This window comes from Chenopodium album, chromosome 6 (genome assembly GCF_948465745.1).
Source record: "Chenopodium album chromosome 6, dcCheAlbu1.1, whole genome shotgun sequence".
Taxonomy (NCBI): domain Eukaryota; kingdom Viridiplantae; phylum Streptophyta; class Magnoliopsida; order Caryophyllales; family Amaranthaceae; genus Chenopodium; species Chenopodium album.
This window is the reverse complement of record NC_137839.1, coordinates 36,535,408-36,607,496: the sequence shown is the minus strand read 5'-3', so window position 1 is coordinate 36,607,496 and position 72,089 is coordinate 36,535,408. Positions and strand designations below refer to the sequence as shown.

General features: G+C 37.2%; 3 protein-coding genes across 6 annotated transcripts; 1 reads left to right on the top strand and 2 right to left on the bottom strand.

The window, feature by feature from the left end:
- The first annotated feature begins 27,907 nt into the window (after positions 1–27,907).
- On the top strand, positions 27,908–30,836 carry LOC145634827 (eukaryotic translation initiation factor 3 subunit F-like). 4 transcript variants are annotated; one of them, XM_081686187.1, is made up of 7 exons: positions 27,908–28,314; positions 28,415–28,541; positions 29,416–29,643; positions 29,773–29,894; positions 30,005–30,193; positions 30,282–30,387; positions 30,495–30,836. In XM_081686187.1, the coding sequence occupies exons 3-5, from the start codon at positions 29,460–29,462 to the stop codon at positions 30,020–30,022; spliced, it is 324 nt and encodes a 107-aa protein (XP_081542313.1). In that variant the 5' UTR covers positions 27,908–28,314; positions 28,415–28,541; positions 29,416–29,459; the 3' UTR covers positions 30,023–30,193; positions 30,282–30,387; positions 30,495–30,836. The 4 variants fall into 4 exon arrangements, with proteins under 4 accessions (XP_081542313.1, XP_081542311.1, XP_081542312.1 ...); XM_081686185.1 differs by having other exon boundaries at positions 30,282–30,394; XM_081686186.1 differs by having other exon boundaries at positions 30,005–30,387.
- A 12,772-nt stretch (positions 30,837–43,608) lies between these two features.
- Positions 43,609–44,352, bottom strand: LOC145636892 (uncharacterized). Its single transcript, XM_081688429.1, has one exon. The coding sequence runs from the start codon at positions 44,350–44,352 to the stop codon at positions 43,609–43,611; it is 744 nt and encodes a 247-aa protein (XP_081544555.1).
- Positions 44,353–44,433: 81 nt separating this feature from the next.
- Positions 44,434–45,229, bottom strand: LOC145636891 (uncharacterized). Its single transcript, XM_081688428.1, has 2 exons — positions 45,075–45,229; positions 44,434–44,944 (listed from the first exon to the last, which is right to left on the bottom strand). The coding sequence occupies exons 1-2, from the start codon at positions 45,227–45,229 to the stop codon at positions 44,434–44,436; spliced, it is 666 nt and encodes a 221-aa protein (XP_081544554.1).
- Between the last annotated feature and the right edge of the window lie 26,860 nt (positions 45,230–72,089).

Sequence of the window (72,089 nt, the reverse complement as noted above, 5' to 3'; positions counted from 1 at the left end):
AGATCTACTCCTGACCGAATACAATAGTTGGACGCTTTATTTTGACGGAGCTTTGAACCAAAAGGGTTGTGGTGTAGGGGTCTTGCTCGTATCACCCAATGAAGAGCATATCCTAATTTCCATGAAGCTCGACTTTGATGTCACCAATAATTCCGCAAAGTACGAGGCATGCATCCTTGGATTAGAAACACCTGTGGCCTTGGGAATTAAGAAGCTCATAATCTATGGTGATTCAGCACTTATCATTAATCAGATCTCCAAGAGATGGAAGGTGAGAAGTGAAAGTCTCGCTACGTATCAAGCTCATCTGGAAACTCTCACGGAGCAACTAGATGAAGTGGAATATACGTACTTGCCTATAGAAGAAAACTAGTTTACCGACGCACTGGCTAAATTAGCATCAATGGTGCAAATTCAAACATACACAATCAGAATGCCATTGACCATAGAAAGAAGATATGAGCCGGCTTATGTGCACGCACTTGATGATGAACAAGAATCACAAGAAGAAGATGAAGAGCCATGATATACATATATCCTTAACTACATGACAAAGGGATAATACCCTCCTAATATTGATAAAAGGGCACACCGTTCTTTGAGGCTCCTAGCCTCACAGTATGTGCTCATCAGGGGAGAACTCCACAAGAGGACTGCACTAGGGAGAAATCTCTTATGCATAGCTAAGAAAGAAGCACACAAAACCATGGAAAACCTTCATGCTGGCATATGTGGAACGCATATGAATGCTAAGATATTAGTCTAGAAGATTCAACGACAAGGTTATTATTGGACTACTATGGAGAGAGATTCTCATGAATACGTCAAGAAATGTATGAAGTGTCAAGTCTACGCAAATTTTAGCACGTTCCACCTTCGCTTCTCTACACATATACTTCTCCATGGCATTTCTCTACTTGGGGTATCGACATCATTGGAAAGATAACGCCACCGGGACAAGGGGGGCATGAACTCATCCTTGTAGCAATCCACTATTTCACGAAATGGGTCGAAGTTGCCTCATATGCTAAGCTAACGGCAAAACATGTAGCTCAATCCATTTAGAAAAATATCATATGTCGATATGCAGTACCTCATGAGATGATCAGCGATAATGGGACGCATTTCCAAGCCGAGTGCGCAGAATTATTAAAGAAATACCATATCAAGCATCACAGATCATCACCCTACTGACCACAAACAAATGGTGTGGTCGAATTGGCCAACAAAAATGTGAAAACTATCATCGAAAAGATGACGGAAAATTACAAAGATTGTACAAGTAAGCTACATTTCGCCCTTTAGGGTTATCAAACCTCTGTTTGTACATCAACGGGGGCTACCCCTTTCTCTTTGGTCTATGGAGTTGAAGTTGTACAACCAATAGAGCTCGAAATCCCTTCTCTCCAAATCGCGTTGGAAAGCCAACTAGATGAAGTCGACTGGGTTAGAGCAAGATATGATGAACTAGTCTTACTTGAAGAAAAACGCTTGGCAGCTTTGCATCATGTCCAAATATACCAACTGCGTATGGCGCAACTTTTCAAGAAACAAGTCAAGACTAGGAACATCAAGGAAGGTGACTTGGTGCTTAAGGCACTTCGCAAAAATGTGTTAGATCCAAGAGGAAAATTTAGACCAAATTGGTCAGGTCCGTACATCGTTAAATCCATTTTGTCTGGCGGAGCGGCACAATTGGTAGACAGGGATGGTAACGGTTTCCACAATTTAACCAACTTGGATCAACTCAAGAAATTTTATGCCTAGTTTCATGGGTTCATGACCCGATAGAGCTACGTTTGGCCTGATTCCTTTTAAGGATACGTAGGCAACCCCTCAAGGGGGCCCAACCACTTTAAAAAATAAAATCCTTCCTCCGTCAATCAAGTAACACACAAAACAGCAAAATGGAGCTAAAGCGAGAAAAATCATACATTGCGCCAGTTCAACACCCACCGCGCCACGTCAGCTTACACCGTCGAACAGCAGCTTCCACCGTGCCACGGTGGAATTGCATCAAAAAAATTAAAAAATAAAAAATTGCCGTTGCACGGTGGAATTCCAGCAAAAAAAATGTGGTGAATTGTTCCGTGGCGCAGACTTTGCGAATTCTGTTATTTGTTCGATGTTTGTCATTCTTCCATTGCGTCCGACTTCTTGACTCGGATATAAAAAAATAATAAAAAAATAATAAAAAATAAGTCATTGTAATTTTTAAGGCGAAACTAAATATGCTATTATTATTGAAATAAATGTTACTACAATTATTGGCATTATGCGCCTTATTTTAAAAATAAAAAATATAAATCATATAAGCAAAGGAATATTGATCTAATCCTTCTTCACTTTAGAAATCTCCTTTTCTTTTTAAACTAGGTCGGCCTTCACCATTAATGTGTCTTTTGTATCCCGAACCGTCACACCCCTAGTCGAACTTTCACCCCTTTCACCTTTCTTAGAATTCTTCGATTGCTTCTCTCTATAAACCATCTTTTCCTTACCCTTTCCTTTCACATAATTCTTCTTTTTAGGCATTATAAGGCGCCTTCTTACTTACAAGACGACCCTTCACATCAAAGTTGTGTGATCCAATTCGATCCCTTCTACTTCTAAGATTCAACCATGCCTTGTATGCACCAGATAAGGTAGGAGGAGCTTGGTTACTTGCAGAAATGGTCCACAAAGGTCTTCCAATCCAATAAGCCTCGTACTTGTGAACGTTACTTTCATGCAACGATAATTCACGAGGACTATCGTTATTGCGTGGAACTACTTGTTCAAGTCCATATTGTCGCATCAATAGAGAAGGACAATAAAAAGTCAGCTTTGAAATACTAGGAACGCGACAATACGGAGTATCATTGTTCGCAGAGTAATTCTTCTTCCTGCGGACTACATCATTGGGACCATATTTTTCAATATCGCCGGGGGCTTCAAAAAGTTCTAAACACTCCATCAATCAAATATGCAAAATAAATATATATAAAAAAAATTAGTCGAAGAATTTTAAAAATAAAAAATTGCAGACACGGTGCCAGTTTTGTGTCACATGGGCTACTCATAGCATGTTTTTACCTGCAACAGTACTAGAGAGCCCTTCCTGACGGGTTTCTTGTCAGGTTTTGCTTCGTCAAGGCCGCGTAAAGTTTCTCCAAGGCACGTAGGCATAAAAGATCTCCCAGATTCAACATCTTAGAGCACAGACGCTAAACAAGCATGTCCTACCCTACCGTTTGCAAATAAAAGCTTGCTAAACATGCATAAAATATAAGCCCTTCTACGGTATAAATTATAAGAATTAGAGACAGGGCGATTGAAATACAAATTTTCAAGTTTTTCTAAATCTACCTCATTACCACACACTATTTTATTTAAATCTGGATCTTTCAGATTCAGATGACGTTCAAAGTCTTGGTAATAATACTCACGTAGGGTAGGCATGGCTATAAGATTTCTGGCAGGAAACCCAAATATGGCACCAAATTCCTCCGACAGGGGACAAATTTTATCGTAATCAAATTTAAAACAATGTGTTTCTGGACTCCAATAGTCTAAAGCTGCCCTAAGAAAATCATTTTCGTCAATCGCTACATGTCTCAAGGCTAATAGGCCTCTGACATGAAACAATTCCAACTCTCTTTTGGCACCATTGGTCAAAGAATAAGACCAGTCGCGCAGTGTATTATCAAAATTCTGAGACATTATTCTTGAAATATGAAATTTTAATTATTTCATGTTTCGTAATTATGCATATCACGAATATACTGGTCTTATTTTATAGCTAAAGCACTTGGAAATACTCAAAATCTATCTTTCTATACGCGCAAACCACACCGCTGCTGAATACGCGCACCGTGACACAGGAATTTCCACCATGTCACGGGAATTTATGCCGCGACACGATAGCCTTTGCCGTGACATAGTGTACAGTGCCGTGTCGCGGTGCCCACTCGTTTTCTTTTTTTTATCCTTTACCTACTTTTATCCGGATTTTTATTATTTTGTCTTCACCATTTATCTTTTAATTCTGTTTTTCGAGAGTTTCATTCCTAATAAAATTCTCTATTTATTTTTTATTTTAATTTTATTATTTTTAATATTTATTATTTATTATTATTTTATTTTATTATTACTTTATTTTTTTATTTTATTTTATATTTTTATTTATCTTTTTTATTTATTATTATTTTATTTTTTATTTTCCTTTTTCTATTGGGGAAGTTGTAAAATTTGTCCCATTTCCATGCTTATTTTTATTTTTCCTTTTAATTTTGGAGGAGTTATAAAACTTGTCCCTTTTTTTATTTCTTTTTTCTTTTGGGGAAGGTCGGTACCCTCCACTTACTTTTTTCAAGTCATTAATAAATACACAATCACACACAATGAGTCTCAAGCACACACTAATACACACTAATAAATTCATAAACCGTGAATAATTTACAAAGTGAATCATGATGCATAAGCAGTGTCAAGTGTCATCAACCAAAGTACAAAATAAAGACCCTCGGTCAAGAATCTATAGAACTAGAAGAGTGAGGATCAGCGTCATCTCCAGCCTGTGAATATGGGAACGGTGAACCAAAGAGTCCCGCCATCATCCGGGTACGAGGAGTAGTATCCTTACTAGTCCCTGTAGCTCCAGTAGCAGTCAAACTCAAAGCAAGACCCGTCCAACTGGAAAACGCCGTAGACTGACTCCAAGAGGTAGGAAGCGTCGGTGGAGGCATCGTCCTAGACACTAGAACTGAAAACAAGCACGGCACCGGTGGAGATAACTCCCTTGACAATGGAACTGAGTATAAACCCGTATCCACAAGAGTAATGACTGGCCTGAATTCAGGCTGTGAAGACTGTGAAGATGAATGTCGCTGCCACTGACCCTGAAAGTGCTAGAATGGCTGGGAAAACTGAGGCTGCTGCCATTAAGCTTCCTGAAATGGCCGAAAAAGCTGAGGCTCCCGCTGAGACTGAGAATCCTGACGAACCTCAGGAGATCGTCTGCCACGACTAGGCTCCCCCTCATCCGAGCCTCTATGCCTCGAGCGCGAGCGGGACCTCCGTCGCTCCTAAAAGACACAAAATCAAAAGATGTCAATGGTGCAAGATAGAACAAATGGTAAAAATAAAAAAAAGTTAACGTACCTCTAGAACATCGCCAGAACCACCCCGACAACTCGCACCACGCCGAAGCTTGATGATGCAGTAGTTCAAAGCGCCAACCAGCTTCATGAATCCCATCATCTCCGGGCGAGTAGGCTGAGAACAAAGCAAAGATAAATCAGTAACAAGCGGTATTAAAAAGGATGAATAATATGTCAAAAAGCTTACCTGCTCAAACACATCAGGCAAAAACTCCTGCGCCTGTCTGAAACCCTCTGGCGCGTCAGCAATATGATCCTCAGTAATACCGATCGGCCCCTGGTAGCGGACGAATTGAGGCGGGACCTTAATCTTCCCCACACGGCGAACAATCGTCTGAAAATACGATCGAATATTCAGGTTATTCGACGGTTTAAACAGAGACTTGCGACAAAATTCTCTGAAGAAATCATACCTCGGGAGGACGGGGTGGAAGAGCCAAATAGGGAAGCAAGTCCTGTGAATAATCGCCCTCCATACGTACAAGCTCCTACCAAGGAAAAGTGTAGCGCTCTCCCCTGCTTATCAACTCCCTAAGCAAGCGTGAGTCCAGCATCGACTCCGGTGGAGAAAAGGGCACCACAAAGCGATCATCACTGTGCTGACAAACAACACGCTCCCCAAGATACCAAATAAAGCATCCAATACCAACAAAAACAGTACGGTACACCGAAAGCTGCAAGGCCTTGGGAAGATCATTCATCCCAGCCCAAGGCCGATACTGGATGTCAATAGCAACCTGAAAACCATAAAAAGTTGCAATGAAACGCCAAAAATGACGTCAAGGTAGAGAATAACAGGCTACAAAATCAATTCTTACACCAACAAAAGAGGTGCCTCGGCGTAGCAGCCCGTGTAGCGTAGGGACATACTCCATTCGTGACTCACCTCGGTCACGCCAGCTAGCTCTGACCAGGGAAGTCGTGGACCGCTCCACGACGCCGTCGAAGGGCCAATCCTAGAAAGTACTCATAGAACCATAGCTGCAATGAAAAGTAATCTCTGAGCGCATGAGTCAAACAAATTAAAACGAAAAAAGAAGAAGAAAGATCGTCACCTCTATGACTCTCCATAAACCGTATACAGTGACAGGGGCTTGGTCATTCAGCTGCCTACAACCATGACGTAGCGACAAGAGAAGATCGGCATAACCAAGGCTGGCCCAACTAAAGGATCCTATCTCGCTAGTCCTGATCAAAGAAGGAAGGTAGCAAACGAGCGCACGCGAACTCCTATCAGGAGAAAGAGTCATGGAAAGGAGAATCAAAATGAAGATCCGCACTAGCTGCTCAGGTGATGTCTCATCCATATCAAAGCCATGAGCCAAAACATAATCCAACTTTGATCGCCCGCTCTTAGGACCACCTCAAGGCACCGGCCGAGTCCTGATGTGCTGAACGACCGGACCTAACAAATCGGCTACCTCAGCCGCCCCCAAGTAAGGTCAGACATCTGCTGAACGACCCGATTGGTGAAGCGTAAACCGCTGATCATGCTAAAATCCAGGGGGGTCACTGTCATCTCCCCCCAAGAAAAGTGAAAAGTGTTGGTAGTATCCCAAAAATACTCCAACAACACGCGAACGACTGTCGGGCCACTACCCCGGAGGTTGTGAAACCTTCTGACCGCCGAATAAAAATCTACTTAACCAGCAGATTCCCACAAGGCGTTCGTAATAGGATCCCTCGTGATAATCCCGTATAGTCAAGGGACCAAATCTCCAGCTCCGGATCCATGATGGCGAAGCGTGCCATCGACAATGCCGGCAAGTGGACGGTGAGAAACGTGGTTATCACAACAGAAAACCAACTCATTTGGCGACCACGGAGGTGGAATCCACCTGAACCTTCTCAAAGAAGGGCGAGGCTCGGTCTCTAGGACATCGTCATCCATGCCCTCAAGAACTGTGGGAGTGTCCTCCCGAAAAGCCTTACGTCGGCCACGAGTAGAAAGATCGCAATCCCGTTGTCTAGGCATGCTATTTCAAAAATAAAAATCTAAATACTTAGCATCAGTTATTTAGTCATTTATTCAAAAGCAGCTTAACAGTTACCTTAAGTGGCATTTTCTATTATACGCAAAATTTTTACCTCAAGGCTAAAAATTAGCAAAATAATGGAATTATTTCTAGTATTTAGTTTCTCCATGACGAACTAATACTATATTCTCCTAATTGCATGATACTATGTTCTCCATGAAGATATAGTACACATACAAAATAAAAGAACAACATAAACAACAAGATCATGGCATATTTACAAGATCTACAACAAATATATCATTATTTCAAGCACAAAAGAACAACATAAACAACAAGAACACCGTTTCACACAAGTAGTACCAAAAAATGGTGATTTGCTCAATTTCTCACTAAAACACACAAACTTAGTCTCAAATTGCTCACAAACACACATACATCCATATACAAGTCAATTCATAGCAAGAATTTTGACATGGAAGCTCAAAATTAAAAACCCCCAATTTGATTTTTTTAGGGTTTCAAGAAAATATGGAATTTACAATAAAATTAGAGACAAAGTAAAGGAAACTTACATAGATCCTTGTGAGAAATTGAAAATGAAGAAAGTAGCAAATAATTAGAGTGAATTTGGTGGAAATTTAAGCTAAAAAAGCTCGAAAAACCTGAAACAATGCAGCCGCAACCAACGTGACACGATGGCCAAAAGTCGTGGCACGGTGAAGCTTTCCCATGTCACGGTGATTTTGGGATGGTGGAGGAGCTCCGGCAGCAGCAGTGGAACCCAGTGGAGCTCAGGCAACAGCATCGGCAACAAACGAAAAAAAAAAAAAAAAAAAAGGGTAGCTGTGCGCAGCCGGACACCGTTTCACGATATGTATCCCCGCTCGCCGGTGACGCCGGCCGTGTCACGGTTGTCTGTGAAAAAAAATAAAAAAATGGAGAAGAGAAAGAGAGCAGCAGGAGGGTGAGATCTAAATGGTGAAGAAGGAGTGAGAAAATGGGGAAGGAAGTAGCGAATTTAAAGCATAAAATATCTGTTACACTCCTCCGTTCCCGTGCCACGTACCCCGTTACCAGGTAACGGTAAAATTTCAAAAAAAAAAAAAGGAAAAGTCCCGTGTCACGGGGATACCCATTCTCTGACGGGGTTTTCTACCGTGTCGTGGGATATTTCCACGTAGCATGGTATTCTACTGTGACCTGCTCACTCCTCTTGACCTTTTGGCGAATACTCTGGAATCTTTGACCAAGTTGGAGCAATTTTTGGCAACTTTTGGTCAGTTATTTTCTCAGCGGAATTGCATGGAAATTTTTTAGTTAGTATTAAAAAGGTGTCAAAATTACCGATTTACCCCTAACAAGCATCAGGGTTGTATCTTCGACACTTTAAGCACCTAATATAGTCGGATAGTCGACTTGAAGGTAAATCATCTGCGGCCCACATTCAGGGATAATCGAACCATCATGTACTTGCGAATTTCAGCGATTATATCAGTTGTCGGTTTTCCTCAGGCATGGAAAACATTATCTGTGGATTTTTCTTCAAGTATAGAAAATCGCCAAGTCGGTTTTTCTTAGGCATGGAAAACATTATCGGTGGATTTTTCTCCAAGTATAGAAAACTGCCAAGTCGCTTTCCTCAAGCATGGAAAGCGTTATTGGTGGATTTTTCTTCAAGTATAGAAACCCGCCAAGTCGGCATTCCTCAAGCATGGAAAGCATTATCGGTGGATTTCTTCAAGCATAGAATGACACCAAAATCATACGTCGACTTTCCTCAGGCATGTAAAGTATCATCCGGTAGGTTTCTTCATGCTTAGAAAGCTACCAAATTCATCAGTCGGCTTTCCTCAGGCATGGAAAGCATTTCAACAAACGTCATTCGGTGGATTCCTTCAAGCATAGGAAGCTACCAAACTCATTTGTCACTGATACACAGGTGTCAGATACGTATTCTATCCCTTTACTCTTTTATCTATGAAACTAACATTTTTCTACTGGTATCGGCGTATATAGATTGATTTAGGATCGCATAACGTCTTAAATCATTCTCCGTCCCTATCGACTACTTTGACTATCGTTTTCAAAACTGACGTTTCTACAAACTCAGTCAAAGTGGGTCTTCTGTAGACATCTAAAAATATCTCCCCAAAACCAAACCCGATGATGAACAACCTTTCACCGCCATTATTGGTCGAGTTCAGTATTTAATCTCGAGAGTGCTTAAAAAATCGTATTTAATTAAATTCAATTTTTGAATAGTCCATGGATCAGTCTTGATGTTTAGTCAAAGCATAGTTCTTTTTTATATATATAATTTCAGCCCAAACCTTTTTGTGTTATTATTTTGGCCCAAACCTTTTTATTTTATTATTTATTTTGTCCTAAACCTTTTATTTATTTTATTTATTTATTTATTTTGGCCCAATTAATAATAATAAATCAGATGGCCCGAAATTATCAATAGGCACTTTAAAATGCTGAACGAAATTAGGGTTAAAAATGAATTTAGACGGAAAAACATACTAAAGGCTACTGCGCCACGGTAATTGTCCACCGTGTCACGGGAATATGCACCATCTGACGGTGGGATTCCCCGTGGCAGGGTTCCCCTGCTGTGACACAGGGAAATTTCATGTCCTTTCCGCGTAAACCCTTCACGCGTTTTATTCCCCGTACCCTTAATATTTCCCGCGTTACACAGGCTGTCCACCATGTCACGGGAACTTGTCTCGTCTGACGGTGCTAGGCACCGTGTCACGGTGCCCTCTGCCGTGTCGCGGTGCAATTTTTTAGGGTTTTTATCTTTTTAGGGTTCCGTGTGTTCCCTAAGCACATTTTTTCTATAAATACCCCCTCATTTTTTATGTATGGGGCATCAATTAATTCTCTATTTTTTCTCTCCTCTATGCTCTAGCCTAAACACTAGCCTACCCTTCTTCTTTCAAAATTGCCTCTTCAAGCACTCCTAGGAGTCCATACTTTACTCGTGGTTTTGTCCTTAAGCCAATGCGTGAAAGGTAGAACTGTTTGAGGGTTTGGCCCCAAATCAACTCTATTTAATTTAATTTAATTTAATTATTGTTTTATTATTTTTCCTTGAAGTTACTAACTCGTTTATTATTTTAAAGTTGCAAGCAAACAAAATTAAAGTAAGAAATATGTTCCTTTTATTTCTATTATTTTTCTAACGATTTTATATTGTTGGATTTATTGTTTAATTGCTTCCAATATTAATGATAATTCTATTATATTTTTTATGATCACCATTTTTAATGTTTAAAGGGAATATGTAATTGAAAATTACGCCTAATAAGATAATTTGGACGACCGATTTAGGTTCCTTTTTAATCTTGTTGTTAATTTAAGTGATCACAAATTTTATAGAATTATGTGTTGCATTAATATTAAACCAATTTATCTAAATAATAGTTTGGAGCGAATTGAATATTTTGTTTGTATGCCTTTCAGATCGCAGGAATCATTTTTCACTATAAGAATCGACTAGAGGCCAATACGGGCGAATGTGACTCCATGACGCACTTTGTACCATCATCCCCAATCCTCCTTTCGTGGTTCCGAACCATATGGAGTTAGTAATCTCATGTATTATGAATGGGGTGTAACCTTCACGGGTCAATCGTTGTTGCCTATCGTTATCCCTTATCGTGGTTGCCTTTTATGATCCGTGAACGGTTTACAAGTTCCTTAAAAACTTGTTGGCGGCTCCCTACTTTCCTTGTCCCTAATCGTATTATGTCGGTTCCCACTTCCTATGAGTGCCAAGCATATTCACACATGCTTTAACGTAGGCGCACTTCGAATGACGCCTACAATACCCATCAAGAAAAACAATAGAACTTGTGCCTTGTTAGTCTCTCAAGCGTTTGATCAATAAAAGGAAAGGGGGGAATGATCTTTCTTTGTAGATGTGTTTAGACGTCTATAGTCTATACACATCCTCCATCCCGTGACCGTCCTCATTGGAATGAGCTCAGCTTTCGCATTCTCAACAACGGTCATACCTCCCTTCTTTGGGACAACGTGAATGAGAGAAACCCACCTAGAACTAGAAATGGGGAAAATGATTCCTGCATCTAATTTTTTGGTGATCTCCTTCTTCACTACCTCTCCCATTTGGGGATGTAGCTTTTGTTGTCTCTCAATAGAAGGTAAAGCACCCTCCTCAAGAGTTATGTGATGTGTACACAAAGCGGGGCTTATACCTTTGAGGTCATCAATGGTATAACCCAAAGCACTTTGGTAATTTCTCAAAATACCACACAACTTTTGAGCTTGATGCTCACTCAAAGAAGAGATAACAATCACGGGAAAAGTGGAGTTGCGTCCCAAAAATTCATACCTATGGTGTGATGGAATAGGTTTGAGCTATACCATTGGAACACCTTTACCTTCCTTCAATGTTGCCACTTGTAATGCTGGTTGGCTAGAAATGCTTAAACACATTTGCACTTCAACATCCTCAATGCCTCCATTTAGAACATCTTCATACCAAGCCATTTCCTTTGTAGGAGTAACTATCTTTTCCTTGTTCAACAAAACATTCACAAGAGAATCATTAGAGGTGAGCAAGTGCTCATGCATGGAGGACACAACATGATCAAGAGAATCAATCATCATGCAATTTTCTAAATAAGAACATGAATAATCATTATTTTAAACCCATATTAGAGCTCGGTTTTATGAATTTTAAACCCATATTAGAGCTGATTTCATCCTTGAACCAAAATTTTTGCCCAAAAATAGAGAATTTTTGGTGGAAAAGGCATTCTGGAAATGGTTTTACCCTATTAGGATTGTGTTTTCAGCCAAAAAACGACCAGAAACGCACTTTTTGAAGGATTTTTCGTTTTGACAAAAAATTGGAAGTCTTTCTAACCTTGAAAATTTATTGCATATTTATAGTGATTATGTATTTGGTTCATTCCTTAATTTATATGCAATTTTAAACCTCTTTAAGCATGGTTACTTGATAGTTATATGTGCTTGAAATTTTGGTTTTATTTTTCACATAATTGCAAATTAATTGCATTAAGTGTGAAAAGTTTAATCTTTGTTGCTTCCAAGTACTAAAGATTCAATCTTTAATTGTTTTAGGTGATAGAAACTTTGAATTACTAAATTCCATGAATTTTTTGTTGAACTTTTTATTTAATTATGTGATTGGAATCATAAAGTTTGAATCTTGTAATATAAATTTAATTTATATTCATATTAGAAGATACAATTTTTCAAGGATTCACAAGTGTTAAAGTTGGAATTTATTTAATGAACTTGTGTTCATATTTCAAACTCCCTTTTAATTTGTAAAAATCTCATGATTAATTTAAATTAATTAAATTAATAGTGAGTTATTACCCTCATTATTTTATTGTACCAAGTTAAACCAATTTTATTTAAGAATGGTTCTTGGAAATAATTTTGGTTGCATGCACATTTTATGAATTTTTAATTAAAGTTAGACTTGTTTAATTTCTCATTTTGGCTCAATTTTATTAATTCCAAACTTAATATGTAACTAATTAATAGTCACGCAAAATGGGGTTAAAAACCCGTGGTTTTGCACGCAAATCAAGGGCGAAATGCCCCTTGGCGAGCCGAGCTACATAGCATGCAACCCGCATGTAGCTTCCAATGGCACCCACGACATTAGTGCAACCATGTGTGGCTGCTGCCATGGTGAGCAAGCACGGCCGCCAAGCCGTGGCAGCAGCAGCACCATGGTGCAGCAGCAGGCCGGCCATGTGTGGGCTGTTGTGCCTTGGCTCGGCTGCCCGTGGTTGCTTGCATGTGATCGAGCCTTGTGGTGCGGGGCATACTACATATGTGTATGTATGTTGGTGCTAAATAGGGGTTAGTAAGCGTATGCATTGCTTGCGAAGTAATGCGGTGCAATGAGTTCGTACAACATGGCCATCAAGGGCCACGACTTGGTGCGTGAAATTTCGCTGATGTGGACAGTTTAACGCTTTGTGACAACGGACCACTCCCAAGTTCATTAAGCATCAATTGGTTGTGCGAGTAGTGAGCACTCCAAGTCTTGGTGCTAGGCATTTGGACATTTTGGAGTACGTATTTTTGCTTAATTTTGCCATTTTAATTGTTTTATTTATTTAATTTGGTTTTAATTATTTTAATAAATGTTGTAGGCTAGGCCTCGGTTTTTTAGCAGCATTTGCAAATTTTAATTTTGGCAAATATTTGGTTTTAACGGCTTAATGAATTGGATTAATTAAGATGGATGCGGAATTTAGCGGGAGCTTCAATTATTAATTACGTTAAATTACATAATCAATTAAACAACTTTTTGACTAGTTTTGATTAGGCATGTAATTAGATTAACGACCTAGATTAGTTACTAGTTTACGCGTGTTTTTTGCATTGTTACTTGTTTTTTCGTTGTTAAATGCATGGGCTATTCACAAATGGTGAATGGATGAATGGAATGTATATTCTCTCACAGGTTTTATAAAATAGCAACTAGTGGGGCCAAATTAGGATAGAAAATACGGACTGCGATCCGTGATGTATTTTTGTAAATCTAAATACGATCTGTGAACTGTTGAGTATTTTTGTACCTTAATATTTAGATTAGTCCTAATTGTAGGTACTAGTATTTGCATAATTGTTGTCATGTCATGAAGACGGAGGTTCTTGGAAGACGAAGCCATGAAGTAGTAAAAGTCGTCCCTTGAAGACTCGATGACTCAAGGGGTCATACTAGTTTACAATTGAATCTTTATTAATGTTTTCGACATATATTTAAGAGTATTTATATATGAATTATACGTTAGATGCATGTTTAGGATTTTGAATGTTGTGATGATTAATTAAGTTCACTTAAATTAACCAATATAGAAACCCTAGGTCCCTAAAATATTTAGTAAAACTTGCCATTCCAAAACAACACTTATCAACCTATTGAGAGTAGTGATGGGCTACGCCAAAGTAAGGCATCACTAATACTCCCTAAGATACGTAAGGCATATCGGGTATGCAAGTTCGTTTTGTTCATACTCAACGATATGAGTGATGGAGTCCTAACATGTTGTGGAAAAGTGGATAAGTTGTTGAGAGAGCATTAGGTGCGATGATTTATCCAACCAAGAGTGGCTTGGAGCCATTAGCAAAGAGTTGTTTACCATAGGAGATTGAGTGTTGAGACAAGCCAAAGCATGCTTCACAACTCTTTGTTTTTTCGGATCTTGGAATCGACTAATTCTAGCTAAATGGGGACAAATTTAATGCGTGGATAAGACGTTTAATAAGATTGAAAAATTTTGCATGAATACTTTTTAATTTTCAAACTTATTATGTTATTTACTTGAAAAATGGTTATACATTACACTTATATTTATAGAATTCCAAATCAAACTATATTATTTTCCATGATTGGTAAAGGAAATCGTTGAGAATGGTTCTCAAAGAAAGAAAAGGCAATTCTATAGATACAATTCTCATAAATGACTTTTATAAGTCCGAAAGGACGGTTGGACATCATGTATTCAAAATACTAGGTAGTTTCGATTAACATGAAGTATTGAGTTGGACACTCAAAATTGTCAATGCTTGACAACAAACAAATATTTTTGCTTTATACGCGAGTAAGTACAACTCATTGATGTATTAATTCAAGTACGAATTAAAGGAAAAGATGGAACTTTGTTTTACGGCGCATTAGATGCTTAATTATTCCTAACAAAGTATAAAATTCAACGACTCTTACAGAAATGATTCTGGAAGATTATGAGATAAAATATGATAAGAATTATAGGAATCAAGGAATAAAGAAAAGGAATAAGATTCCATTTCTGCTAAAGAGTTCATTTTATTCTAATTAACTTAGCAAGTTATATTTTCACAAGTATCAGATACTTCTTGAGTATTCCACTTTGAAAGTAACCTCAAAGTATTGAAGATAAACTAAGTTATTGACTTACAAGCTTAGAATGAAGCAAGCGGTGCTACATCAATTGTAAGGTTGTATGCTTTGTGTAAAGACCTTTTAAGCTAATGCGGGAACAAATAAATGATTATTATGTTCCATAATCAGCAAACAATCCGTGAGTCATGAATGCTTTATTATAAACAAACATTTCCCTAACATGAAAACACAAAAAGTTCAAATCACAAGCATGATTTGTGCTCCGAACATCTTTAGCAATGTCACTTTAACTAGAACGTAGTCAAGGCTACATAAGCTCTTGACAGTTGATTGATTCTAAATCGTTCTAAGAAAAGCAAGTCTAACTTGTTAAAAACTGACAAAGTAAAGAGTTATTGTTCTTGGTATCGACAATTAACTCCGAAAGCTAAAGAGGATTCAATTACTTCAACGTTTCATGAGGAATTTGAAAGAATATGGCTTTATTTATCAATGTGAACAAACATGACCTTAAGTAGTTCAAGAGTTCAATGAAGTACAGAATCAACTTCGCAAGATATCAAAACGTCGAGACTAGATCGAGCGATGTTTGCTAGAGCCAAGCGTGGCCATCACAAAGTTGTGAAATTGAAATTTTCATAAATAACTCAACAAAGAACATAGTGTGTCTTCACGGAGACCTCGATGCCATTTAAAAATGACTCGAACAATGATGGATCACACCCCTTCTTATATAATTCCTAAATATTTGAACAAAGGACTAATGTTACACTAAACAAAATGTCGAAGCTAAGAAAGGACACCATATTAAGTTATGGATATAATTAACTTATAAATGTCTTTTCAAGTATATGTCTAAAAATCTTAGCCACAGTGGGAGTTCACTGGCTCAGTGGGAGCTCACTGGCTTAGCAAGAGCTAGGTGGTTCAGTGGGAGTTTAATGGCTCATTAAAGGCTAAAATAGCTCAAGTGGGAGCTAACTGTTTGTTTCACAACAAACTATTACCCAAATACAATATACATGTCTCTTTGTAAGCTTTCAAGTGAGACTACGGGCACTACCTCCACAACCTAAATGAAAACATAATGTTTGTTGCTCAAAGTGATGTCTTTCTGGAAAGGAACACATTTCCAAAACGACAAGTGGGAGGAAAATGAACTCGATGACCATCGAGATTAGCAACAAACAAGAACTGAGAATCTCGTAAGACCTTAAAAAGGGCTTCGTAAGAATACTTGATCAAGAATACTCAAAAGGATTTTACAAGTGCCTTAAAAGAGATTTCATTACTCACTAAACTTTTGAAAAGTTGGAGTAAGATCAAGATAATCAAAGGGCTTTGGAAGCGCCTTAAAACTCAGTGTTTGATGCAACAACCCCGTATAGGTATAGAATTCGCCAAAGGCTTTGATTGAATCCTATAAATTTTCTATTAAGTTAGAAATAAACCTAAGACTTACAAGCAAACTATTTACTATTAGATAGTAAGGGAATAATGTCTTGTATAATAGCTACGACAAATCCAAATTCCAAATAATGGTTAGAGGCCATAAGATCCAAAATAGACTCCATGTTTAAAACTTGATTAATTTGCATGAGGGTGAAAGACCCATTGATCGCAAATAAGTTTTCACGGAGAAAACTAACAAATGTGGAAATGTATATTCATACATAGATAGATTGGCTGAAAAGGATATAATTAAATTCACGGAGTTGATTATAATAAAAACCTATTCACCAATCGGATTGCTCAAGTCTTTTGTGGTTATTCTAGAAAAATTGCACATATGACATATGGCAAAATAGATACCAAAACCGCTTTCCTAAAATAGGATTTTGGAAGTGACTATGAAAATAGTCTAAGGGTTTTGAAAATCTAAATAATGCTATATTTGAAAACAAGCTTAAGAAATCCATTATGGGATTTAAGGAAGCATTGCATAAAGGAATTGGAAAGTGTTTTCTCATAAAGTTAAGGATTGACTTATGAAGAAACATAGAAATTCTTATGAATAAGAAGTTTAGTGGGAGCAAGAGTCAATCTTGTAAGGTCCAACAAGAAGTTACGAACTCTGTTGTAAATTAACTGTCAAATGCTAATTCCTTAGATTTGAAAGTATTTTCAACAATGGACCAAGCAAAAGACAACACTTAGTATGTACTGGGTATTAAGATCTATTGTATAGACTTAAAAAAATGTTTAAACAAGTATAGGAATTTATCGTGTTAAACATGAATTGAAGGACATTGAAAGACTTTCAACCCGTATGTATAAAACTAAGTAAATGTTTGAACTAAGTATGAGTTAGGCTAAATACTAAGTCAAAAAAGAAAGACTCTAGTAGTTACTTTCAACCATATCACACAACAAACAGTTTAGCAAGACTCAGTGAAACTGGATGAGCTAAAATGTAACGTGGGTGGAAAAAGAATGATTATCATTCTACAATAAAATTTATCATGAACGCGATGATATGGAATCGTCACATGACTTATCTACTTAGAGCATGTGAAGTATGTATATAGTACCAATCAACCTGAATCTATGTAATAGATCGTTAGATTATGGCCAAGAACATATAAATTACTTGGATAAGTAACAGGATGAGTTCTTGACTTGTGGAAACAAACACAATTTGAGAGTTTATGTTGCAAGAAAAAACCTTAACAAGTATTAAATCCTTAACAAGAAAGCCATTTATAAGCACGAGCTAACAATGAGTTGTGGCTTGAGAATGGTAACATGGACGTACATCCATGCGTAATGTGCGGGAATTTAAAGTAAATTTCCATGATCACAAGTGATTAGGGTATCCCAAATCATTGTGAGTCATTTGGAGTGAAACCCAAGCAATGCATCATATGGAAGTATCCTAAATATATGTTGAGAATATTGTTGCCTTAAAGGCAATAATAAATAAGATAAACTATGAAAAGTTTGTTGTTGAACATTAATGATTGTGGGTTGTCAAGTTGAAGATCTCAATCATGAAAATGAGTTGGAGTGGACAATAAATCCTAAATCACACATAATTTATGGCACTTTAAAATTTTATCATCTTATTATGAAAGTGATCAGTAATGAAGATGCTAAGATTAGCAAAGTAATTATTACTAAACCTATGCAATAAGTGAACGACAACATTCACAATTGCATGAAATAAATCAAGCATTTTAGATATGGATGTGATTTCTATAGATTTTTATAAAGAGTGCTTCTCTTACAAAATTCGGAAAAACCAATTATAATAAGATGAACCATTCGGGTTTTGGAGTAATTTAAAATTTCATGCAATTTTATCACTCTGTTTTCTATTTAATTATGGTTTAGGATAAAATAATGAGTCCAGTCGATTCTTAGAATATTCAAATAGGGTATCAAGACCAGTCTTAATAAGGAAACACCTATTAAGTGAACATTGAATATTATAATAAAAACTTGTCCTTAATCAAGGTCATTTAAACGATGGACGATTAATGACCACTTGAGATTAATGTGTAGTTTGATTTATAGCACTGTTTCTTGTGCTACAAGGACATGATTGTCATAAATCATTTGCACATGTAATGTTTTAGAACCATATTGGATCGACCTATGAGAACACTTTAAGAGATTAAAAATGTCATAAGTATACTTCTCATTATGGCTATCGGAACCTATTTCCTCGACCATGATCGAGTATTGTGAGTTCTCTTGTTTGAGTACTAGTCCGCTTTGATGTTTTCAAACGTCTGCTGTGAAAGGGGATTGTAATGGCAACACTCGGGCGGCAATGTACTCTCAGTAAGGGAAGCTAAAATTACAAGACTGGGAATGTCCCCCTACTAAAATAGAGAGAGAGATTGTAAAATGCATGGCCGTGCTCGGATGGATTTTAGAAATCATCTGTTTATTGACAGTTCGACTCGGGATCGAGAAACACTTCTGGACATAATAAGGATGACGAATAATTATTACCTTATAGTTCATGAAGAGACATTAAGTGACATAGGAAAAAGGCTATACACTAAAAGCGCACTTATCTAGAAGGACAAGTGGGAGATTGAAAGGAATGGTGTCCTTCAAAAAAGTGTATTACTCTAATAGAGGGTTCAGAATTATTAGAAAGCTAATTATTTAGTGAGGTTAAGTGATCGAAATGCTTGGGTGAAAGCCTCTTGTGATCGGTTATATTAATGAGAAATTAATATTACAGCTTAATCTTGACTGAACACTTTGGGTCACACCCAAGCAACTAACGAATAGATGCGACGAATTAATTCGGAAGGAATTAATGAGTCACCCAGGTGATTGATATTTAGACGACGGAAATTCGAGCTTGGAGCGTCGAATCCGAGCATCGAAAGTTTAGCCAAAATGTAGGAATTCGCGAGACGGGAAAATTCTTCAAGTAACAGTTAAAACCTTAGCCACGCGAAAGGTTAGGGAAGCGCGCAAAATAGGAGTGTGCCATGTGGCATCACACATGGCAGCATGCCATGTGGCAGTACACGTGGTAGTGCCATGTGGCAGCCACGTTGGCAGCCGCTAAGTGGCAACACGCCACGGTGGCAGCACCATGTGGCATGGGCCATGGACCCGGGTCAAGGGTCATGAACACGGGCCAAAAAGTGAGTGGCCCAACCAAACCCAATTTGGGGCTCAAGGTTGGGTGACACATGGTTAGCTCACAATGCATGTGAGTTACCTAGGGAGCAAGTGAGGAAGTGGTCCTCACCTAACAATGTGACACTTGTTACTTAGTTACTCCTTGGTTTATTTAATGAAGGATTGAATTCAACAATCTTTCCATGTGGGAATTTTTTGTTAAAAAGTCCCACATTGAAAGATGAGTGGAATTAACAAGGAACCTTTCCTTATAAACACCCATGGCATGCCTCAGGATTGTTAATTTGAGTAAGTGTTGAAAAAGGCATTACAGTGTGAAAACCTTTTAACATAATTACTCGAGTTTAGGTCACGCCTTGCTAATTCCATGGCAATAGACCAATTTTGGTGCCCGCGTTGCGGGTTGACTTCATTGGAGGTCCTCGTGTGAGCATTAAGTGATTGAAGCACACTACAAAGATATTAATCTCTTACTTAATATTGTGTTTAATTTAATTATGCTTTGTGGTTATAATTATTGTGAGTTTAGTTTTGGGTTGGGTTTCTTTTTGCGGTGGGTCGGACTCATCGAAACCCAACATTAAATTGTCTTGATTCACATAACATAAACTAAACAGGATGTTTGCATAATTTAAGCAAAGGTGTTTTTATTTCTACTTAGTCATTTACCTTTTAAATAAATTACTTCTTTAACACGTCTACATTAAAACTATTCCTCAAGACCTGACCTTCTTGATCTAGGAGGATAAAAGTGCTTGGTCCTACTTGCTCGTTGATTGTGATTGGGCCTTCCCAGTTGACTAATAGCTTTCTGTGCTGGTTTCCTCTCCCCCAGTGTTGTTGTCCTTCTGAGGACTAGGTCTCCAGGTAGCAATTCTCGGTGTTTAACTCTCTTGTTGAAAGCCTTTGAGAGCCTGCTTTTCTAGGCTGCTAGCTTAAGAGCTACTTTTAACCGCATCTCTGGCAGAAGGTCCAGCTCTTCCAGCATGCACTTCTCATTTCCTTTCTGCTTATAGTGCTGGAGTCTCAGGCTGGAGATTTTCACTTCCACTAGAACTACTGCATCTGCCCCACAAGCTAGGGTGAAAGGACTTTTACCAGTAGACTCCTACCTTGTTGTTATGTTTTCCCATAATACCTCTGGGACTAGATCAGCCCAAAAGCCTTTATGTTCTGCCAACTTCCTTTGCAGGGTTGTTAGGATTAGCTTGTTTGCTGCTTCTGCCTGGTCGTTGCTCTGCGGGTGGCTGACTAGGGCACTTGCATACTTGGTACCCAATTCCTCCAATTAATCTTTAATGGTGTCAAATGTCAAACTGGTATCCACGATCAAAGACTATGCAATGTGGCACCCCGAATCTTGTTATGATGTTCTTTCATTGAACGTTCTCACTTAGATTGCCTTTATATACTAATTGGTGAGCTCAGCCTTAATCCACTTAGTGAAATAGTCTATTTCCACTATAAGATACTTCTTTCCCGCTGACCCAGTGGTAAAGGTTCCTAATAGTATATTCCCCACTAGACAAACGGGATCGGGCTGAAAATTGGAGTTAGATCGTTTACTGGCTGGTTTTTTACTAGGGCATACTTTTGGCACTTTTCGCACTTTTTTACGTATGCTAAGGCGTCCTACGTTAGAGTTGGCTAGTATGCTCCCCTTTTAATCACTTCCACCCCCAAGTCTTTTCCACCAATGTGGTTAGCACAAATTCCTTAGTGTGCTTCTTCTATGATCTTCTCCTGCTCCCCTTCCGGAGTACACCTTAGCAGTGGTTTAAAGAAGCCTTTTTTTATTAATCTTTCCAATCATCACCACGTTGAATTTCTTAGCTTGTGCTTCGTCATCCAGCAGCGAGCCATGCACCTTGTAGGTTAGTATGTCTGTGAACCATGCTCGCTACTATCCAGTGCAATTCACTTGCTTGTTCTCTGCGATGTTGCTTTCTTCTAAGACTTCCACCATGACTGTTCTTGTGAGGCTTTGCATGGTGGAAATAGCTTTCTTTGATAATTCGTCGGCTTGGGAGTTTTCTGTTTTGGGGACCAAGTCTACCTGAAAATGTATTAGCTGGGAATCTAGCTCTTTCACCTTGGTTGTGTACTTTTGCATTGTAGGCTCTCTAGCCTCATACTCCCCCCTCAGCTGAGTGGCTACCAGCTGAGAGTCAGTATACAGGTGCACTTTTCCTGCTGCTATACTCATTCTCAGGCCTGCTAGGGTTGCTTCACACTATGCTTCGTTATTTGATTCCTAGAATTTTAACTTAATGGCATATTCAAATACATTTCCTTCCAGCGATGTTATTATTATCCATGCTCCGCTTCTTGTTTGAGCTAAAGATCTATCCACTACCACTTTCGAAATTTTAATTTCTTTTTCTTTTTCTTCATAAGAGGCTTTTACTATGAAGTATACTAGGGCTTGAGCTTTTATAGCTTCCCTAGGCTTGACCTCGAACTCATATTCAGAGAGCTCTATCTCCCACTTCAAGGAGCCTGCCTGAGGTGTCCATTTTCTACAGGGCTTTTTCCAGCGGGTGATTATTTGTGAGGATTTGAATTGTGTGCATCAAAATAAGGTTTCATCTTTCTTGTTGTCACCACTACGAAGGCAAGATTTTCCACTAATAGGTATCCTTGCTCAGCCTCTGTCAGCACGTGGCTTACAAAGTTTATTGGTTTTTATTGTTTTCCTCTCAGCCAGGAGGACTAACGCGATTGTTTGTACTAAGACGGAGATATACAGCTATAGCTTTTTGCTCAGCTCCAGGCTAATCATGGTCGGGAGCTTGGTCAGGTGCTCCTTGATCCCATCGAAAGCTTCTTTCTCTGCTGCACCCCACTTAAACTCTTTGTACCCTTTCAGCAGTTGATAGAATGGTAGGGCTTTTTCGGCTGATTTGCTGATGAATCGAGTCAGTGCTGCAATTCTTCCTGTCAGCCACATGATGTCTTTATGGCAACTTGGCTCTGGGAGCTTAAGACTAACTCAACTTTCTCCGGGTTGGCGTCGATTCCTCTCTCACTGACCATGAAACCAAGGATTTTCCTAGAGCTCAACCCGAAAACACATTTCTTTGGGTTGAGCTTTATATTATACTTATTTAGGGTGGCAAATATTTCCTCTAGGTCCATAATGTGCCCCGCCTGCGTGACACTCTTCAAAATTGAATCGTTTACGTATACTTCAACAATTCTCCCTTTTTGATGCATGAAAACTTTATCCATTGTCTTTTGAAAGTAGCTCCTGCATTCTTCAGCCCGAAGGGCATAGCTATGTAATTATACACTCCCCCTTCATTGACAAATGTTGTCTTCTGCCTATTTGGCTTGTGCAGGCTGATCTGATGATACCTTGAGAAGGAATCCATGAAGCTTAATAAGGTATGGCCGATGTTAGAGTCTACCAGCTGGTCTATCCGCGCAAGCGGGAAGTAGTCTTATTGACATGCTTTGTTGAGATCTGTGAAATCAACGTACATCCTCCATTGGTTATTTGCCTTCTTTACCATGACCACGTTGGCCAACCACTCTGGATAATCACAAGGCTCTATGATTCCAACCTTTAGGTTCTTGTCCACCTCTTCCTGGATTTCCTAATTTTTCTCCGCGGAGAAACTTCGTTTTTTTTGCCTAACTGGCTTGATGTCCTCTTTCACATTAAGCCTGTGTACCATAACTGTGGGATCAATTCCTTGCATCTCATCTGCTAAAAATGCAAAAAAGTCCTTATCCACCTTTAGCAGCTCTATGAGGTAGACTCCTACTACAGGGCCAATATCTTTCCCAATTTTCATTGTATGAGAGTTTTCACCCTCAAGGAGCTTAACAGTTATATGATCCCTGCTGGGCAGTGGCTAGGCTTCCTCTTCTTTTGCAGACTCAAAGTTTTCCATTGCTAATTTGTGATTATCTTTTTCTGTGTGATACTCCTCCCACTATCTTTTCATTGATTTCCTTTCGACCTGCCCATTGTACCTTAGCTCGAGACTTGTTTGCTGCATGGTCCTAGCAGGCTGCTTCAAAGCTGTGATATAGCACTGCTGGGCTGTCTTTTGGCTTCCCATGAGCTTTGCAGATCATGTGTCATTGCTTGTGTATGCCATGGCAAGGTGACAAGTGAATAACACCCCGCCTATTTATAAATGAGCGGTCTTCCCATACTCACATTATATGGTGATAGGGAGTCTATTACCAAGAATTCTACTCGAATGTCACGTCGTCTTGACCTCTCTCCCACTTGAGTAGAGAGCTCAATTATGCCCTCAGTGATCAGTCCGGACAAGGACCCATTGAACTCGGTGACTTCATAACTCACCCGTTTTAGGTCTTTCCTATTCGGCTTTAGCTCTTTCAATGCACTAATGTATATGATGGTTGCTGAGCTACCACCATTCTGTCTACCTACCAATTTGCAATTCTCATTGTCACCACCAAAGGGTCGTCATGGGGGTAAATTATGCCTTCCTAGTCATACTCATCAAACGTAGCTCGTGGCTGCGGAGGAAGTGGCGGCCACTTGCGCTTCTCATTGTAATTTATTTGGTGGATCGTTGCTCGGAAGTCAGCCCATGCTCTGTTCATAGTTCCACCATGCACTGGTCCTCCATTGATCACATATACCCTGCCCTCTGCTTTGCTGTCCCGGTCTCTACCTTCAGCCTAACCTTTGTGACCTCCTTTGCGGTCATTGACATACCTGTCTTCTTCTCTTCTCCTAGAAGAGTTAGAATGTTGCTTGAACTGGTTCAAGTATCCTCTCTAGACTAAGTCCTCTATGTTATCTTTCAGATGCGTACATTCATTAGTGGTGTGCCCTTGGTCCTTGTGAAAGTCACACCACTTGCTTGGGTCACGGTTTCTATTCACCATTTTGGGTGGTCTCTAACACTTATCGTTAGCTTTGTTCACAGTGAAGATATGAGACCTTGAATGAGTGATTGGAGTGTAATAGTCAAACCTCCCAGTCTACCTCTTCGTTTTTGGTCTAATCTTCTTACTTCAGCCTCCCTGTCTACATCCTTGTGACCTTGTTTAGCTCGGCTAGGCTGATCCGCCTTGGTTATGTTCTCTGCCTGAGTGATTTTAGCTCACTTTACTGGGTCGCTTGGCGCCTCTCTGCTCAGCATTGCCCTATCTCATCTACTTTTATGAACTCGTACGCTTTTCCAAGCGTTTTAGCTAGCGTTTAAGACTCATTTGTCCCATATATGTTCTACACAGCGAGCCCGGCAGCAATCCACTCTATATCCCTAGCAACGCTACCTTCTGGCTCATGTTCGGGATGGTTGTTGCTTCCTTGTTGAATCTGGTGATGAACTCCCTTAAGGGCCCATCTTTTCCTTGCACTAGTGACTTCAGCTCGGTGGTCATTTTTGTACGTCCACCAGGGTGACAAAGTGCTCCATGAACATTCTCTTCAACTGATTATATGAGTAAACAGACCATTTGGAGATGGCTCTATACCACTCAGTCGCCAGCCCTTCCAAGGTCGGTGGGAATGCCTTAGACCAAACTGTGTCTGTCATGTTATGCAGTACCATGTGATTCTCAAACGCCGAAACGTAATTCTTAGTCGTTGTGGTTTCATTGTACTTACAGATGGGCATCTTTATTTTCTTCATCGGTTCCTTAAGAATCTCCCCACAAAATGGGGAATCATCTGGAATAACCTTGATTCGCGCTCAATTCTCCCTGTCCAGGCTTGATCTTTGCTCAGAGGCTAGTGACCTACTGTGGGTAATCCGAGCAACTAGGCTTCCCTTTTCTTAGGCTGCCTCATCCACACTCCACTCCTGATTCAGGAATTCGGCCTCCAGCTCTTGCACCTTCTTCCACTGCTTGACCAACTCTTCCAGCTTCGGGGTGAGAGTTATAAGGGTCTCCTTCTTCACGGCTGACTCTGTAGTTGTAGGTACTGGCGAGGTGCCTGTTCCTTTACCGAAGTTTGTAACAACTTCTGTCATAGCTGCCAGTTGCTGTTTACTGCACTTAGAGAGGTTCTGCAGAATGGCTGGCATATTGTTAGCCTGCAGTTTCTTGGTTATTGGTGTTGAAATGATGGGTTCATTGTTCGTGCCTGTTCGTGGCATTCCGAAATTAAAAGAAGAATTAGACTCAATCAGATCTACTGGCTTCGCCATCGCTTTGGTTGCAGTAGACGTCGATCCGGCAGGATTAGATTTCTGGGATATATTGGATTTGGGTTTTTTCAGTTGATCCTTTTGGATCAAGGGTGTTTTGGGTAATTTTACCCATGCCATGTGGGCCAACCAGATCATGACACATGTCATACCTCGATTAGTCCAAATTGGACCAATCCCCATTTAACACGTGTCATTCCAAAAATCTAGGAGAAAAGGTGGCCTTCAAGGGCCCAAATCCCGAGAAAGTCGTAATTCGGCGCAGCCCAACAGAATTAGGTCAGAATAACCTAATTAGAGGCACATTTCCCAATGACCCTATAAATAGGGAGATTACCCCCATTTTGGAGATGCCTATAATTTATTACAGCATACCCTACATTTTCTTACATTAGAGAAAACACCTGATCTCGGAATCCGAAAAGATCCTCTTTACTTTCCGCAACTTTTTCACATTCTCCTACACGTTCTAACTTGATTGGTAGAGGCGGAGCTCCAACAACCTGAAGTCCCATTATTTTGTAGGTACAGGCGCATTCAGATCATTCTCTGAGCTGTAACTCTCCCGAGGGACAAAAACACCCAAAACATTTGGCATCGTCTATGGGGAGAATACCTCAAAGATGGTTCAAGAGTCTCTACCGCCTCCTGACTCCAAGGGTCATCAGCCGGAGGTCTTTACGGACAAGGAGGATGATGATCCTCAGGTCGAAACATATGTGGCCAAAGATGGATCATTCATTCTAGGTACCTCCATCCTAGAGTTACTCTAGAACGAGGTGATAGCCAGGCGGGTATCAGCAAGGCCCCTGATAAGCTGGAAGGGGAAACCCAGTCAGCCAGAGATAAGCCTCCAATCACCAAGGACGAGCTCATGAAATTCATGACAAGTTTCAAGGGTGAAATAAAGGAACTGATTGAAAACAAGACAGCTTGCTCTAGTAAGGGTCAGCTAGCAAAAAACTCTCCTCGAACTGCAAGAAAGAAGCCAGTAAGAGACAAGTAGCCTACTCCACCTCCCAAGGATAAGACTACGCCTGCCATTAACTGGACAAAGATCCTTCTGCCCCAGACGGGTACAAGGAAGGTCATCCGTGCTGTTGAGCCAGATGGTAGTAAGAAGACTTACACCGACGCTCAACATGTCATCGAGTGAAATCGGAACCAGCAGCCGTCTGAGTCAACCTTTACTTCGAGCTTTCCAAAAAACTTCAAAAATACATCTGCAAGGAATACTCAATCCTTGCATGAGAGCCGTACAAGCAGTAATACTGTTAATTCTTGCCCTCAGATGATTGAGAATGCACCATACGTACCCCATATGGTCTACGGTTCGTATTCTCCTCATTTCATGCCTGGCTGGAGGCCGATTTGGATCATGAATATTAATGCATAATTAATATTATAACTTAATCTTGACCGAACCCTTCTAGTCACACCCAAGAAACTAACCAGCCGAAGTGACGAATTAATTCGTAAGTAATTAATTAGTCGACCGAGTAATTAATATTCAGACGTCGGAAATTCGAGCTTGGAGCGTCAAAACCGAGCATCGTAACCAAATCTCAAATATCGAGCAAAAATTTAGGATTTGGCGAGACAAGAAAATGCTTCAAGTAACAAGTAAAACCCTCGCCACGCGAAAGGCTAGGGAAGCACGCCAAATAGGAGTGTGTCACGTGGCAGTGCACATGGCACCACGCCATGTGGCAGTACACGTGGCAGCGCCATGTGGCAGCCACGTTGGCAGCCGCCAAGTTGCAAGAGCCATGTTGGAAGCCACCAAGTGGCAGCGTGTGATAAGTGACTTTTATGTCACTTTTAGGGTGTTTCACTAGTGGAAAAATTGTCATTTGTAACACCCTATTTGTAACGGGCATGATAAAATCCGTTACAAAAAGAGTAATTGTAACGGGTAAAATATTTGATCGTTACAGAAAAACTTATTCGTAACGGGCAAATAAATGTCCGTTACGAACAATTAATAATTGTAACGGGCAAATAAATGTCCGTTACGAATAGTTATTAATTGTGACGGACAAATATAAAGCCCGTTACAACTAAATAACTCTCTAGGGTTAAAGCTTCGATCTGTTCCCACTTCCCCAGCCGCATTTCTTCCTCACTCCTCTTCTCTTTCTCTCTCCTCATACCACTCTCTCTTTCCGCATCTCTCTTCTTCCTCACTCATCTGCTCATTCTCTCTCCTCAAATCACTCACTCTCTCTACTCAAACCAGAAATTGTCAATAGCTAAAACTCACGAGTGATTTGCTCAAGAAGATTAGGGAGATCGAGGCCGATGAGACGTTGTCTGAGCCTGAAAAGGCGAAGAAGCGTCATCAACTTATGGGTGGGGTTAGATCCGGAGCAAGCATCGATTGCCCACAACCACCGTCGCCGCCGTCGTCAATTTGAACCAAATACAACAACAACAACAACAAACTTGAATCAATTATTGATTCAAAAATCAGAAATTTGATGATAGGGTTTCTGGGTTCTTTAGCTTTGCGTTTTGGTCCAATTATTTAGGTTAAATGCCTTGATTTTTTTGGGTTTAATTTATGTAATATTGTTCAAAAAATTACTCCATTTTTACTCACGATCCACTCTTCAAATCTTATTATTTTAGGGTTAGAGTTTTCTAAATGGACCCAGTTGCTTCGGTTGTCGATAATTTAAAATCATTTGCAAAATGCGGCCAAGATCTTATCACCGACATCACTCGCCGCCGGCAGAAATAGTCCCGTTAAAATCCGGTACTTTTTTTTGTTTCTCACTTCAGTTTTAATTTCTGTATATTATCATTTTGTTTGGCCTTGTTAATTTCTCAAATTTGATGCTGCAATGTTGTAAAATGCTGAATTTGATCTTGTTTCCAGCTTATTATATGATAATTTACATTTTTTTTTTTTTGTAATTATTGATTTGATAGTGTCAAATTTGATCTTTATTGCTTGACTTGCTTTAGTTTCTGCCAATTTTACTCAGCAATTATCATTTTAGCCAGTACAATTTGATCTTTATTTGAAGTTTTATGGAATATATGTTTTTTTTTTGTTTTTCTTTTGAAATTTGATTAACTGATCTTAATAAGTATAAAGTTCACTATGATGTACATATGTTCTTTACAGAGTATGTGTTCCCTTGGGGGCTAACTCCCTTTTTATTAGTATTGCCGCTACTGCCTCAAATTTTACCCTGACTCAATCTAATTAAGGAATTGTTTGAACTGTTAGTGGCTAGATATACTTGTAAGTATATAGTGTCAGGCACTATGCAGTGTCTAACAGGATTTCCTGTTTGCAGTTTTCAGCTATTGCAGTTAGACTGTCTGTACCTTTTAGTTTTGACAAATTGGCCCATTTTAGTTTTGCTTGCAAGCATTGGTTTACTTTCTTCCATATTTTTAATACTGTTGCATTGGTGCTTTTTTCACTCTAATCATGTTTTGGGAATCTTTGAATTGTATGTAATTTTGAGTTCTAAAAACCTTGATATGTTTTGGCAAAAAATTAGTGATATTTACTGTCTAGGTTGTGATGATTACATCTACATCTAGGGCTGTAGCTAATGCATGCTTTACTATCTTGGCGTCATTGTTGTTTAATCTGCCCATTTTTTGTGCCACAGGTATTCAACCGGGTTTGGTGTTACTGGAGGTTCTGCTTTGATTCATGAATTTTACTCTAGAGGTTGCAAATCCCGTCCATTTAACTGTGGATACTACATTCAGAAATGGAGAGGCAACAATAAAAGCCTTTGTTTCTGTTAGTTTGTCTCTTGGAGACCAGCCACTCGCTGCTCAATTTATGGAAATTCCTGCAGAGCTTCGGATGTCAGAAGCTGAGAGGGTTGGATGTAGGCACAAGCACTTGATATATTTTTTTGTCAAAATAATTAAACCACCTAATTAACAATGCTAATTTGTATTTACTTGTTATATATTCTGGTTTATTGGAAATTGATTGGCTTTATTGCTGATGGCAGATGAACTTTTGAAATCAACTGTGGCGGACAAAATTCCAAGTGATTTGGAAGGCATGGAAAGTACTCAGGAGAGGTTGCTGGCTTTAATTGATGAAACTTATAAATATGTGGATGATGTTGTGGTGAGAACTCAATTGATGCAGCACTCTTCTTTTGACTATTATTCATGTAGCAAAAATTAACACTGCTGCATTTATTGAAAGAATATGACTAACGTGATTTCCGATTTCAGTCACTTGTGGGCTTGTAGCGAGTTAGAGACTCATTTGGTGCCTGGAATTATTGCATTCAAGCTAGCTTTCTGTCGATTCTAATCATTCTGTATTGTACTGAGGTCAGAGTTTCTGGTTCATCCTATGCTATGATTTTCTCGTGTTGCACTCACCTTTCTCTATCTTCACAAATTGGATCTTCAATTTTGGTCAGTGCAAGGAAACTCTATCCACCCTATGAACATCTATATTGACTATATATATGAAACTATTTAAGTGCTTTGCTGTTTTTTGCAGATTGAACTGATTATGTCAGTCTTGTCAGCTGTTCTCAAGTTTTTTTCCGGTGGAATGATGTGGAATGGCAAGGACCAATTTACTGATCAATTCTCCATATTCAGTGGTACAGAGTACGAGTAGTCCTTTATATTATTTACGTAGCTGTGTTGTATTATAAAGTCTTAACTTCAATATAACAGAACTGACCCTCTCTCGCGGTATTCTATTCAGGTGTGTATCACAGCGCGAGAGTTGATTGACTGCTCTTAAGGTCTTCTCGCCTCTCTGGTGTGGTCAATAAGGGCTAGAGACCCCCACAATTCTTTTTAACGAGGAAGATTTTTGGAAGATAGTTATTTCCTAAGGCTTAATTAGGGCATTTTGGTACTGATTGTAATGGGGGCATTTTGGTACTGATTGTAATGGTTATTGAGGGGTTCTGGCACTATTACTCTATTAGAGATGTTTGTCATTAAAATGCTTTTTTTTTTTTGAAAGGATCTTAGTTTTAGTTTTAGTTTTAGTTATTAGGAAATAATTAAAGCACCTTTTGCTGATTATATATTACTTGTTAATTAATTATTAAGTGTATACTATATATATATATATATATATATATATATATATATATATATATATATATATATATATATATATATATATATATATATATATATATAAAATAATAATAATAATAATAATAATAATAATAATAATAATAATAATAATAATTGTGCAAGCTAGCTGTCCAGCATGTGCTGGAATTTTTTTTAATTGATCCTCACAATATTCGTAACGGGCAGAACCTGTCCGTTACAAATAACCCTGTTATTCGTAACGGGCACCTGAAAAGCCCGTTATGAATAATCGGTTATTCGTAACGGGCACCTGAAAATCCTGTTACGATTAACGGGGTTATTCGTAACGGGCACCTGAAAATTCCGTTACGAATAATGGGGTTATTCGTAACGGGCACCTGAAAAGCCCGTTACGAATAACCCATTATTCGTAACGGGCATATTTGCCCGTTACGAATAATGGGTTATTCGTAACGGGCTTTTTTGGTGCCCGTTACGAATAACCTATTATTCGTAACGGACGGTGCGCGTTACGAATAAGAAAGGCCATCCGTAACGGCCGCATACGTAACGGCCACTGCCCGTTACAGATGGGCTGTTTTTGCCCGTTACGGATGACCTTTTTTCCACTAGTGTTTATTGAGTCGCTTTCCGGCTTATTTTACAATAATTTAGCCCATTTTGTTCTTTATTTCTTTTATTTTCTTATTCTCGTCTTTTATCTTTATTTTGAGTATTTTAGTAGTTTTTATTAGTTTTTAGTTTATTTTTGTAGTTTTAGGTAATAATTTCCCGCTTCTCTCTTTTTATTTATTTTATTTTCTTTTAGTTTCTAGTTTGTTTTATTTTATTTTATTTAATTATTTCTTTAGTTTTAGCATTTTATTTTACTTTATTTATCTTATTTTATTTTACTTTATTTATCTTATTTTATTTTATTTTATTTTATCTTTTAAAATTCCCCTCGTGTTGTTTTTGGTTGTAGGTGTTTTCGGGTCCGTGGTCGATCGGGTTCAAGGTCCGAGGTCCACCGCCAAAACCACCATAAACCACCACACATAAACCGCACTTTCCACCAGCCACCAAAATCACCACCAGCCTCCACAGCCACGCAACCACCAACCTCAATTCACCACCTCCAACCACCTGCCACGCACTCCCACCAATCTCAGCACAACACAGCACCGTGACACGCTCACCAAACCACCACCAATCTCACCTTCACTCACCACCTATCACAACACAACAACGCCCACAACAACCACCTCACGCAACCACTTGCGAACCACCACCTGAACCACGTAACTTCCCTGATTTCCCTCTCCTCTTCTCACTGACCCGCAACATCAAATCAAAAACCAATTAATCACCATTTCACACCCCCTGTTCCACCGTCACCTCCAATTTCGCCACCAAACCGCCAGCAATTACCAACTCAATTCGACCCCCGCAACACCAATTAAACCACCAGCCCTTCACCCACAATCAACCACCCAAATCACCACCAAATTACTCACCTAATAGCCGCGCAACTCACAACACCCAAACTCACCATCTCAAGCCTCCACCGCGGCCGCGCAGCCCTGTCAGAAAGCGCGCAAATTGGGGTCCAAAATCAGAGTCGAGGCAGAAGCTTTGCGCGACCTGTGCGCGTCTTCTGTGCGGGCGCGCAATAGTGGGTCAATCACGAGATTTTCACGTGATTTTTAATGAAAATTGGACGGCCACGATAGATGATGATGATGTTGATTTACGGTGGTGATTATGATGATTTTTTTTGCTGGTGATGAAAGTTTGAAGCAGCCAAAATTCGAAAGGGAGAAGGGGAAATTGGGAGTCTGATGTTTCGTGTTTTGGGGGGAATTTAGTGGGTTTTGGGGGTTTCTTTTCCCATTTTAATTTTCTTTTATTTTATTTTATTGTAAGTTTTTTTTTATTGGTTTTTAGTTTAGTTATTTTATTTAGTTTTATTTCTTTTTAGTTTCTTTCTTTTATTTTATTTTTTTTATTTAACTTGTATCATAAATACCCCCTTTGGGGTTATTTTGAAAAAACTTTTAATCAACATTTTAATTTTAGATAGATTAGATTAGTTTAGAATATATTTTTCTCTCTCTTAGGGTTAGTTTAGGAGTAGTGTAGAGAGAGAAAGCTTGGGTCCATGGAGTTTTTGAGAGGGTGAAGAAGCAACTTTGTGGAACTTCTTTTCATCTATTCAATGAGCATTTTCTAGCTTTCTCTCATCTTTATTTCTTGCTTAATTGTTAGTTTTTGCTTTTTGTTTATTTTTGTTTTTATTCTTATTTTACCTTGTTTTCCATGTCTTTCTTCATTATGTTAGCTTAGATTTTGTTCTAGGGAAATTGATGAAGGTTATGTTAATAAATTGAATGATTGATTGTGATTGGTATGGAATTGTTTCTTGATTATTGTGTATGGATGATGCTTTTATGTATTAGAATCTTTCTAGCTAATTAATTCTATGTTCTTAATTGTGCTTTCAATCGATTGTGCGAGAGTGAGTTGGTTGAGAGCCCTAATTTCTTCCATACCTTTGCTAGGCTAGTTGCACGAGAGTAAATTAGTTTAGTAGGATAATTAACATGCTTAATTGCGCGAGAGTGAGTTAAATGTGTTGATTGTTCCTAATGAAGGTCATTATCATCTAATTGTATGATGTTATTGAATGTATTTGTAATACCCGGATATTTTATGATTTTATATATGATATTTTATATAAAAAAAAAATAAATAAATAAAAAAATAAAAAAAAAAGTTATTTTTATTTATTAAATAACTTTCCTAATCTCATATTTTTTATTTTAGAGTTCGGAAAGTTTTAAAACCCTTTATAGTTTAAATAGACTCTTTTATTAACACCTATTTATATTAATAAACCCTTATTATTTTAATTGTTTTTATTCTTTTGCCGTTTGCTCGTCACTTTTGTTCTTTTTTTTTGGTGCTTGCTCATCTCGTCACTTTTGAACATTCAGAATCTTGATTTTATTATCAAGCAATACCTCAAGCTATAGTGATTAATTGATTATCATCATGATTTATCACTCATTGTGGAATTTGTATGTCATCAAGCCTTTTATATACTCATTAATTGTTGGACGTGAGTTTCGAGTGGCGTACAACTATTTGATTCAATTATTTTGCTCATCACTCATTGTGGAATTTGTGTGTCATTCTACTTGAAGTTTTGGAGTATTTATTTCATATTTTGTTCTCAATTGTGTCTCATTGTTTTGGTATTCGTCGGAAAGGTAATCACACTTTATCAATTTGGAGATGTTTGATTGTATTATTTATTATGTAAAATCACACTATATTTTTGAGATGTTTGTATTTTCGTATTGTTATGTGTGATATGATTTATTATTTGTACTCTTTATATATATGTTTAATTATTATGGTATTATATGATTTGAATAGATTTGAGTATCGTATTATTTATTTTTGTTGTATATATTGATTGTACAATTATTGCTAGGGTTTTAATGTTGTTGTTATAGGGAGTATTGTTTTATCAAGGTTTTAGGGTTGTTAATGCAGAGTATTATTGTTGGGTTGAGATATGATTATATTTGGGTTATTAGTATGTGTTTTAAGAGTTGAGATATTATGAATCGAATTGTTATGTTATTTGGGAACATGTGCCAATATTGAGAATTTATTATCATGTGAAAGATTACTTGATCGATGTATGAGATCAAAAGGTTGAGATTATTATTATATTCTTGGTTTGAGGCTCGGCGTTATATACCTTAGTACTTGGCATGTTGGTAATGAGATAATGATCATGAGTTAAGAATGAGGTATAATCTTTACTATTTGTTTTTTTTTTTTTTTTTTGGTCCCCTACAGTGGGAATTGACCCGTATGTGGTCTGGTTCAAGGTGTTTTCTAGTTATTGGGAGTATTCAAGTTTTTATACTTGTTGGTTTTATTCGAATTACCCATGTCCAAGGCTAGGTATAGAACAATGAGCATGGCACACTTATGGGATATATTGAGTAAAGGTTCGTATTATTATTCAAGGTTGAGTTGTTAAAGGTTATTTTCAGAGTACAATGTGTAATGTAGTTTCGAACTACATTGTTTAATTGAGCTAGTATGGTCTATTATTCAATTATACTCTATATTCTGATTTGTGGTGATTACTCAGCTTTTGCTTACGTGTGTGTTATTTTGTTTTGCTACTTGTGTTTGCGGCCATGTCTTTTTCTCATGGTGGCCCTGCGACGATCTATTTTGGAATTTGTCCTTAATGGTGAGCAGTCAAGATTTTCTAAGCAGGTTGATCAAGTGGTCGTAGCTAAAGGAGCTCAAGTGTTTCGATTAGTTTGTTATAACAAGTTTGTAAAGTTGTATAAATAGATCACTTAGATTTATTGGGTTGTAATTATTGGGATTTTTGTAAGCCTTAACACTTGACAGGTTGTTAAGTGTGGCGGTAATACCTCTGATTTAGGTGTATGCTTCCGCAATTTTATTTAAAGGTTGTCTATTTTTCCTTTATTTCTTATTTATTATTAGTTAGTAAATTGGGGGTGTTACAGTATTGATGTAATTGGATTCCACTTTCCCTAGTTTTAGTTATTTGTTCTTAGTTGTGTTTAGTTGAACCTCTCTCTATCTCACAAGCTTTCCTAATAGTCTAATTAGCACAAATTGATACACTTAGTCCTTTTGGGTTCGACCCTTTACTTGCCACTAACTAGTTTAGTGTAGGTTTAGGTATTATAAATTATTAATTTGGTTAGGGTTAGTAGTCCCAACAACCTACTTCCAACCCCAATCAGCGTGCCACGTGGCAGCATGCCATGTTGGTAGCGCGCCACGGTGGCAACGACATGTGGCAAAGGGGACCGTGGACCTGGGTGACGGGTCATGGACACGGGCCAAAAGGAAGTGGCCCAACCAAACCCAACTTGGGGCTCAAGGTTGGGTGACACATGGTTAGCTCACAATGCATGTGAGTTTCCTTGAGGACTAAGTTTGGAAGTGGTCCTCACCTAACTATGTGACACTTGTTACTTGTTCCTTGGTTTATTTAACTAAGGGTTGAATTCATCAATCTTTCCATGTGGGATCTTTTTGTGTAAAAGTCCCACATTGAAATATGAGTGGAATTCACAAGGAAGATTTCCTTATAAATAGTCATGGCAAGGCTTGGGATTGTTCACTTGAGTAAGAGTTGAAAAAGGCATCACCATTGTGAAAGACATTTGAACTCATTAATTACTCTGGTTTTGGTCGGGCCTTGCTAACTCCAAGGCATTAGACCGTTGTTGGTGGTCGGGCTGTGGGTGGACTTCCGTTGGAGGTCGTCGTACTTTCGAGACTTGCTTTCGAAGTAAGAGCCCCTTGAGGTTGGGGAAAGCACGCGTCAAAGGTATAATTACTATCCTAGTCTTGTCATTAAGTTAATTATGCTTTATGATTTTATTTATTGCGAGTGCGGTCTGGTTCGGGTTTCCTTCCGCGGTGATTCGGACTTACGAAACCCCCCAACAACGGCATCGGAGCCTCGCTCGTTTGTTACAAAATCATTTTTTTTTCAAGGTGTTTTTATGGCTTAATTTTTCTGTTTTTGAGTAGCTTATTAGATTAGTAGCTCGATTTATTAATTTTAATCCCGTATTAGAGCTGACTTCAAATCCCGAACCTAGATTTTTGCCCAAAAATAGTGAATTTTGGTTGGAAAATGCGTTTTGGAAATGGTTTTACCCTTGTATAACTGTGTTTTTAGCCAAAAAACGACCAGAAATGCACTTTTCGAGGGATTTTTTGTTTTGATGAAAAATTTTAAGTCTTTTCAACCTTGAAAATTCATTGCATATGGTGGTTATGAAATTGGTTCAATCTTATTTTATATGAAATTTTAAACCTCTTTAGGCATGATTACTTGGTAGTAATTTGAGTTTGAAAGTTTGGTTTTCTTATTCACCTAATCGCAAACTAATTGCATTAAAGTGTGATATTTTTTGTTTTTGAGGATTCTAAGTACTAAAAATTCAATCTTCAATTATGTTTTAAGTGATTGAAACTTTAAGTTACTAAATTTCATGAATTTTTGTTGAACTTTGTTGATTTAATCATTTTTTAGTTTATTAATTAAAATCATAAAGTTTCAATCTTGTGATAAAAATTTCATTAAATCTTCATATTGGAAGATGATTTTTCAAGGATTCAGAAGTGCAAAAGTTGGAACCTTTATTTGAACATCGAAGTTCAAATTTTCAACTCCTTTTATTTTGTCAAAATCTCAAGATTAATTTAAATTAATTAAATTAATAGTGAGTAATTGCCCTATTTATTTTGGGCAAATTTGGGCTCAACACTTTGAACTTTGGCTTGGGTGCTCTCAGCACCCTGAACTAGAAAAATAGCTAAAACACCCTGAAGTATTATCATGGGTGCACTTAGCACCATACAAGAAATTTTCCGGCCAAAAGTGGGCGGATTCCTGCGACTTTTTTTTTAATAAAAAAATATTTTTTTTATAAAAAATGTTTTTTTTTCTTCTTATTATTATTATCATCATTATTATTATTATTATTATTATTATTATTATTATTATTATTATTATTATTATTATTATTATTATTATTATTATTATTATTATTATTATTATTATTATTATTATTATTATTATTATTATTATTATTATTACAAAAATACCTCGATTTGCGTGTTGTTATTTTTTTGACGGAAATTGTTCAGGTAAGGTTTAGGGGGTCCTTTTTATCCTTAATGGGTCCAAATTTAGCTCAGTTTTTGCAAAAAAAATGGAAATACCTCGTTTTGCGTGTCGAGAAATATCTAAGTAGCTAAGACACGCAAATCGAGATATTTCTTGACACGTAAAACGGGGTATTTTCTTTGCAAATCCCGAGATGAATTAGGACCCAATAAGAGTAAAAATGACCCCGAACAAATACGCAAATCGAGATATTTCTCGACACGCAAAACGAGGTATTTCCATTACTTTTTTGCGAATTTCGAGCCTAATTTGGATCCACTAAGGGTAAATATGACCCCCGAAACCTTACCCGAACAATTTTCGTAAAAAATAAATAACAACACGCAAATCGAGGTATTTTTTAATAATAATAATAATAACAACAACAACAACAATAATAATATTAAATAATAATAATAATAATAATAATAATAATAATAATAATAATAATAATAATAATAATAATAATAATAATAATAATAATAATAATAATAATAATAATAATAATAATAATAAGAAGAAGAAGAAGAAGAAGAAAATAAAAAAAAAACATTTTTTTTATTAAAAAAAAAAAGTCACCGGAATCCGGCCACTTTTGGCCAGAAATTTTCTTGTATGGTGCTAAGTGCACCCATGTTAATACTTCAGGGTATTTTTGCTATTTTTTTTTAGTTCAGGGTGGTAGTGCACCCAAGCCAAAGTTCAGAGTGTTTAGGCCAATTTTGCCTTTATTTTGTTGCACCAAGTTAAACCAATTTTATTAAAGAATGGTTCTTGATAATAATTTTGGTTAAGTGCACTTGGATGAATTTAATTTAAGTTGGACTTGTTATAAATTTCATTTTTCTTATTAAATTAATGCTAAAATGAATTTGGAATTAATTATTTAGTCACGCAAAAAAAAAACTCGGGTTTAAATCCCGAGATTATGGCACGTAAACCAAGACAACACCCCTTAAGCTAGTCGGGCTGTTGTGCAGCCCACATGTGGCTACCAAGGTTGGTGCTGCTTAGTGCGCGCCACACGTTCATGGTGGCTGATGCGCCACAAGGCAATAGCGCAGCAGCACATCGGCTTGGTGTTTCTTGTTCGAGTAGTGTGTGGTGCTGCTGGGTACGGGTGGGGCGAGCAATGTGCATACTTAGTGTTTCGGGGAGTGTGTGTGGGTGTGCTACGTGCTTGCGACACGATGCGCACAACCCCACACTTGGTAATTTAGCCCCTGATTTAAGGCAATGCTATTTTGCGGATTTTGCCATTTTAATTTTTTACTAATTTAATTTTGTTTTAATTATTTTAATAAATTTTGGAGGATAGGCCTCGGTTTTTTAGAGGCATTTGCAAAAATTTAATTTTGGCAAATTTTGGGTTTTACCGGCTTAATTAATTGGATTAATTAAGTTGGATGCGGAATTTAGTGGGAGCTTCAATTATTAATTGCACTAATTACATAATCGATTAAACAACTTTTACTATATTTAATTAGGCATGTTAATAAGATTAACGACCTAATTAAGCTACTAGTTTACGCGCGTTTTATGCATTATTACTTGTTTTATCATTATAAAATGCATGGGCCATTCACAAATAGTGAATGGATGAATGGAATGTATATTCTCTCATAGGTTTTATAAAATGGCAACTAGTGGGCCCAATTAGGATAGAAAATACGGACTACGATCCGTGATGTATTTTTGTAAATCTAAATACGGTCTACGTTCCGTTGAGTATTTTGTACCTTAATATTTGGATTAGTCCTAATCGAAGATACTAGTAAGTGCATAATTTTTGTCAAGTCTTGAAGGCGGAGGTTCTTGGAAGACGAAGCCATGAAGTTGTAAAAGAAGACCTTTTGAAGACTTGAAGAATTCATGGGGTCATGCTAGTTGCCAATATGCATCAAAATGCTTATGTTTTACATATTTATGATCATTTATATATGAATTATATGTTAGATGCATGTTTAGGATTTCGAATGTTGTGATGATTAATTAAGTTCACTTAAATCGACCAACATAGAAACCCTAGGTCCCTAAAATATTGAGTGAAATTGTCATTCCAAAACAACACTTATCGACCTATTGAGAGTAGTGATGGGCTACGCCAAATCAATGCATCACTATTATTCCCTAGGATACGTGAGGTATGTGGATGGATTTGCAAAAGCAAGACATCACATACAAGTTGGTTTTGGCTGTACTCAATGATATGAGTGATGGAGTCCTAACATGTCGTGTCAAATTGAATAAATTGTTGAGAGAGCATTAGATGAGATGATTTATTAAACCAAGAGTGGCTTGGAGCCATTAGCAAAGCATTGCTTACCTTATGATATTGAGTGTTAAGACAAGCCAAAGCATGTTTAACCACTCTTTGTTTCTTTGGATCTTGGAATCGACTTATTCTCGCCAAATGGGGACAAATTTAATGCGTGGATAAGACATTTAATAAGATTGAAAATTTGCATGAATACCTTTTAATTTTAAAACTTATTATGTTATTTACTTAATAAATGGTTATACTTTGCACTTATATTTATAGAATTTCAAATCAAACTATATTGTTTTCCATGATTGGTAAAGGAAATCTTTGAAAATGGTTCGCAATGGAAGGTAAAGCATTTCAAAAATACAATTCGCATAAATGACTTTATAACAAAGTCCGAAAGGACAGTTAGACATCATGTATTCAAAATACTAGGTAGTTTTTATAAACATGAAGTATTGAGTTGGAAACTTAAAATTGTCCGTGCTTCAAAACCAACATATCTTTTTGCTTTATACGCTTGTGAAGTACAACTCATTGATGTATTAATTGAAGTTTGAATTAAAGGAAAAGATGAAACTTTGTTTTACGGGGCACTAGGTGCTTAATTACGCCTAATAAACTATAAAAGTCAAGGTACTTAAAGAAATGGTTCTTAAAGTAAGATTATGAGATATTGTATGATAAGAAATATAGGAAACGAGGAACAAAGAAAAGGAATAAGATTCCCTCTCTGCTAAAGAGTTCATGTTATTCTAATTAACTTAGCAAATTATTATCTTCACAAGTATCAAATACTGCTTTAGTGTTCCACTTTAGAAATGACCTCAAACTATTGAAGATAAGTTAAGTTATTGACTTACAAGCTTAGAATGAAGCAAGTGGTGCTATATCAGTTGTAAGGTCGTATGATTTATTTAAAGACCTTTAAGCTAAGGCTGGAGCAAATAAATGGTTATTGTGTTCCATAATCAGCAAACAATCCGTTAAAACACGGAAAGACTCACATTCAAAGTAAAGAGAAATAGTTGCAAATTTATTTGAATGGCATGGTTGTCTAAGCCATGAGTCAAGAATAATGCCTGATTATAAACAAACATTTCCCTAACATGAAAACTCACAAAAGTTCAAATCATAGGCATGATTTGTGTTTTGAACATCTTCAGCAATGTCACATTAACAAGAACAAACTCAAGGCTATATAGGCTCTTGACAGTTGATCGATTCGGAATTGTTCTAAGACAAGAAAGTCTTACTTGTTTAAAATGACAAAGTAAAAAGCTATTGTTCTTGGTATAGGCAATTGACTTTGAAAGCTAAAGAGGATTCAATTACTTCAACGTTATACAAAGAATTTTAAAGAATATGGCTATATTCATCAAATGTGAACAAACTTGACCAGGGAAGCTCAAGAGTTCAGTGAAGTACAGAATCAACTTGGCAAGATATCAAAATGTCTAGATTAAATCGAGTGATGTTTGCTTGAGCCAAGCGTGACCATCTTAAAGTTATGAATGGAAATTTTCACAAACAACTCCACAAAGAACATAGTTTGTCTTCACAGAGACCATGATGTCATTTGAAAATTACTCGAACAATGATGGTTCACATCCGTTCCTATAAAGTTCTTAAAGATTCGCACAAATGACTGATGTTACACTAAACAAAATGTCAAAGCTAAGAAAGGACGTCAATATTCAGTTATGGATAGAATAAACTTCTAAACGTCTTTTCAAGTATATGTCAAAAACTCTTAGTCACAGTGGGAGTTCACTGGATCAGTGGGAGTTCACTGGCTCAGTGGGAGCTCACCGGCTTAGAAAGATCTAGGTGGTTCAGTAAGAGCTTGATGGCTCATTAAAGGCTAAGATAGCTCAAGTGGAAGCTAACTTTTTGTTTCACAACCAACTTTTACCCAAAGACAATATACATATCTCTTTGTAAGCTTTCAAGTGAGAATACGGGCACTACCTCCACAACCTAAATGAGAACATAATGTTTGGTTCTCTAAGTGGTGTCTTTCTAGAAAGTAACACATTTCCAAAACGTCTAGTGGGAGGAAAATGAACTCGATGACAATGGAGCTTAGCAACAAACTAGAACTAAGAATCTTGGAAGACCTTAAAAGGGCTTCATAAGAGTACTTGATCAAGAACACTCAAAAGGACTTTACAAGTGCCTTAAACGAGAATTCATTACTCACAAAAATTTTGAAAAGTTGGAGTAATATCAAGATACTCAAAGGGCTTTGGAAGCGCCTTGAAACTCAATGTTTGATGCAATAACCCTGTATAGGTATAGAATTCACCAAAGTTTTAGATTGAATCCTATAAACTTCCTATTAAGTTAGTAATAAACCTAAGACTTAGAAGCATACTATTTACTATTAAGGGAATAAATGTCTTGTAAAAGAGCTACGACAAATCAAAATTTTGAATAATGGTTAGAGGCCATAAATATCCGAAATAGACTCCATGTTTGAAAATCATGTTTGAAACTTGATTAATTTCTTGAACTTTGAAAGACCCATCGATTGCAAATAAGTTTTCAAGGAGAAAACTAACAAATGTGGAAATGTATGTGTATACATAGCTAGATTTGTTAAAAAGGATACAATTAAATTCACGGAGTTGATTTTAATAAAAACCTATTCACCAATCGGAATGCTTAAGTCTTTTCGAGATTATACTAGCAACATTTCACATGAAATATGGCAAAATAGATACCAAAACCGCCTTCCTAAAATAGGATTTTGGAAGTGACTATTAAAATAGTCTAAGGGATTTGAAAATCTAAATAATGCTAGATTTGAAAGCAAGCTCAAGAAATCCATCATGGGATTAAAGGAAGCATTGCATAAAGGAATTGGAACATGTTTTCTCATAAAGTTAATAATAATAAGATTGACTTGTGATGAAACATATAAATTCTTATGAATAAGAAATTTAGTGGGAGCAAGAGTCAATCTTGTAAGGTCCAATAAGAAGTTTACGAACTCTGTTGGAAATTAGCTGTCAAATGCTAAATGCTTAGATTTGAAAGTATTTTCGACAATGGACAAGCAAAAGACGACATTAGGTATTAAGATCTATTGTATAGACTTAATAAAATGTTTGAACATGTAAAGGAATTTACCGTGTTACACATGAATTGAAGGACTTTGAAAGACTTTTGACCCGTATGTATAAAACTAAGTAAATGTTTGAACTAAGTATTAGCTAGGCTAAATACTAAGTCAAACAAGAAAGACTCTAGTAGGAACTTTCAACCATATCACATAGCAAATAGTTTAACAAGACTCTGTTAAATTGGATGAGCTAAAATGTAACGTAGGTGGAAAAGATTGAGAATCATTCTACAATTAAATCCATCATGTACGCTACGATATGGAATCGTCACACGACTTACTTGCATAGAGCATGTGAAGTATTTATGTAGTACCAATTAACCTGAATCTATGTAATAGATCGTTAGATTATGGCCAAGAACATCCAAAGTACTTGCATAAGTAACAGGATGAGTTCATGACTTGTGAAAACAAGTATGATTTGAGAATTGATGTTGCAAACACAAACCTTAATAAGGAAGCAGTGGCGGATCTAGGATTTTCAACAAAGGGGGGCACCAATATCTACCAACATAAAAGGATATAGACGAATTTTTTTTTTTAAATAAAACTTCTATTCATAGAGGTAAATTCATAATGTAATAAAAAATTTAGATCATAACAAAGTTCTACTGAAAAAGTTACAATTGTTCTCGTCGAGTTTTCATATTTTGGAATCGGTTTACGATAGCATCTATGCTTACATTCAAAAACAAATCTTTTTCTAGACTAGTAACCAAACAATCATTCAACAACTGATCTCCCAGGCTATTGCGCAATTTGCTTTTAATTTGAGTCATTCCTGAAAAAGCTCTTTCAACACTTGTTGTCGCCACAGGGAGAAGCAACACTAACTTCAAAAGCAGGTATACTATCGGATGAGTTTCATTCTTTTCTGTCTCAACAAGTTTCATGGAAAGCTCATTAAGGTTCTTCAAATTCAAAAATCTCTCATCACTTTTTATATCCACAATAAAATTTTTAAGTGAATCTTCCATAAAAGAAATTTCAACACTCGAAAATTCATTAGGATAAAATTTAGCAAGACGGATCAACTTGTTAATTTCAAAATAAGAAAATTGGTTAATGGGATTGAAGCAAGACATGCATATAAGTAATTCCTTACTTACCTCATCAAATCGATAATAAAGTTCTTGCAATTGTAGATCAATGACACTTAGAAAAACTTCAACTCGAAAATGGTGAAGATTAGTCACTTGCGGCCTACCACCACGAAATTGTCGTCTCCCTGGGACAACATACTTTTCCTCCATGTTAGGAATTTCAATGTCATACTTAAGCATAAATGTGGTTACTTTTTCCATGTAAGAATCACAACCATCATCTCGTAACTCTTGTAAATGTCTCTTAGTTACATCAACCATTGTCATTGCATTGACAATATCTTGATCACTTTTTTTGTAAAGCCATGTTCAACTCATTTGTAATAGAAAATATACTCTTCATCAAATGTGCCACAAAGATAAATCAAATGTCATCAATAAGTGAGTAAGTGACTCAGCTTTATTCCTATCAACACGATCAGCAATAGCTCCAATGTCATCAAGTGACTCAAGAATCATGGGATACAAATTAAGCACATTCAAAATGGTTCTAAAGTGAGAACCCCAATGAGTATCGCCGGGTCTACTCAAGCTACGCTCCTGATTTAAACCAGTTCCCGATTCAAGTTCACCTAAAGTTAGTGCCTCCGCAACATGTTCAGCCTGTTTTTGTTGAAGAAATTCTTTTCTCTTAGGTGAACCACCCACAAAATTCAATAATGGTGCAAGCACATCAACAAATAGCCACCCACAATCAGCATTTTTCTTAGCTACGGCAACAAGAGTCAATTGGAGTTGATGGGCAAAACAATGAACAAAATATGCAGATTCAGATTCACTTTTAATTAAAGTTTTAAGACCGTTAATTTCACCTTGCATATTGCTGGCACCATCATAACCTTGACCACGAACTCTAGAAAAAAGTGAGAGAATGCTCCATAAGTAAAGATTCAATTGCAGCTTTTAGTGTCAGAGATTTGGTATCAGCAACATGGATAATACCAAGAAAGCGCTCATTCACCTCTCCTCTTTTATTTATGTACCGCAAACAAAGAGCCATTTGTTCTTTATCAGATATATCAGCAGACTCATCAGCAAGAATAGCAAAAAAATCACTTCCCAATTCATGAATTATTGCTTTGGTTGTTTCTTTTGCACAAGCATTAATGATGTCTTTTTGAATAGTAGGAGATGTCATTTGAGAGTTATCCGGAGCATTTTTCAAGAACTACTTGCCGAACATCAAAATTTTCAGGTGCTAGAAATTTCAGAAGTTCTAAAAAATTACCTCGATTCGACGAAGACTCATTTTCATCATGACTACGTTGGGGTAACCCTTGAAGTAATAACCACCTCAAACACTTAATAGAAGCTTGTAGTCTCTTTCGATACTTACTCATAGTATCCTCAGTTTACTTAGATAAACCACATGCAATAGAACCATTCTGATTTTTAAAAGCATTTAAATTCCCCATAGCTTGATTGTGGGCACTCATATGTCCTCCAATATGCTTATCATATGCATCTGTTTTATTCCAAGCTCTAAATCCACCTCTTACAAAAGCATCTCCACCCGGTGAATTTTCATTCTTGAATAAATAGCAAGGAAAACAAAACCCTGCATCCTTCTCAACACTATACTCAAGCCAAGATTTATACTTTTTTAACCAATTAGGGTTAAATCAACACATTTTCGGCCCAAAAGGTCTTTGAGGAAATTCATAGTCTTTAGGCTGGCAAAGTTTTCTTTGAATATATGCTCTCCTAGCAAGATCCCTGTCATCTGGATGAAACTCATATATATTTTTTCTTAGTCCCGGATCATGAGGAAGATTTACAACATCAACCACAGTTAATCTTTCTTCATCGTTTGGACCTTCAGTCCTAGGATTTGAACTAGCTCCAATTTCTGCTTCACCTCCTAAATTTTGAGGGCTAGTTTCAGTTTCTTAAGATGGAGGATTATCAATTGGTTGAGAAATATCAGGTTGATTTGCTTCAGATTGAGGAGGATTAGGACTAGAGGTAGCACCAGATTCTTTATGAACTCTTTTTGAAAAAAAACTTGTAATATCTCTTGTTTTTGTTCTCTTCATACTGTAATTTTAAATGAGTATAATTAGATTTTTTACAATTAATTTAACAAGATACAATTATTTTGTATAGATTTATAATTAATTGATAATCTCTCATTCCCTCAAACAAATTTACAATTTACTAATAGTAATAAAGTACCACCGTAACAAATTATCAATGTGCAATATTCAACATATTATATAATTCATATCAATTTCAATTATAAAATTTATTAAAAATATCAACATTCAACAACCAAAACGGACAAAAATTATAACAATAACAAAGGATAATAAGAAAGTAACTGACCTTAATTTGGTAGATGTAACACCCACAAATAAGAAACGATATAAAATTACACAAGAATTCGGCCAATTTTTACTTTCGTCGAAACCAAAAGGGCTAAAGGTTATAAGAAGTAACTGATAAACGGTTAAATACGGAGTAAAAGTACTCGTATTCTTAATTCTTTAATGTTGGGGACAATTTGATTTTTAGTGTGGTTGGGGTATTGGGGTTTGGGGATTTGTACGAGTAATAGGATTTTGGGAAGTGGGAAAAAGTTGGAAATATTGGGTTTTAGGGGAATAGGGGTTAGGTGTAGAATCCTAGAAGTAGTAGTATTCCTTTTTTTAATTGTACTTTTAAGGTTTTTTATTATTTTTTTTTTTTTTAGTTTTTATCAATTGTCAGACCCTACTATTATCATCTAATGGGGAAGTTCTAACGGAAATAATGTGGGGGCACGCTTATCATAATTTTTTTTTTTTTTTTTAAAAGGGCCAATCAGTTTTTTTTAAAATAAAGGTGGGGCACGTGCCACCCAGGACACTATATAGGTCCGCCTATGTAAGGAAGTCATTTATAAGCACAAGCTAACAATAAGTCGTGGCTTGAGAATGGAACATGGATGTGCATCTGTAGGGAATAGTTTCAAGCCTTTAAAATCCCACTAGCTTGAACCCCACTGTGATCATACACTAAAGTACGGTGGCGTCCAAAAGGGAAGAAGATAGAGCAAAAGAGTCGCCAACAAGTTTTTAAGGAACTTGTAAACCATCACGAGGTGAAGGTTACACCCCTTAACGATCCAAGAGATCGTCAACTCCATAAGGTCATGAACCAAATAAGGGTTCGGGGATGAAGGTAAAATCCAACCTAAAAGAGATTGAACCTGCCCTAATAATAGGCCTCTACTTTATTCTGCTCGTATTCATGTGCGCTTTCTGACTAACATACAATCAGTAGGATTAACCCTAAACCTGTTTATCTATGTTGGTTGAATTTAATGCACAAATAAACTATTATTGGCGATCACTTGAATTATAATCACAATTAACCCTAACAAGATTATTAATTATCTTATTAAGCGTGATTACAAGTACCAATTCCCTTTAACATGCAATAAAAGGTGATCAAGCAATAACAAATAAAATAATACATATCAAGCAACATAAATAAATAAATAATATCATGAATAAAATAATCATCATTAAAATAATCACAATCACCATGATAACCATAAATTATAATTATAATCATGTTAAAGCATAATAAACATAGCAAGATCCTAGGCATGATACTAACAAGATTAATAACAAACCCTAGCATGTCACTAAGCATTAAAAATCAAATCTTTAACCCTAACATGATACTAACATGAATTAATATTAGGAAGAAAATAAAAGGCATCATAACAATCATATTTGATATTAAAAATACCCTAGACATGATACTAGGAATATCATAATAACAATATAAACATGATATCTACATCATAATATCAATTAAAACAATTAAAGTACTTACTTTGATGCTTCGTACCTCTTTCTAATAACAAAATACACACGTTAGTAACTTCAAGGAAAATAATAAACAAAATAATTAAATTAAATAATTGAAAGAGAGATTTGGGACCAAACCCTCAGAAATTAAAACCTTTCACGTCTAGGGCGAAGGCAACTTCGAATATGGCTAGGTGTTTCTAGATCTAATGAATGCGGAATTTTGTATTTGAGAAAAGGCTAGTTTAGAAAAGAGAGAGAGAAAGAATAATCAAGAAAATCTTGATGAGAGTTGTTTATCGAAAAAGGGGAGATATGACCTCTATTTATAAGAAAAAAAGAGGGTCGAAGAATTAAGAAAAGAATCCAAATTCGAATCGAAATAAAACTCGTAGACAGCAGTTTTTATGAATTTTGTTTTTATCATATCTTTTGATCCAGGAATCAGAATAAGATGAATAAGATGTCATTAGAAAGATCTTGAAGTCTAATTTCTAACCCAATTAGAATCAGATTAAAATATGTTGTAGAATAAAAGATATGAATGAAATAGTGAGACGGTGTCAGTTTTGGATAGAGTTTCATGTCTTATTCATATCTTTTCCGTTATAGCTCGGAATTATTATTATAATATATCATTGGAAAGATAATTTCAAGATCTATCCAACCATAAAAAATTTGGATAAAAAATATGAGGCACGAAAATAATATCTGACTGTCTTTGAACATGTTTAAATCCGAATAGAATTAGGACTTTAAAAAAGGAAAGTTTTATAAAAAAAGAAAGTTTATATTTAAATCAAATTCCTTAATCTTATCTTTTCAGAAAAGGATAATTAAGATATTTTAGAAACTTATAGAAGATTCTAATCAATCCTAATTAGTTTAGGAATAGGATTAAACCTTTGAACCCTCCTCATGATCATTGGGTCGTAGGTAAAATCCGGTTTGGGCCCAGTTTAGTATTTTGGCCATAACTTCCTCATTATTCATCGGAATTGGGCTTATAATATATCGTTGGAAAGGTCTTTGCAAGCCCCATCCAACTACACCATTATTGGACCCTTATCATGGTCCAAACTAAACTGGAATGGACGTTTTCATAAAATAGAGTGGGTTTTCGAAAACAGAAAGAAGAGAAAAGAAAATAAAAGCTTTCCGCAACACTAGACTTTTCCACACTTTCGTTTCATTCGATTATGATTCGACGTGAAAGGTACTCATCACCGGGTTTGGTTTTGGGGAGACACAAATGGGTGTGTAAAGAAGCCCCCACTTTGACTGAGTTTGGAGAAACGCAAGTTTCGAAAACGAAAGTCAAAGTATCGATAGGGACGGAGAATGATTCAGAACGTTCTGCGATCCTAAATCAATCTTGTAACGCCGATACCTGGAAAACTAGCATTAGTCAAACAGATAAAAGAGTTAAGAAACGCGTATCTTGCACCGTCGAGCACACGTCTCTGAAAGTAACCGATATGTTGCTGTATTTTGTTTGATGACTTTCTACAAGCTAGAGGACGCCATCTTGCTGTTTCGATGTTCACTCGTCTCTGAACAAAGAGCTTCTTTTTCCCGCTGTGATAGTCTTCGAAAAGATCACTGCTTTTTAATCCTTAGTGAGGCTATGCCAGTACGTCGGCACTTTGCTGCTTGTGAACTAGTATGTCGGTGCTTTTGCTGTGATGACAATCCTCTTTTCTTTGGGAATAGTTGCCAACACAACTCTTGTATGATGTATGACAATCCGATTTAGGGAAAGTTGTCAATGCTTCGTAACAATCCATCCTTGGAAATGTTGCCACGATGAAGCGACAATCCGTATCTCAGAAAATTTGCCAAAATCCAATTTTTGGAAAAGTTGCCAATGCTTCGTAACAATCTCTCATAAGAACTTTGCTACGATCGACAATCCACATCTTGGAATATAACTCTTGAAAGCAATCCACCTTGGAAATTTGCCAACGCTATGCGACAATCCTTTTGGGAAAATATTGCCACTATTGACAATCCACGTCTTGGAACATTTACAAAAAAGAGTCGACCGACAATCCACTTCGGGAAAATTTTCCACTTACTGAAATGAATGACAATCCACGTTGAGGAACTTTTGTCGATATTTATGATGAATAGAAACCTACAACAATCCTTTGGGAAATTTTGCTATAGGGAACTGGGTGTATGACAATCCAATCTCGGAAAACTTGCCAGCGATCTATGAATGTATGACAATCGGAACTTGGAAAAACTTGCCAAACAAAGAAGGAGCACGACAATCCACGCTTGGAAACTTTGCCAGAGATGACAATCCAATCTTGGAAAAATTGTCGTTAAAGAAGATGCACGACAATCCATTTTTGGAAATATTGTCAGTTGGGGATGACAATCCGATTTTTGGAAAACTTTGTCGTTTAATAAGAATGCGCGACAATCCATATTTGGAAATATTGTCGTTTAAGTGCTTGCTTTTGAACCGATTGTAATGAGCCAGTGTTTTAGGCGCTTAAGCTAAGTGACACGATCTTTTTTTCAGGTCAATCACTTACTACGATTGTAATCGAGCCGACTACTAATCATGTCAAATTGCTTATAGGGGCTAACTGGCGTACCAAGGAACCCGAAATTGCTGCATGAGGTCGAAATCACCTTTTTGGTAGGCTTCGAGCTCTGTCGTTGCTGAGATATCTCTGGCGCCAAGAATAGGGTCTTCCCTATTCTGCTGCACCTGTATTTATTTTTGACTATAGAACTTTGCCAATCTTTTTAATTATCTTAGGGTTGACCTAAGGCTTAATGTTGCTTGACTCATCGACTTGACACGACTCAAGGTATAAACTTGACTCGATATGTTTGACTGACTCGAGGTTGACTCGACTCGAAGTGTAATGACACATGTGTTAGACTCATGACCCGTGTGTGCATAGTGTTGATTATGCGACTCGAAAATGCAAAGAATTTTCTGTCATTTTTGTGGAGGGTACCGACTTTCTCCCGAAAAAGAAAGACGCGAAAAAGAAAATCAAAAGTTTGAAGATGCATGTTGAATGAGCTTAGTCAAATGTTGTTTGATACTATCTCTCAAGGTTCAAGGATTAATTCATCCTAGGCTATCTCAACTGTTGACTCCATGATGAAAGTATTTGGGTAACTTAGGCACGGAGGCTAAGCACTTCATACTTCGTGATGCAATGACAATTATGAGTGATGAGTGATAAGGCATGCTTCAATGTTGTGTTAAGATTTCATGACAAAGGGTTCCTAAGGGAAATATATTTGGTCATGTATCTGTGCAGTATGTGATAGTGACACTAAAGCTAGGCCGCAAGAGCTAAGTGTGTGGAAAAATATATTGAAAAGAGTCAAATGGGGGTGACTCTTAGGCTAGGTAAGCTAATAATATAGGGATCAAGCCCCCAAGTCTAGCTCTAAATGAAAAGGGATGAGCATAGGGATTCCCTTGATATGATCATGGTGTAAGTGTGTGAATGTGAATATGAATGCATGTTTATTACGGCCGCGCCTCGATATGAGGTTGCCTACGTATCCGTTAGGAATCAGGCCGAACGTAGCTCTAGCCAAACCTCGCACAAGTGTGTATACCTCAAAAAGGTCTTTTTAAGGGTTGTAACTTGGTTAGGCTAAAGTTTTAAAGAAGAAGGGGATAAAGGCTCAAGACCCTAGATAAGCCCCCAAGGTGTGCAACCTTGCTTTTAAATATTTGTATTTTTATGCTTGAGGTTTTCTACTCTTTTTTTAGCTCTTTCGTTTGCTTTAGCATTTATTTTATTTTAGTAAGTGTGGGCAATCTCGATCATGCGGTCTATCACTCACTTGGCATTCATGTTTCTCAGGCACGGTACCGAGCACTCGATAAGAGACGCAATCTGAGACGTGCTCTTATCGAAGATACTTTCATATCAAAGACATTGGAACACTTACCCTTTTGTACACTTGTTTTCGTTTTTTTTATTATTGCTTATTTTTTTGCTATTGCTTTCTTTTGAATTTGCTCAAGCTTTCTTTAGAAATGCATAAGTTGCATACCATCCCATCCCTAGGTTAGATAGATGTAGGTTGAAAAAAGAAAGGTCTATCGTTAGACGAGGCTCAAAGGGTTTATGAAGAAAGGATTGTATAATTGAAGGGCGAAATGAGATATGATGTGGCTACAAGGGGTGCCTCAAATCATTGGTATACCTTGTGCTTAATTCGACATGGATTTTTTTTTTTTTTTAATGAAATGATCATATGCAAGGAAATAAATGCTCATTTTATTAAAAAGGGAAAAGAAAAGAAAAACTACAAAATAATCTAAAGGAAAAGAAAAGGTGCCTATGCTAGACTTATTGGGGAAAGGAAAAAAAAGAAAAAAAAAATAGACAAAAGAGGTCATGAAATCTTGTCATTGAAGCTCGCCTCTTGTCTTGTGTTGTTTCATCATTACCCTCATTTTTTGTTTGTCAATCATATGACTCAAACTCGATTCAACACACATGGATGGAAGGAGTGAAGAAAGATGGAATAGAAAGTGAAAAAAGAAAAAAATGATGGAGGTGGAGGGATATGAAGAATTAGGGATAGAATGTACCCCCCAACTCAAATGACGGAAAAGACCGACTCATGCATGAACCTAAGACATGGCCATGGTGACATGTGCTCAAAGTGTGTGCTAAGACTAGTGAGTGTAGATGGTACTTTAAGACTCGTGTCATGACCATGTGGGTAGACTATGTGACTAGACTCAAGCAAAGACTAAGTTAAGACTTCACGTATATGTATTAAACTGGACAGACTGTGGTATTTTAGTCATAACTTTTGATCTGCGACTCTGATTGGGATGAAACCAACTCCAAATTAAAGATAAAACTCGGGGCTACAGATCCATAGGTTGTACAACTCGTAGTTCTTTCTAGAACTCCATCTATGACCAAAACAAGTTGACGTTTGTGCAGTATACGGGAATAAAAATCCGGGTTGACTTAAAGGAACTATGACTCGATTTTATGTTTATTTATTAGCTCAAATTAATTAATTAATTAAACAAAGTCCTTTTGTCATTAATCAGTTTATTTAGTCTTAACACAAGTCAAACAAACGGTTAGGAAAAATCACATAGAGTATGCGCAACAAATAATGCACAATTAGTCAAGTAGGCACAATATGATGCAATGAGTTCGCAACCTAACCATGGCTCTAGTTCTCTAAAGTTCGGGATATGGTTTAGTCAAATAGGGTCCATGGTTAATTGTCCAGATGCACCGCGTAGAAGCCTAACCGTGAAGGGTTAACGCGTGTGGATAGGACACCGCAAGTTTTTAGAAAAAACTCACTCCCATGGTTTGGTGAATTCAACCTCTCAGATGTACCCTTTGTTGCCAGGAGCGTTCAATCGGGTAGATAGAGCATGAATTCCCAGAGGGTTATGTCCATATGTAGAACACATATGGGTTTCAGAAAAGTGAGAAAAAATTCAGTCAGGAAGTAGGATCGAGCAAACAATACGAAAAACCGGTCGAAATTAGAACGCATATTTCTGGCTCGGTATTGGGGGAAATTGGCGCCAGCAAACAGAGACTGGCGCCAACTTTTAACTGTAGCGCCTGGCGCCAATACTGGCGTCTGGCGCTACGGCAAAAAGTGTGGCGCCAAGCTCTGGCCCCTGACGCTACTTCCCACATGCCTCAGCAGCTTTCTGTGCTCGATAAAGTCTTCCAGTTTCGCGTGGTGTTATTTCAGTCCTAGTTGTGAAAGACATTCCTCAAATTTCCTACGTGTAAAATCCTATATTTTTGACTCATTACGGATGGTCTTTCCAATGAGAACCTTTTAATGCATATGACAATAATGTTAATCAAAATTACGCACATGAAATACTTAGAACTTTTCGAGTCTCATCCACTCATTCTAAATCATTGCCGAAACAAATTCGGGAATTAAAATAGAAATCCTCCCCAGTGGAGTCGCCAAAATATGTAGGGAATAGTTTCAAGCCTTTAAAATCCCACTAGCTTGAACCCCACTGTGATCATACACTAAAGTACGGTGGCGTCCAAAAGGGAAGAAGATAGAGCAAAAGAGTCGCCAACAAGTTTTTAAGGAACTTGTAAACCATCACGAGGTGAAGGTTACACCCCTTAACGATCCAAGAGATCGTCAACTCCATAAGGTCATGAACCAAATAAGGGTTCGGGGATGAAGGTAAAATCCAACCTAAAAGAGATTGAACCTGCCCTAATAATAGGCCTCTACTTTATTCTGCTCGTATTCATGTGCGCTTTCTGACTAACATACAATCAGTAGGATTAACCCTAAACCTGTTTATCTATGTTGGTTGAATTTAATGCACAAATAAACTATTATTGGTGATCACTTGAATTATAATCACAATTAACCCTAACAAGATTATTAATTATCTTATTAAGCGTGATTACAAGTACCAATTCCCTTTAACATGCAATAAAAGGTGATCAAGCAATAACAAATAAAATAATACATATCAAGCAACATAAATAAATAAATAATATCATGAATAAAATAATCATCATTAAAATAATCACAATCACCATGATAACCATAAATTATAATTATAATCATGTTAAAGCATAATAAACATAGCAAGATCCTAGGCATGATACTAACAAGATTAATAACAAACCCTAGCATGTCACTAAGCATTAAAAATCAAATCTTTAACCCTAACATGATACTAACATGAATTAATATTAGGAAGAAAATAAAAGGCATCATAACAATCATATTTGATATTAAAAATACCCTAGACATGATACTAGGAATATCATAATAACAATATAAACATGATATCTACATCATAATATCAATTAAAACAATTAAAGTACTTACTTTGATGCTTCGTACCTCTTTCTAATAACAAAATACACACGTTAGTAACTTCAAGGAAAATAATAAACAAAATAATTAAATTAAATAATTGAAAGAGAGATTTGGGACCAAACCCTCAGAAATTAAAACCTTTCACGTCTAGGGCGAAGGCAACTTCGAATATGGCTAGGTGTTTCTAGATCTAATGAATGCGGAATTTTGTATTTGAGAAAAGGCTAGTTTAGAAAAGAGAGAGAGAAAGAATAATCAAGAAAATCTTTATGAGAGTTGGTTATCGAAAAAGGGGAGATATGACCTCTATTTATAAGAAAAAAAGAGGGTCGAAGAATTAAGAAAAGAATCCAAATTCGAATCGAAATAAAACTCGTAGACAGCAGTTTTTATGAATTTTGTTTTTATCATATCTTTTGATCCAGGAATCAGAATAAGATGAATAAGATGTCATTGGAAAGATCTTGAAGTCTACTTTCTAACCCAATTAGAATCAGATAAAAATATGTTGTAGAATAAAAGATATGAATGAAATAGTGAGACGGTATCAGTTTTGGATAGAGTTTCATGTCTTATTCATATCTTTTCCGTTATAGCTCGGAATTATTATTATAATATATCATTGGAAAGATAATTTCAAGATCTATCCAACCATATAAAATTTGGATAAAAAATATGAGGCACGAAAATAATATCTGACTGTCTTTGAACATGTTTAAATCCGAATAGAATTAGGACTTTAAAAAAGGAAAGTTTTATAAAAAAAGAAAGTTTATATTTAAATCAAATTCCTTAATCTTATCTTTTCAGAAAAGGATAATTAAGATATTTAGAAACTTATAGAAGATTCTAATCAATCCTAATTATTTTAGGAATAGGATTAAACCTTTGAACCCTCCTCATGATCATTGGGTCGTAGGTAAAATCCGGTTTGGGCCCAGTTTAGTATTTTGGCCATAACTTCCTCATTATTCATCGGAATTGGGCTTATAATATATCGTTGGAAAGGTCTTTGCAAGCCCCATCCAACTACACCATTATTGGACCCTGATCATGGTCCAAACTAAACTGGAATGGACGTTTTCATAAAATAGAGTGGGTTTTCGAAAACAGAAAGAAGAGAAAAGAAAATAAAAGCTTTCCGCAACACTAGACTTTTCCACACTTTCGTTTCATTCGATTATGATTCGACGTGAAAGGTACTCATCACCGGGTTTGGTTTTGGGGAGACACAAATGGGTGTCTACAGCATCCATGTGTAATGTGCGGGAATTTAAAGTAAATTTTCATTATCACAAGTGATTAGGGTATCCCAAATCATTGTGAGTCGTTTGGAGTGAAACCCAAGAAAAGCATCATTAGGAAGTCTACTAAAATATATGTTGAGAATATTGTTTCCTTAATCGCGATAATAAAGAAGATGTTCTATGGAAAGTTCGTTGTTGAACGTTAATGATTGTAGGTTGTCAAGTTGAAGATCTCAATCATGAAAATGAGTTGGAGTGAACAATAAATCCTAAATCACACATAATGTATGTCACTCTCAAATTTTATCATCTTATTATGAAAGTGATCAGTAATAAAGATGCTAAGATTAGCAAAGAGCCCTTCCTGACGGCTTTCCGATCAGATTTTGCTTCGTCGAGAACACACCACGTTTCTCCAAGGCAAGTAGGCATAGGGGATCTCCCGGTTTCAACATGTTCAAGCACAAACACTAAGCTAGCATGTCCTACTCCACTATTTGCAAATAAAAGCTTGCTAAACATGCAAAATATATAAGCTCTCCTACGGTATACATGGTATGACTCAGAGACAGGACGATTGAAATATAAATTTTCAGCTTTTCTAGATCTACCTCATTACCACACACAATTTTATTTGGATCTTGATCTGTCAGATTTAGATGACGCTCGAAATCATGGTAATAATATTCACGCAGAGTAGGCATCGCAACGAGAACCCTAGCAGGGAAGCCAAAGATAGCACAAAATTCCTCCGGCAGAGGACGTATTTCATCATAATCGAACTTGAAACAATGGGTTTCCGGACTCCAATAGTTTGTAGCTGCTCTCAGAAAATCATGTTCAATTGCTACATGCCTTAATGCTAATAAACTTTTGACATGAAAAATTATAGCTCTCTTTTGTCTGAATTAGTTAAACAATATGACAAGACTTGCAACATTGACTCACGTTGAGGTAATGGCACCATAAAACGATCAACGATGTGCTGACGGACTACACGCTCTCCAAGTTACCAAACAAAACGTGATGTACCAAAGAAGATGGTACAACACGTAGAGCGCTCGAAAGCCTCATGAAGGTCGGTCAAGCCAGCCAAGGCCAATACTAGATCTCGACCGGGACCTGAAAACCATAAAAGAATGCAATGAATGCCGAAATATAAAAAGTGAAAGAAATACACTTTGAAGTCTGTAGACACCCAAATGTGTCTCCCCAATACCAAACCCAGTGATGAGTACCTTTCATGTCATTTGATTATCGAACAAAGCGAAAGTGTGAAAAGTCTAGTGATGAGGATGTTTTTATTAAAATATCTTTTCTTTCTGTTTTTGAAAATATTTCTTTTCTTACCTTATTTTAAAAAACGTGCATTCCAGTTTAGTTTAGTCCATGATAAGGGTCCAATAATGGTGTATTTGTATGGGGCTTGAAAAGACCTTTCCAACGATATATTATAAGCCCAATTCCGATGAATAATGAGGAAGTTATGGCCAAAATACTAAACTGGGCCCGATTTGGTTTTTATATGCGGCCCAATGATCTAGAGGAGGGTCTATTATTAATTATCATTCCTAAAGATATTAGGATTGATTATAGTCTTCTAGAATATTCTAGAAGGTTCTCTTTAATCCTAACGGAGTTAGGATTGATAATTATGTTTCAAAGAGTTTGAAATTGAATAAAAACTACTCCTTTTTAGAATCCTTGTTTTGTACGAAGTGGAATATATTCAGATTTTATTTTAGTGTTTCATAATATTTATCAAAATTTTATATGATTAGATAGATCTTGAAATTATCTTTCCAATTATATATTATAGTATTAAATCTGAGCTATAACGAAAAAGATATGAATGAGATATGAAACTCTATCCAAAACTGACATCCTTCCACTATTTCGGCCATATCTTTTTATCTACAAAAGTTTTTAATCTGATTCTAATTGGGTTGGAAAGCAGACTTCAAAAGCTTTCCAACGACATATTATATGACTTATTAAGACTTTTAGATCAAAAGATATGATAAAAACAAAATCCGCAAAAACTGTTTTTCAGCGCCTGGCGCCAAGCCCTGGCGTCTGACGCCAAAGTCTAGCGTTTGGCGCCAGATCTGGCGTATGGCGCTAGATTCTAGCGTCTGGCGGCTAGACTCCAGTGTTTGGCGCCACGCGCGTGTTTGATGTTGCTTTCGTGTTTTATTCTTTTCGAAACTCTGATTCGTTTTTTATCACATCCGGCTGATTTTCACTATAAATAGCCTCCTTAAATTCTGTTTTCAATCATCAATTCTCTAATTCTCTCTCTCACCAACTCTCATCAAGAATTTCTTGATTCTCTCTCTCTTTCTAAACCACCCCTTTTACAAATAAAATTCCTCATACATTAGCACTAGACACACCTAACATAATTCGAGGTTGCCTTCGCCCTAGACGTGAAAGGTTTGATTTCTGAGGGTTTGGTCCCAAATCTAGTCTAAACTTTCTTAATCTCTATTTCAATTATTTAATTTAATTTAATTTTTTGATTTTATTATTTTCCTTGAAGTTATTAACCGTGTGTTTTGTTATTAGAAAGAGATACGAGACATCCAAGTAAGTGCTTTAATTGTTTGCATTGATATTATGATATAGAAATCATGTCTAGGTTGTTATTATGGCTCCTAGTATCATGTTAGGACGCTTGATGTTTTGAATGACAACAATGATTCCTAGTATTATGTTTAGGGAAAAGGTTATAATATCAAATATGCTTATTATGATTCCTAAGATGTTTCCTATTTCTTTCCTAACAGCATGTTAGTATCATGTTAGGGCTAAAGCTTTGATTTTTATTGTTTAGTGACATGCTAGGGTTTGTTATTAATCTTGTTAGTATCATGCCTAGGATCTTGCTATTATTATGCTTTAACATGAACATGTTTATTTCTATGATTATGATTATTATAATTGTTATAATTTTATGATGATTATGAATAATTTTATTGTTATGATTATATTGCTTGATATTTATTGTTATTGCTTGATCACACCTTTTATGCATGTTTAAAGGGAATTGGTACTTGTAATCACGCTTAATAAGATAATTAATAATCTTGTTTAGGGTTAATTTGATTATAATTCAAGTGATCGCCAATAGTAGATTTATTTGTGCATTAATATTCAACAAACATAGATTAAACAGGTTTAGGGTAAACCTATTGATTGCATGTTAGTCAAAAAGCGCACATGAATACGATCAAAATAAAGTAGAGGCCTATTATTAGGGTAGTTTCAATCTCTTTTAGGTTGGATTTGTACCTTCATCCCCGAACTACAAGTCATGGTTCCAGACCTATTGGAGTTAACGATCTCCTTGATCGTTAAGGGGTGTAACCTTCACCCTGTGAACGGTTTACAAGTTCCTAAAACTTGTTGGCGACTCTTTTGCTCTATCTTCCTTCCCTTTGGGCGCCACCGTACTTTAGTGTATGATCACAGTGGGGTTCAAGCTAGGGGTAATTCTTGAAATATTCCCTACAAAGTCGATCCTTACGCCAAAATTAGAGGTACCCCGATGTAGCAGCCCTCGCAGACTCGATACTGACTCAACTCATGACTCTCCCTATTCACGCCAGCGGGCACCGAGAGGAAAATCATGGACTGCTCTACGATGATGTCGAAAGGATAATCCCGGAAAGTACTCATAGAACCATAGCTGCAACAAGATAAAGATGAAGATATGTACTAGCCGCTCAGGCGTCGCCTAAGCTATATCAAAACCATGGGAGAGAATAGAAGTCGTCACTGATCACCTACTCCTATGACCACCCCGAGGCACCGGTCGAGTCTTAATATGGTGAACAACAGGACTTAACAACTCCACTGTCTCATTCGCCCCCCAAGTGAGGTCAAGAATCTGCTAGATAGGCCGATCAGTGAAACGTAAGCCGTTGATCATGCTGAAATCAAGAGGAGTCACCTTCATCTCCCCCAAGCAAAGTGGAAAGTATTGGTAGTATCCCAAAAATACTCTAACCGTATTGGTGACGAGATCCCTTGTTATGATCATGTATAGCCGGGGAATAAAGTCTTTAGCTCTTGAGCCATGATGGCGAAGTACTTCATCGACTATTCTAGTAAGCGGACGATCAAAAATATGGTTCTCACAACTAGAAAACCAACTCATCTGGTGTCCACGAAGGTGGAGTCCACCTACCCCTACTTGTAGAAGGGAGAGGCTTGGTCTCCAAGAAATCATCTATATCCTCGAGAACCGTGGGAGTGTCCTACCAAAATGCCTGATGCCGGCCACGAGTAGAAATATCTCAATCTTGTTGTCTAGGCATGCTATTATGTTCAAACAAAAGATAAAAATCTAAATACTTAGCATCATTTCCTAAATTATTTAGTTATTTATTAAAAAACAGCTTAACAGCTACTTTAACTTGCATTTTCTATTATATGCTAAATTTTTACCTCAAGGCTAATAATTGGAATTATAATAGAATCATTTATAGTATTTAGTTTCTCCATAAAAAACTAATATTATAGTTCTCCTAATCTCATGATATGTTTAGCATGACAATGTAGTACATACACCAAAACAGAGCGTGTTTGAAATTGCACGAAAACAATAGGTCGGCACATCATAGCATGCTTTACAAGATCTACAACAATTTTATCATCATTTCAAGTGTAAAGAAACAACAAGAACACACTCACACACAAAGTAGTACCAAAAATGGTGATTTGCTCATTTCATCACCAAATCATGCAAACTTGGTCTCAAATTGCTCACAAACCAACATACATTCATATACAACCTAATTCATGGCAAGAATTTTAACATAAAACCTCAAAATAAAAAATCCCCAATTTAATTTTTCAACGGTTTTTACATGAAAATTGCTCATTTACAACGAAATTCAAGATAAAAGACAAGGAAACTTACATAGATTCTTGTAGAGATTTGAAAATGATGAAGCTTGAAAGAGATTTGGGTTAATTTGATGGAGAATTAAGTGAGGAAAGCTCGAAAAACCGGCGGAGAACACGAGTAGCAGCAACAGAAATGAAATGAGGAAGAAGGCATGCGAAAATTCTGAATTGAAAGGAAAAAGAAAACGCTGTGACACGACGTAACGTCCCGTGTCACGGTACTTGTTGCCGAGTAACGGTGTTACACCTCGAGACGCGGCAAAAACATCGCACAGAAACCAAAAGATTCGAGCACGCTTGATTGTTTCAGCAGGAAAGGGATGTTGTGTCACATAAAAGCATGTCGCATGGCGGCAACATACGCCGTGTCACGACAACATTCCACGTGGCACGGTGGTCTGCACCTCTTGGAATATGTTTGCGAAGTTTCATGCAGCTATTTGACTAATTTTGCGGCAAGAAAGAACGTCGTGCCTAAAAAAAATTGTCGCGTCACGACAAAAGAACATCGTGTCACGGCAGATGTCCACGTGGCGCGGTGCTTACGCGTTACCTGCACACCGCAAGGTCTTGTTCATGGAATATTCCAGGCACTTCTAACCAGCTTGAATTATTTTTGCAACTTCGTGAATTGTATTTTTCAATCGAAAAAGTCGCGTAAAATCCTAACTGAAATTTAAATGGTACTAAAATTACCATTTTACCCTTACCAAGCATCAAATTACTATTTCAAGCGCCTAATATGGTCAGATAGTCAACTTGAAGGCCTAAACATCTACACCCCACGTTCGGGGACAAACGAACCATTTACGGCCCACGTTCGGGGACAAGCAAACCATTTACGGCCCACGTTCGGGGACAATGGGACCATTTACGGCACACATTCCGGGACAAGCGAACCATTTACGGCCCACATTCGGGGACAGTCGAACCATCATCATTTTAGTGAACATCTTCCAATCAAAGATGAGTCGCGGTGCAAGGTTCTTGATACACAGAGACTTGCAATTTCATCATTAGACAAGTTTTTCCTCAAGCATGGAAAATTATTGGTCGTTGCCACCTCTCAATGCAAAGAAGTCAGCGATTATATCATCTATCGACTTTCCTTAATCATGGAAAGTATCACAACGAACATCATGAGGTGGATTTCTTCAAGCATAGAAATCTGGTAAACTCATTTGCCACCGATACCCTGGTGACAGATAAGCATTCTATCCCTTTACTCTTTTATCTGCGGAACAAACATTTTTCTAGCAGATATCGGCGCATACAAAGTGATTTAGGATCGCTGAATGTCTTAAATCATTCTCTGTCCCTATTAACTACTCTGCACCTAAAAATATCCCCAAAACCAAACCCGATGATAAAAAATCTTTCACCGCCAGGTAAGGTTGAGTATTTAATCTTGGGAGTGCCTAAAATCCATTTTCAATCAAACTCAGTTCACAAAATAGTCAACAGATCAGTCCTAATGTTTAGTCAACGCATAGTCCAATTTATATTTTTGCCCGAAACTTTTTCATTCATTTCATATTATTTATTAATTTAGTCTAATTAATGAATAATAAACCTAAATAGCCCAAAATTATAAAACGTCACTTAAAAATGCTGAGCGTAATTAGGTTTTAAATGAATTTGGATGCCAAAGTGGAAAATTGTCCACCGTGTCACGCCATCACGTGCCGCGCCACGGTGGAATTTGCCGTGTCTCGACATATTTTGCTGTGTCACGGTACATATGCCGTGACACGGGATTTTCCCGTGTTTTCTCCACGTAAAACCTGAACGCGCTTTATCTTTTTTAGAGTAGATATTTCCCGCAACGCGGTATAATGTCCAATGTCACGGCAGACTTTTGTCGTGTCACGACACCCAAATTTAGGGTTTTATCTTTTTCGTGTTCCGTGTGTTCCCTCTACTCATTTTCTTTATAAATACCCCCCTTATTTCTGCAATTAGGGGGCATCAATTAATTCTCTCTTCTCTCTTCTATGCTCTAGCCTAAATACTAGCCTACCCTATTCTTCCAAAATACTTCCTTTTAAGCACTCCAAGGAATCTGTACTTTATCCGAGGTTCCATCCTTAAACCAAGGCGTGAAAGGTAGAACTGTTTGAGGGTTTGGCCCCAAATCAACTCTATTATATTATTTCATTTAATTATTTTATTATTTTTTTCCTTGAAGTTACTAACTCGTTTATTTTTTATAGTTGGAAGCAAACAAAATCAAAGTAAGGAATCATGTTCCTTTTAATTCTAATATTTTCTAACGATTTTTACCATGTTTTTCATATATTAATTGTTGGATTATTGTTAAATTGTTTCCAATATTAATGTTTATTTTATTAAATTTATTGATCACCAAATTGCATGTTAAAGAGAATATGTAATTGAAAATCACGCCTAATAAGATAATTTGGACGACCGGTTTAGGTTCTTTTAATGTTTTTATAAGATCAGTTTATCACAATATTTTAGAATTATGTGTTGCATTAATATTCAACCAATTTAGCATAATTATAGTTTGGAGCAAATTGAATCTTTGTTTGCCTGCCTTTGAAATCGCAGGAATAACTTTTCCCTATAAGAATCGTGTAGAGGCCAATACGAGCAAATATGACTTCATGACTCACTTTGTAACATCATCCCCGATCATCCTTTCATGGTTCCGAACCATATGGAGTTAGTAATCTCATGGATTATAAATGGGACGTAACCTTCATGGGTCAATTGTTGTTTCCTTTTGTTGTCCCTTTATCGTGGTTGCCTTTTATGATCCGTGAACGGATTACAATTTCCTTAAAAACTTGTTGGCGGCTCCCTACTTTCCTTGTCCCTAATCGTATTATGTCAATTCCCACTTCCTATGAGTGCCAAGCATATTCACACATGCTTAACTAGGCGCACTTCAAACGACGCCTACAGTCACGCGCGCCACTCGCCCGCATCTCGAGAGATTGCGCAAGTCATACCAGCGCAACTTTCAAGGCTGTGTTGATTTACGACGTAAAAAAAATGTACGTGTAATAAGAGTGGACTTCCTGTGAAACCATTCTCTTTTGGGTCTCTTTTAAGGCGATTCAAGCAAAGAACAGTTTCCACCAAAGCTAATGGAGCGAGTGAATGACACCCCTCTATTTGCTCCACAATGGAAACCATAGAATAATCTCCATATTTTTTACATTTCCTAAGCAAACAATTGACAACAAGACAAAAACATAAAGCACGAATTTTAAAACGTTGTTTAGTCAAATTGTCACGAGGGGCGACGAAGTGTTCAATAAATTGAATTAAATTCACACCTTCTTCTGTCCCAATTTTGGCCATATCATTGTCATTCCAGCCAAAATCGTTGAAAAACAGGTTAGGGATCGAACAAGGTAGGGGCATATGTCACGAGGAGAGTATTTGCAGGGAAGCCTAGTAGAGCCTCAAACTCGCCAAGTAATGAGACAATTTCATCTCCTTTAAAGAGGAAAATATGCTGGTTTGAGTCCTAATGATTAACTGCAGCATGGAGGAAATCAAAATTTATATAAAGTTGCATATAGCTTAATAGGGGGTCAAGGTGATATATTTTAAAAGCTAGTTTATCCTCGGTTGAAAGAGAAGTGACCCACTGTTTCAATCGTTGCTCAAAGGTTTTTACCATTGTTAAAAAAAAGAACGAGTAGAAAGAGAGCAATAATTTTCTTGATAATATTACTAGCGAATGAATGTGAGATGATCAAAAGCCTACACGAGACCACGTTTAAATAGACCCAAATGGGGTAATTTTTCGGCCATTTTCTCCCAAAGGAAAGTTTACTCGTAGGTGCGCGCGCTTCTCTCAAATTGCGCACGCCTACCGCGCACAACCAATTAACATGCGCGCGACAGCCGTGCAAAACCCATCCAATTGCACACGCCCTTATCTGTCGCGACATGCTGGTTAGTTTATTTCCGTATTTCGGACTACCAAATCATGGAATATAAACGAAGTCTTATGGATATTCAATATGCTTGCCTTTGTCAGTTTTATTTCCTTTCTTCATTCTTTTTATTTTAATTTTCTTTTTCTTTTTTTGCTTCTAACTTCCGTTTTATTTTCTTTTCTTTTTTTATTTTTAGTTATTGTTTTAAAGTTCTTTTTTTTTCTTTTACCTTTTTTCCCCTTTGGATTTCTTTTCGTTTATTCTTTCCTTTTCTTTTTCTTTTGGTTGTTTTTTCAAGAGGGGTAAGTCGGGAACCCTTTCCCTTTCTCGGAATTTTTTTTTCGCTTTTAAACACTAGTGGAAATAAAAAATTATATATATATATATATATATAATGTGTGTCATATGTACAATAGTAAAAAAAATAAAAAAAAATGTGTATATGTACATTTTCCATAAGCCAAAAAATAAAATACAATAAAAGAGGAAGTCAGGATGCTCGGCGACTCCCGAAAGGCTGCTATACATCCTGTAGAATCCAAAACAAAGATTAATACACGAAATGTGTTATAACTTTGAACAAAAAAGCAAACAAACTTACCGCAACCATCCGATGATCACGGCATGACAAAGCCACGAGGGCTCTCCGATAAGCAGCTTGAAAAACACGCATAGTCCTCACCATGCCGTTCACAGTCTCCTATGGAACCTGTTCAAAACAATAAATATGAAGGACGGTTACAAAACAAATGTATATGATATATGAAAAAAATGTACATGTACAGAATAAACATACCAACTGAACCATCTCCAGTACAAACGGTATGCCCTCATCCTCCGCTGCTGGAAGAATCTCACAAATTACCGACCCAAAAGCATCAGTATATGTGATCTGCGACGTGGGAGGCACCCATCCACCCATCTCGACTCGCTGAAAATACGATAATAAGGGAGTCAAGGTTCCAAAAAATAAACAAAGAAAAAATAAAAGAAATGAAAAATACTAACCGGGAGGAAAGCTGGGAAAGGAGTCAGCCTGGATACGACGAACGTCGGGTAAGATGCACCCGGGAGCACCAGCTGCTCCGCAAGATAACCAAGGATCGCCTGAGCTCGATCCTCGGTAGCTAGCAGATCCGGACGCAGCATCCGGATTGGAGGGTTCGTAGGAACCAAAGGCTCCTCGGATGAAGACTGTCAGAGAACACGCTCGCCTAAGAACTAAGCATTCGTCCTCTGGAGCACAGAGAGTCCCTTATAAAGGGCCCAGAAACGGAAGCGAACTATGCCTGCTGGGACAACCTCAGGGACCCCGACGACCAAACTCCAAAGATGGAGATCGATCAAAAAAACACAACCACATGAGAAAATCAATCCAAAATATATATGAACATGTGTTGTCAAAATCATACTCACCAACACACGAGTCACCGAAAGAATCCTCTAGCGGAAGTCACCGGCTGAAGTTTCTCGTATTCTCCTAATCATGACCAGACGATGCCGATAGGAAAACGAGCCCCCCCCCCCCCCCCCCCAAGTATCGTAGAAACTAGAAATGGAAGGTACAAGTACTCCCAAGGCTAAATAAAAAGAATACGATCAATCAAAAGCAAAAATGATGATGAAAAAAATATACAAAAGATTAAGATGCGTACCACAAGGATTCGACCATGCCACGAAATGGACATCCGAGGCACCTCAGCAGCTGCCGCGAAATCCATCAATCGGGTCGCCTTACCCATAGCTGTAAGCATACGGGCATACGAAATCTCCGCCCAACTCAAGTTACCCACTTGCCCCAAATTACTAAGGCAAATGAGTAACCTGATAGCAAAACGTTCTCCTCAATCACTGAGAATAATGACGGAAAGAACATGGCAATGTACATCCGAGCCAACTGTTTAGTGTACATTATCGATCAACCTCGTCAGCTGATAGCTCATCGGAAAGAACCGAGTACGGACAAGACTTCGCGTACACATGAAGGGTCGCCGCAAGACGATCCCCTACATGGACATGCAGCCTCCGTCTGACCCCATCACGGCCTCCATAACCACAGGCTCACCTCCGAAAGGAAAACCCGTGATCATAGAAAAGTTAAAAGGGGAAACCGTTATCTTTCCCCATGGGAAGTGGAAAGTGTTGGTGGAATCCCACCAAAACTCCAGCAAACCAGGAAGGAAAGCTGACAATACAGGCTGACTCGATAAATCCCGAAGAGTCACTAGCTGGGTGCTAATCCCCGAAAGCTTCACCACCTCCTTTACCACGTCAGTTATACTCTCGTAGCGGGCTCTCAAGTCACCCGAGTCGTACAAACGCATCCTAGGCTAGCTCTAAAAGGAAATATAAAGAAAAGATACGGTTATAAATTTTCAAAAAAGAGAGAAACAATGATATGAAAAAAGACAAAGACGTAAATAACTCACTATGCCGCGCCAACTCCGAATCGAAACGTGATGGTCTAAGTCTCACTTAAGGACCTGAGGATCCCAGTTGGGAGGAGCCTCCCAGACCACATCCTCATGGTGACATCGATTAGCACCGACGCATCACACTCGAACCTCCTTACGAGGATGTGTCACACACTTTTGAGGGTGAACTGCCTTGTTATGCACGAGTCCTCCTCCAAATGGACGAATGGAGGGGAATCCATGCTATAATGGATAAAATTCCTTATTAGTTTGTTTTTTCCTAAAAGACTAATATACGTGTTCTAGACTCATTTTGGCAGCATAACGGCTGCTGGAAAGGCAAAACACGAAAATCGAATGCCACCCACGCTTGGGGGCTACGATACCTGCAGTTAAACTCGGTAAATTAGGGCTTTTAACACCCACAAAAGCCATCCTATACCCGTTTCAACTAAAGTATTCTAGAGATTATATTCCTAATCCCAAAGAATCAACTACTTTTAGACGAACAATTATAACATAAGCATGATTATCGTCTACCAAATAATTTTAAGGTTTGAATATGGCAAAAACAAACTGAATTATATACTTGTAGACACCCATTTGTGTCTCCCCAAAATCAAACCCACTGATGAGTACCTTTCACTTCGAATCATAATCGAATGAAGCGAAAGTGTGGAAAGTCTAGTGTTGCGGAAAGTTTTAATTTCTTTTCTCTTCTCTCAGTTTTTTAAAACTTATTTTAAGAAAATAGTCAATCCATTTTGGTTGTTCCATAATAAGGATCCAATATAGGTGTAGTTGGATGGGGTTTGAAAAGACCTTTCCAACGATATATTATAAGCCCAATTCCGATGAATAATGAGGAAGTTATGGCCAAAATACTAAACTGGGCCCGATTTGGTTTTTATATGCGGCCCAATGATCTAAAGGAGGGCCTATTATTAATTATCATTCCTAAAGCTATTAGGATTGATTATAGTATTTTAGAATACTCTAGAAGGTTCTTTTAAATCCTAATGGAGTTAGGATTGATAATTATGTTTTAAAGAGTTTGAAATTGAATAAAACTACTCCTTTTAAGAATCCTTGTTTTGTACGAAGTGGAATATATTCAGATTTTATTTTCGTGCCTCATAATATTTATCCAAATTTTATATGGTTGGATAGATCTTGAAATTATCTTTCCAATGATATATTATAATATTAAATTCGAGTTATAACGAAAAAGATATGAATGAGACATGAAACTTTATCCAAAACTGACACCCTTCCACTATTTTGGCCATATCTTTTTTCTACAGAATATTTTTACCTGATTATAATTGGTTTGGAAATTAGACTTTAAGAGCTTTCCATTGACATATTATATGCCTTATTTGGACTTCCGGATCAAAAGATATGATAAAAACAAAAACGCGTTAAAAACAGGCTTGGCGCCTGACTCCAGGACTTGGCGCCTGGAACCAGGCCTGGCGCCTGGCGCCAGCCATTGGCGCTTGGTGCTAGACATTGGCGCCTGGCGCCAATGGCCAATGTCTGGCGCCAACCTCGTTTTGCGTGTGCCAAGTGCTCTGTTTTGATATTTTATCTATTTGGCTGATTTTTTCTATAAATAACGTATTAAAAACTCCGTTTCCATGGACCTACAATTAGTTTTCATTCGCAATCATTAATTCTCTAATTCTCTCTTAATCATTCACCAATTCTCACGATCATTCATCTACAATCATTTTTAATTAGCATTCTCTAATTCATTCATCTCTTTCTTTCTTTCTCTCTTTCTCTAAACCTTGTTTTCATATACAAAATTCCGCATTCACGAGATCTAGAAACACCTAGCCATATTCGAAGTTGTTTTTTCCCTAGACGTGAAAGGTTTTAATTTCTGAGGGTTTGGTCCCAAATCTCTCTTTCAATTATTTAATTTAATTGTTTTGATTATTATTTTCCTTTAAGTTACTAACGTGTGTATTTTGTTATTAGAAAGAGGTACGAAGCATCAAAGTAAGTACTTTAATGGTTTTAAATGATATTATGATGTAGAAATCATGTTTAAATTGTTATGATATTCCTAGTATCATGTCTAGGGTAAATTTAATATTAAATATGCTTGCTATGATGCCTTTTATTCTCTTTCTAATATTTATGATTGTTAGTATCATGTTAGGGCTAAAGATTTTATTTTTATTGCTTAGTGACATGCTAGGGTTTGTTATTAATCTTGTTAGTATCATGCCTAGGATCTTGCTATTTTTATTATGCTTTAATATTAACATGAACGTGATTATGATTATAATTTATGATGATTATGAATATTATTATTATTATTTTGATGATGATTATTTTATTTATGATTATTATAATTATTATTATGATTATTATGTTGCTTGATATTTTATTTATATTTATTGCTTGATCACACCTTTTATGCATGTTTAAAGGGAATTGGTACTTGTAATCACGCTTAATAAGATAATATATAATCTTGTTTAGGGTTAATTGTGATTATAATTCAAGTGATCGCCAATAATAGTTTATTTGTGCATTATTATTTAACCAACATAGATAAACAGGTTTAGGGTTAATCCTATTGATTGCATTTTAATTAGAAAGCGCACATGAATACGATCAGAATAAAGTAGAGGCCTATTATTAGGGCAGGTTCAATCTCTTTTAGGTTGGATTTGTACCTTCATCCCCGAACCCTTATTTGGTTCTGGACCTTATGGAGTTGACGATCTCTTGGATCGTTAAGGGGTGTAACCTTCACCCTGTGAACGGTTTACAAGTTCCTAAAAAAAACTTGTTGGCGACTCTTTTGCTCAATCTTCTTCCCTTTTGGACGCCACCGTACTTTAGTGTATGATCACATTGGGGTTCAAGCTAGTGGGATTAAAGGTTGAAATTATTCCCTATAGTTTTTGGCGACTTTACTAGGGAGGATTTCTATTTTAATTCCTGAATTTGTTTCAGCAATGATTTAGAATGAGTGGATGAGACTCGAAAAGTTCTAAGTATTTCATGTGCGTAAGTTTGATTAACATTATTTTCATATGCATAAAAAAGATCTCATTGGAAAGACCATCCGTAATGAGTTAAAAACATAGGATTTTACACGTAGGAAATTTGAGGAATATCTTTCACAACTAGGACTGAAATAACACCGCGCGAAACTGGAAAATTTTATCGAGCACAGAAAGCTGTTGAGGCATGTGGGAAGTAGCGTCAGGAGCCAAAGCTTGGCGCTAGCATTTTAGTCGTAACGCTAGACGCCAATATTGGCGTCAGGCGCTACAGTTAAAAGCTGGCGCCAGTCTCTGATTGCTAGCGCCAACTTCCCCCAATACCGAGCCAGAAATATGCGTTCTAATTTCGACCGGTTTTTCGTATTGTTTGCTCGATCCTACTTCCTGATTGAATTTTTTCTTGCTTTTCTGAAACCCATATGTGTTCTACATATGGACATAACCCTCTGGGAATTCATGCTCCATCTACCCAATTGAACGCTCCGTGCAACAAAGGGTACATCCGAGATGTTGAATTCACCAAACCATGGAAGCGAGTTTTTTCTAAAACTCGCGGTGTCCCATCCACTCGCGCCAACCCTTCACGGTTAGGCTTCCACGCGGTGCATTCGGACAATTAACCATGGACCCTCTATTTACTAAACCATATCCCGAACTTTAGAGAACTAGAGCCATGGTTAGGTTGCAAACTCATTGCATCATATTGTGCCTACTTGACTAATTGTGCATTATTTGTTGTGCATACTCTATGTGATTTTTCCTAACCGTTTGTTTGACTTGTGTTAAGATTAAATAAACTAATTAATGACTAAAGGACTTTGTTTAATTAATTAATTAATTAATTTGAGCTAATAAATAAACATAAAATCGAGTCATAGTTCCTTTAAGTCAACCCGGATTTTTATTCCCGTATACTGCACAAACGTCCACTTGTTTTGGTCATAGCCGGAGTTCTAGGAAGAACTACTAGTCGTACAACCTATGGATCTGTAGCCCCGAGTTTTATCTTAAATTTGGCGTTGGTTTCATCCAAATCATAGTCACGGATCAAAAGTTATGACTAAAATACCACAGTCTGTCCAGTTTAATGCACATACGTGAAGTCTTAACTTAGTCTTTGCTTGAGTCTAGTCACATAGTCTAGCCACATGGTCATGACACGAGTCTTAACATATCACTTACACTCACTAGTCTTAGCACACACTTTGAGTATATGTCACCATGACCATGTTTTAAGTTCATGCATAAGTCGGTTTTTTTTTTTTTTTTTTTTTTTCCGTCATTTGAGTTGGGGGGTACATTCTATTTCTAATTCTTCATATCCCTCCACCTCCATCATCTTCCTTCACATTCTATTCCAATCTTTCTTCACTTCTTCCATCCATTGCATATTGAATAAAGTTTGAGTCAAATAATTAACAATAAATATCCCCAATTTCCTTTTCCACAGTACTTGGTCGAGGAGAGAAGGGCGATTAATCAAGGACAACCTCTTTATTCAAGTCTCACTTTTCGATAAACCGATTCTTCAAAAGAGGAAGGCTAAAAGGATAATGGCAACTCAAGAAGAAGTCAATGAGCTTAGGAACCAATTGGTTACCGTGACTGAGACACTGAAGCTTCTCGCACTCAAGATCGATGATCCCGTGAAGCAACAACAGATGGACCTCATGCAAGAGAGTCTAAGCAAGCTCTCTAGCGACTATAAATTTCAGGGCATGAGTTCACAAGGGCTCTCGCTGGACAAGGAACTTCTTCCGCATAATTTCAACGCCACTGACATCCCAAAGTTCAAGGCAACAGAAAACCCTTACTTCCATCTAAG

Coding starts and splice junctions, on each gene's coding strand:
- LOC145634827 (XM_081686187.1), top strand. CDS start 29,460: ATGAATTTTACTCTAGAGGTTGCAAATCCCGTCCATTTAACTGTGGAT. Junction 29,644..29,772: donor AGAAGCTGAGAGGGTTGGAT/GTAGGCACAAGC, acceptor TGCTGATGGCAG/ATGAACTTTTGAAATCAACT.
- LOC145636892 (XM_081688429.1), bottom strand. CDS start 44,352: ATGGTTGATGTAACTAAGAGACATTTACAAGAGTTACGAGATGATGGT.
- LOC145636891 (XM_081688428.1), bottom strand. CDS start 45,229: ATGACATCTCCTACTATTCAAAAAGACATCATTAATGCTTGTGCAAAA. Junction 44,945..45,074: donor CAAATGGCTCTTTGTTTGCG/GTACATAAATAA, acceptor ACTTTTTTCTAG/AGTTCGTGGTCAAGGTTATG.